The 69,974-nt window shown below is 48.5% G+C and overlaps 3 protein-coding genes across 5 annotated transcripts; 1 reads left to right on the top strand and 2 right to left on the bottom strand.

Moving 5' to 3' along the window:
- Positions 1–3,169: 3,169 nt before the first annotated feature.
- On the top strand, positions 3,170–31,871 carry Slc2a1 (solute carrier family 2 member 1). Its single transcript, XM_036178476.1, has 10 exons — positions 3,170–3,389; positions 15,227–15,322; positions 26,567–26,727; positions 26,845–27,085; positions 27,586–27,748; positions 27,841–28,028; positions 28,322–28,426; positions 28,827–28,928; positions 30,287–30,490; positions 30,790–31,871. Exons 1-10 carry the CDS (start codon positions 3,372–3,374, stop codon positions 30,988–30,990), a joined length of 1,479 nt encoding a protein of 492 aa, XP_036034369.1. The 5' UTR covers positions 3,170–3,371; the 3' UTR covers positions 30,991–31,871.
- Positions 31,872–47,872: 16,001 nt separating this feature from the next.
- Positions 47,873–54,108, bottom strand: Znf691 (zinc finger protein 691). Of its 2 annotated transcripts, XM_036178845.1 has the most exons (3): positions 54,047–54,074; positions 52,587–52,710; positions 47,873–50,614 (listed from the first exon to the last, which is right to left on the bottom strand). In XM_036178845.1, exon 3 carries the CDS (start codon positions 50,604–50,606, stop codon positions 49,755–49,757), a length of 852 nt encoding a protein of 283 aa, XP_036034738.1. In that variant the 5' UTR covers positions 50,607–50,614; positions 52,587–52,710; positions 54,047–54,074; the 3' UTR covers positions 47,873–49,754. The 2 variants fall into 2 exon arrangements, with proteins under 2 accessions (XP_036034738.1, XP_036034737.1); XM_036178844.1 differs by lacking the exon at positions 52,587–52,710 and having other exon boundaries at positions 54,047–54,108.
- A 3,355-nt stretch (positions 54,109–57,463) lies between these two features.
- Positions 57,464–69,009, bottom strand: LOC118577218 (erythroblast membrane associated protein (Scianna blood group)). 2 transcript variants are annotated; one of them, XM_036177313.1, is made up of 12 exons: positions 68,946–69,009; positions 67,658–67,750; positions 67,146–67,481; positions 65,579–65,854; positions 63,864–63,980; positions 63,271–63,303; positions 62,807–62,839; positions 61,307–61,327; positions 60,202–60,222; positions 60,079–60,105; positions 59,956–59,982; positions 57,464–58,179 (listed from the first exon to the last, which is right to left on the bottom strand). In XM_036177313.1, the coding sequence occupies exons 1-12, from the start codon at positions 68,977–68,979 to the stop codon at positions 57,464–57,466; spliced, it is 1,734 nt and encodes a 577-aa protein (XP_036033206.1). In that variant the 5' UTR covers positions 68,980–69,009. The 2 variants fall into 2 exon arrangements, with proteins under 2 accessions (XP_036033206.1, XP_036033205.1); XM_036177312.1 differs by having other exon boundaries at positions 65,579–65,860.
- Positions 69,010–69,974: the final 965 nt, after the last annotated feature.

The raw sequence follows: 69,974 nt of genomic DNA on the forward strand, positions 1-69,974 counted from the left end.
GGGATGACCAATGAGTTGGGAGCTGGTGGTTGGAACAGGTGTGCAAATCAGAATGAAATATTAAACACAGAAGTGTCCTGCTTGGCCCAGCATGCCCTCAAAGAGCCCTATACCATGTTTACCTCCAGCACAGGAGGATTTGAGTTGCAAAACAGCCTTCCAATTTAGGGGATCCCTATCCCAGGCCCTGTCTGTGCCCCTTGCATCAGCTGCCACTGATTCAGCAAAGCCTTTTCGCCCTACCAGGGACACTTGCCTTTAAAGGCAACAGAGCCTTTTCCGGGCGGTCTTACTCACTTACTCGGTAGCCGCTAGGACCCGCCCCACAAAGCACCGCCTCATTTCTAAGGCTCCCGGCCCACACGCGTGCTGGCAGACACGCACCAGGCAGGCACCCGCCCGCACCGTCCTGTGCACCTGGCACCTTCCCGCCAGTCCCGGGAGCTCTTTTTCTTCCAGACTGGCTGATGCTGGAGCAGCTTGGAAGCAACCCAGAAAGGGCTGCGTTCCTTTAAGGGCTGAAGTCAGCCTCCAGGGAACAAAGCTGCCAGTGTAGGCACAGACTAGAGAATCTCATCAGGTTGGGGAGGTGGGGGAGGCGCTGCGGGACCCCACCTCCTTCTCACAGCCCCTTTAGGAGCCTCAGCGGGGAGGGTTTGGGGATGCTGAGATGTCAACGGGTTCTTTCTCTCTGAAACCCTCTGTGGCTCCCCACTGTCCACCCAATAATTAAAGCTCTAGCCTCTACCTAGATGGCATCTAGGGGTCTTTTGTAACTACCTCTTCAGTCTCTTCTCCCTGCCTTCCTCCCCCCAACCCCATCACACTACCAGGAGCCACTTCTGACTTCTGCCCACATCCCTCCCTCTGTGGCACACCTTTCTAGCTAAGGCTTTATATCTCATGGGCTTTTTCTGGTGCTCTCTCCCTAGATGGGGTTAAATCTGTTTCCAAGGACTCCGTCTCCAAGATAATAGTCCACCTAAGAATCTAACCTCTGATCCAGTGTCCATAGCTCCTAGTGAATTTGCCTCTCAACAGTAGACTCTAGGGGCTATAAAACATTTACAGAGGAGGACAGAGAAGTGGAATTCCAAGCAGACAATGGGATCTGTGTCTGGGCAGGTATGGGGGAATGAGGAAAAGAAAAGCTGCTTTCCTGGCTACTCTGCTTTTCCTTGAGTGCCTCAGGACCACGGGACTGGGCTGAAATGCTGACACCAACAATTAGTGCAGTTTGAGTAGGGTCTAGTAGCTCAAGCCTTTAAGCCCAGTACTTGGTAGGCAAGTGGATCTCTGTGAATTTGAAGCCATTCTGGTCTCCATAGTGAGTTCCAGGACAGCCAGTGCTCTGACTCAAAACAAACAAATAAACCAAAAAAAAAACCCAAAAGAATTACTGCAACTACATTGACAGACCCTTATCCACCCAGGAGGAGACTGTTAGGCCCATTTTAGAAATGTGGGCTTTGAAGCTGAGGAAAGAAGAGATGTGCTCGGAGGCTGGCAAGTACATTGTAAAGCTGAAACTTGTGGTTCAGGGTACTGTCTAGTGACTCTCTGAAGTCATTCTGTCTGCTGCCTTTGTACCTGCTCTTCCCCAAGAATGGCCTTCCTGTCTAGGCTCCTACTGAACCCCTATCCCACCTTCCAAACCCTGCTCTACATCACCTCCCCCACCCAAAGAACTACTTCCTGCCCACCCCCCAGTCTTTCTGGAGATTTACCCTGTATTCTCCCTTAGCAATGTTCTACATTGCCCCTCTCGCTGTCCCTCCAGCTTGGGGACTCTCTGAAGCTAGCAATAGGTTCTCATGCCTCTGTCCCTGGGAAATTGACTAGCACAGGACCATCGCAGAGGAAAAAAAGGTGGCTGATTGATGAGTGTGACTTGTTGTGGCTAAGAGTGGTGAGGTGGAGTTTGTGAACTGGTGCCCTAAGGAAGGGCCTGGATGACCAGGCTTGGGCCTTGCTCCAGCCCTGACATCAGATGTACTGAGGCAAAGTAACAGGGTCCAGAGTTGGAGGAAGCAAGAGCAGAGCAGGCCTTGAAGACAGCAGGGGAAGAGAGAGGGCGAAGTAGTGTGCAATGTGAGAGGAGGTAGGAGACCCCAGACTTACCAGGCCCAGGCATGCTCTCCTTTTCAGAGACCCATGCCCAACCAGGATGCCCCTTAGGCCAGCAACTGGCACACAGCTCAGCTTTCTGTCTCTAAGAGAAACTGACTTCTCCCAGATCCCACCCTCAGCTGAACCTAGATGGGAAACTGGGACTGGAGCGCCTTCCCTCCATGGCCTCTAGAAAAGAAAATAGAGTGAACTCCGATGGCCACAGTATCACCATTATAGAGGCCATGATGGACTGCCATACTCAGGAGCTCACCTTTAATTCTGATAGCACAGGATTTGATACAAATTCCATTTTATCTAAAAGAAAACCAGGGCTTACTGGCCTGGAGCTTGCTTGCCCAGGAACAGTTAGAGCCAGTTTACAGATGAGCTGGTACAATGACAAGCTGTTCTGCGTCCTTAACCATTTAGGCACCCAGCCTCTCCAGTCTTCCTACTTAGGGGTCACCATAGAGTCAGATATAGAGGGAGGCAGTGACTTTATAAGCCTAGAGAAGCGGTGGGCATGGTTTCTAGGAGCAAAAGAGAAGATTAGTCATGGGAACAGAACTAGAGCATGGAGAGGGAGAACCTTACCTCGGAGCCAGACCTCCCATGGTCTGTGTAACAAACTTAATACCACTTTACACGTAACAGACGCGATTGTAAACACGCTCCAAATACTAACTCGCTTAATCTTCCTAACAACCCAAGAGGTTGTACTATTATTATCCCCAGTTTACCAAAGTTATCCGGCAGCCGAATGAGGAAGCCAGAGTCCCAGCGATGGCAATACATCCCGGAACCAAGCGCTACCATTTCGCTAGAGGCCGCTGAGACTCAGAGAGGTGTGCGCACCAGCCCAGAGCCACACAGCGAGCGCCCCCCACGGGTGCCCCGCGCCCAGGACCGCGGAGTTGAGCATCCAGAGCTAGGCTGCGGTCAGGGAGCCCTCCGCCCCTCCCGAAAGAACCACGCCCCTCGGAGCCCCGCCCCGGACGTGCTGCTCAGGCTCCGCCCCCTACCGACCCACCTACCCCCCCCCCCCCCCCGCAGCGGCGACCAATGGCGGCGTTCCTATAAAAAGGCTTGCACCGCGCGCTCTCCGGCAAAGAGCTGAAAACCATTCGTGGAGTCCCGGTCTAGGCTACGGGGTCCCAAGGGCGCCAAGGCGTGGAGGTCCGGCGGGAGACGCAGAATCAGAGCACGCCCGTTCCCCTTCTCGCAGCCGGCACAACTAGAGCCACGATCGCCGCGCGGCCATGGAGCCCAGCAGCAAGGTACGAGTAGCGGTGCTGTGCTCCCCGGGCGGGGACGTGCTGGCTGCCGAGCGCAGGACCGGGAGCCCGTCCGAGGCCCCGCTTCCTCACGCGGCCGGGGCGGGGGCCGCGGATCAGGGGCCCAGGAGCCGCACGTCGCGCACGACCTCGGCGGCTCCTCCCGCGCGGGGGAGGGGGTCGGAGCGCGGCGCCCATTGGCTAAGAAGGCCGAGCCCCCAGCCGGGCCCCGGCAGGGCGCAGAGGAGGCGGAACCGGCCCGAAGCCCGCGCTGCGCCGGGAACCCGGGCCTAGGGGGTGGCCAGGAGGAGAAGGCACTTCCTCCAGGCCTGGGTGGTGGTGGTGGTGGGGGGGGGTGGCACACAACATGCTGCGCTGTCCTCCAGGGATGTGGGGCCTTTTCCCCAGGCTAGCCATCGTCTAGATAGGATTTCTCATCACACGTGAACAGGCTTGCCCTGCAGGGGGCCGATTTACCGAACTCCAGAGTGTGCGACATTGTTTCTTTCCTGTCGCGCCTTTGCTTTGTGTAGAGTTTGTTCTAATCGCTTTTTAAAAATTTAAAACATTTCATTTTTTCCCGTCTTAGTATAGAGAGACACAAGGATGCGCACCTTCGTGTCCCCCACTCCCCTTTAAGCTAAGAACAGCGCGAACATGGGTTGAATCTCGGGCTGCCCTTACTATGGGCAGTGGAGATGTGTGTGGTGGACCCAGTCGTGTGAGGCCCGGCTTCCCCATGCCTGTTCTTGTTCCTTGGCCCACGGGCTTGAGCAGGACATAGAGGAAGCCCCAGTTAGCTCCCCATGGCCCTACTGACAGACTCGGCAGAGCCACGATGATAGGGTGTAACTAAATAAAAGTACAAAAACACACACAAAAGGAGAGAGAAATAAAGAAAAGAAAAAACTGAGGCCCGGAGTCTTTCAGAGACTCCGAACTTCGGTTTCTCCACGTAGAGAGAACTTTTCTCTCCCACTTGGTTCAAAAGAAAACAGTCTAACTATTGTCAGACCTGGGTCGGTCTGTCCACTTTTCTTCCTTGGATTTTGTTTTTGGAGACAGTCTCTATGCAGCCTTGGCTGTCCTAGAACTCTTTATGTAGATGAGGCTGGCCTCAAACCTAGAGATCCGCCTGCTTTTGCCTCCCGGGTACCACCACACTCGGCTAAATATTTCTTGAGTGGATAAGGTGAATCTTCTGAGTGTTGAAGAGAATCGACCGCCATTGGCTCATGGCTAAACTTCTTTTTTTCTTTTTTTCTTTTTTTTTAGAAAATGGTTTTAATCAATTGCGTCAGTCACCCTCACTCTCCTGGGAGCAGAGCAACAAAAAGGCTCGGCTCATGCCCCCAGAAACTTCTCCCCCCGCCCCCATGTGGTTCTGTTCTTCCTTCACCAGAAGCACACAGACGGGAAGTTTCCTAAAGTCACACAGATCCTAAGGTCTGGACTGTCTCCACTGTCCGTTTTCACTAGTGTTTCTTGAATTGTGAGCAGCAGGGAGAGTTTTTCTGACTTCTAAGGCAGCCCTTGTGGCATCGGGAGCCAATGCTTTCACTCCAATGTGCTTCTCAAACTTCTCCCTACTGACTCCACCTGTAAACCTTGAAATACCTACTTCCTGTGGTTTAATATCTGTGCTGATGAATTCATGTACTTGAGCTGTTATATCAATAGATTAATAAAACAGTGCTGGAAGCACAAAAGAGCAGTTGTAAATACTTTGGGGTTTTGAGACAGGGTCTCTACATAGCTCTAGCCATCCTGGAACTCACTACGTAGACCAGTGTACCAGACTGGCCTTGAACTTACAGAGATCCGCCTGGCCCTCTTGTCTCCCAGTGCCAGGATTAAAGGCATGCATTACCATGCCCGGTTTAGGGTTTTTTTAATTATCTTGTGTACATTCTGGGAAAAAGTCCTTCCCTTTGGAGACTGCTGATTCCTCAATCAGAGCTATAGTCTTTCATGCTGTATATTAAAACAGAATACTGGAGAGCTGTTTTAAGTGTCCGGCATGTCTCTCGTGCAACTCCTGAAGTTCTGAGCTTCTCTGAGTAGGAAGCAGGGAGGGGCCAGCAAGGGTTCACCTCCTCCGCGTGTCACTCCACCTTTAGTGGCCATCCTGGCTATTAGCCCATAGGCTAGTCCCGGCTGCCCTTTGCTTTACTGGTCAGTCTCTTCACTCAACAGAAGACTGAAAAGTCACAGGGTTCTTCAGGATCCAGTGGTAGAAAAACGTAATTATCTGAGGCTCACCATGAGGTTTTGAATCCTCATTTAGCTTAGTTGCCTCAACTGCAGAATGAGAGCAGTTTGAATCATTAGATGGTTAGAATTCAGTGGTGGGGGGAGCCTAAAGAGAGGGCTGGACAGATAAAGACACTTTACCGCCAGGCTTGACATCGTAGTTTGTCCCTGGGATTCACGAGGTAGAGGAGAGAACCGATTCCTGCAAGTTGTTCTCTGACCTCCATATGCACACTGGCATGTGTCTCTCTCTACCCTACACAAGTAAGTAAGGAGATGTAACTTTAAAGTTAAAAGACCAGGCAGGCATGCAAGTGATCTCTGAGCTTGACGCTGGCCTTGTCTATATGGTGAGTTCTCTAGGCTAGTAGCTAAGGCCACAGTAAGACCTTGCCCTTAAATAAATAAGTAAACAGAGTTTGGGGATATGTGTGCAGGTCCCTATAGATGCTCCATAAGCTGTCCTTGTTTCCTTGAATTCCCCTGACACGCTGGGCCCTGAGTAACCTTCAGCCTCAGCTGAGGCCTGCGTGCATCCTAGCAGCATGTGCTTTTGGGGGACTGGGATGCTGGGCTGTGTTAGTCAGGGAGGTCATTAAGTAAAGCTCTCACTATTCTGGAATCTGGGGGAGGGGGCAGAGGGTGGCAGCGGGAAGTGGGGACGCGGTGCTAAGGGTGCCAGACCCAGAGCTGAGTCCTCTAGTATGGCTGCCTGCCCGGCCTTGGGCTTCTGTTTCAGCTATCTGCCAAGCGCTTGGGTAGTTAGGAAAGCACCTCTCAGTGCTGGGGACATGCGCAGCTCAGTGGTAGAGCCTTTGCCTGACATGTGTGAGGCCCTGGGTTCCATCCCTGTGATGTGAAGGGAATGGGCACGACTGACTGCTTTCTTGTCCTCTTCTCTTGAGAGCCTCACGACTGCACCATGGGGGAAGTGGGAGTCCACCATGACCTTAAAGTTGCAGAGAAAAATGACGTCAAGGTCATATGCTGAGCCTCCTCCAACCTCCCTCTCCCCGCCGCCAAAAAAAAAAAAAAACAAAAACAAAAACAAAAAACAGGCTGCTAACCTTTGCAGGTAGCATGAAGATGAAGGAAACTCATCCAGAAGAGACCTTCTGGCCCTGGTTAGCCTACCCTTTTACAGAGGGTAAACTGAGGCCAGTACAGTCTAAGACAAGACTGTGAAGATTTGAGGTGTTCTATGGGGCTGATAGATTCCCCCTCGGATCCCTGTTCTGTGTCAGCTCCTACCCATCCCACGTGTGCAGAAGTCCTCAGGCTTCAAGACTTCAGCCATTTCTGGGTGCTGTAGGAGTCTGAGGGTTGCTTTAGAAATAAGTGAACATCTGGAAGCTTCTGTGAAGGAAGTCGCTTTCCTGGAGCCTCAGTTTCTTTCTCTGGTAATTGTGAGTAAGACTGTCCCCATGTCCTTGATCAGGGTGGTGGCTATTATAAGTGGAAAGACCTTTTTTCTTGGCCAGCTTAGATATACAAACAATGTAAACAGCCCCAAGATGATCCATGTCCAGTGTTGAGCCACCCTCTGGTTCCACCTTACCTTCCCCTCACTGGGTCAGCCCCAAATCCCCCACTAATCAGCTTGTGAGCACAGCTTTACCCTGTACCTCCTGGTCATAGGGTGTCAGGGCCTGGAGATCTGCTCCAGCACCAAGGGTACGAGGATCAAGCCCCCCCCCCCCCCCCCCAACAGACTAGAAGAGCTAGGAGGCCTGGAACAAAGGGGAAAGTGTGCAGCTTTGGCTTGGGGCCTCACCCTCACCCCTCTCCTGGGTACAGAGGTGACAAAGCCATTCAGTCTAGCAACCACTGTCCTAGCATGGCTGAGGCCAGGAAAGCTCCTGGCGGACTCAAGGGCTCAGAGAGGTTGTGTCCAGGCGGGCCTAGCCCAAAACAAATCTCCAATTGTTACCTCCCTCCCAGGCAGGGGTGGAGTGGAGCCCGAGGCTCTGTCATTCAGCCATTCTTTGAGCCTGGCAGTAGTTTATGCATAAACTGGAGATTTTGCAGTAGGGAGCCAGGGGCTCCTGGGCTGCACCCAAGCTGATGAAGGCTCAGCATTTGCTGGACAGAACATCTGTCCCAATTGTTTAAGCCACAGCTCATGTCCCCTGTCCTGAAATTGGGAGTGTCCAGGGAAGAGCCATTCAGAAACTGCTTTAGTACCTTGTTGTATGTCCCCAGCCTGTGCTCGCTCACCTTTGTGGATCAGCTACTGAAGTTTGTTAGACACTAGATGCGGCCACCTTGTGCAGCAGGCTTGAAGAGTGAGTGCTAGATCTCTGGTCTGTTTTCACAGCAGAGTGAGGGTGGGGAGGCTAGCCTCTGGAAGGCCCTCTGCCGGAGGGGTGGGGCTTCTTGGGATGGGGAACCTAGCTAAAGAAAGAAAGAAACTGTGCCTCTTCACTTTCCTTGAGCGTCGAGTTGTGGCTGTCCTCCCAACCCGAGCCACGGCTTCCTGCTCAGCTCTCTTGGTATGTGGCTCTGAGTGGCCCTCCAGTGTGCCAGAGTGACTCTTCGGGATCCTAACCCATATCCATGATGGTCTAGGTTCACCTCACCTCCCTACCACAGCTTTGGGTACTGCCTCTGGTGGCCTTGTCAGTCCCGTGGCTGGCATGGTGTGGCAGTCCTCAGTACCAGCTCCACCATGTGTTATCTTCTGAGAGAATTTCTTTCAGTTGGACACTGGCTTAGTGGCCTGTTAGGCAGCTTTGCCCTCAGTATTGTGGGCTGTGTCATTCTGCTAGCACTGTCCTGTGTGGCCATAGTGACCATCTTCAACCTCACCCAGACACTTGGTCTCTGGTCTTAGGACCACCATTATCTTCTCCATAACAAGCTCCTCAAACCCTGCCAGCCAGAGAAAGATTCAAGGACCTCTTCACTCCAGAGCTATTAGTGTGTCATTTCCACAGGCCTTCCTCTCAGTACCAGATCTTGTGAGTTAGTCTGCTCTGTTGGCCCGTCCACCTCATGTCAATCAGCTGGACCCACCATAATGCCACTTTTCTCTCCACTGAACATTTACTTGTAAGAGCTGGCCTGTTCATACAGCCGGAAGCAGTGGCTCCCAACTATGTAAGACCTCCAGCTAGAGAGCTGCATGGGGGTCACCACTCTCCCCAGGACTTCTGAAGGCAGTGTGCAGGGCCTGCTAGGCCCTGGCTCCGGCGCTGTGTCCAGTACAATTCCCAGATGTGATGGGAAAATGAAACTGGATTTTAAAAAGCACAGACTGGAGCAAACCAAAGAGAGCCGTGGGAGTAAAAGGACAAGAGCATCTCTTCTCCCACTTCTTACAATTGTGGTCACCCCCAGTCATCCCCACCCCCGTGTGTGTGTGTGGGGGGGGGGGGTGCAGCCCACCCCAGTCACCAGCCCAAGGTAAATACTTAGGTCCTGCACCGTTAAGGCACTGACTTTACCTCTAGCAGCCCAGGGGACTTTGGGGTTAAGGTCTCCCCGGCAGATGTCCTCCCACAGATCATTAACTGTGCTCCTCACACAGTGTAATTGTGCCTGGGGCTTTTCTTTTTCTAACAAGCCACCCTGGGGCTCTTTTCAGACACATACAGATGTTTTGCATTCTTTCCAACAGCTGCATAGTATTCCATCACAGACATGCTTCACTGTGATTGAGAAGCACTGCCCCTGAACTTTTTTATGCTACTCACCACCTGATGCATTATATATATCTTCTTTTTCTGCTCTGGCTGTCAAGTAAAATATCAAGTTGCACAGATAGGGATTTGCTTCAGTTTATAACCCAATCCCATTCACTCAGGTGGCAGGGGGAACTTTTTAGGGAAACCTCACAGAGAATGGCAGCTGTAGGGGAAAGGATTTTCTTTTTTTTTGTTGTTGTTGTTTTTGTTTTTTGGGGGTTTTTTTTGTTTTTTGTTTTTCAAGACAGGGTTTCTCTGTGTAGCTTTGGAGCCTGTCCTGGAACTCACTCTGTAGCCTGTAGCCCAGGCTGGCCTCGAACTCCCAGAGATCCGCCTGGCTCTGCCTCTTGAGTGCTGACTGGGATTAAAGGCATGCGCCACCGCCATTTTTCAAAAGGTCACAAAAGTGGAAGAGTTGGGGCTTAAACTTGCTGAGAATGACAGTGACCTTTGTCTATGCTCAGTCTTAATCAAATTAATTTTATCGGAGTTGGAGAGATGGCTAAGTGGTTAAGAGCACTGGCTGCCCTTTCTGAGAACCAGGCAGGTTCAATTCCCAGCACCCACGTGGCAGCTCATACCTTTCTGGAACTCTTGTTCCAGGGGATCTGACATCCTCACACAGGACATACATGCAGGCAAAACACCAGTGAGCATAACAAAAATAAATCACATATTAAAATTAATTTATCTCCACTGAATTGGTTCGGGCGAGTGCACCACTAAATGTACCTTTAGGGTGTTGGCTTCTTTGGGGTACCTTTGTTCACTACAGGTTCATTCCTAGAGGCCAGGGGAGTATTTGTTTGCTCCTTGCAGGAACAACACTTTTTCAGCTACTTAAGGAGGAGTGTGTGTGAATTTTGCCTGAAAGGCTTTGAAAATCCTGCACAGTTCAGGCATTGACTCTGCATCCAGCACTCAAGGACTTACGTTTCAGAAAAACAAATTTTCTATAAAGACGGCATAGTTACTATTGTCTTTGTGGGCCACAAAATCTGTCTGCCTCAGCTTGCCTCAACTACAGCAGGGCCACTGTAGCACGGAAGCCACAAATAGATACTCAGATGGATGTGGTTCTGGAAGTTCTGATTTAATGTAACTTCCATGTACTCCCCCTCCCTCAACCCCACCCTTTAGCAATGTAAAGCCATTTTTAGCTGATGGGTGAGATCTGGTTCCTTAACCCAGTGGTGATTGTCAGCCAACCTTGGCTTAGAGTAAACTCCACTCAAGATGGTCAAAAGGTTCCCAGACCTTGGCTTCTGTCTTTAGAATCCACGAGGCCTAGAGAGTTGCTGGAATGGAATTTGACCTACATAGAAAGCAACAGGTAGAAACCTTGTTTCCTTCAGGAACCAGTACCCAGAAGTAGAGGAGAGCCTGACCAGGAAGGACAGAGCATGTGGTCCCAGAAGCTCCCCTGCCCCCAACCCCATTTGAAACTTCAGAGAAGTTCCTGAACCCCAGGGTAGGAGCTTTTCCCTCTGAGGCTTCCATTCTCTGGTAAAGTAGGAGCAATCTCTTCTAGAGTGAAGAGAGTAGGTTCCTGGTGGTCAAGCCAGGATGTGAGCAGCCCCTGGCAGGGTGCCTGGCACCTTACTAGTGCTACTGGCTGATAAGAGCCAGGCTCCCCCCTGTAAAGACCATAGCACTGCCTGCCTCCAGGGCCACCACCGAGTGCCTAAGAGGCAGCCATGCAAGTCTTAACATCACTAGAAGGCTTTAAGGAAACTAAGAGGAGTTGGGGCCTAAGGTCACTTGAAGGTCAGTGTTCTAGGATTAGACCATCACTGATTTGGGGGGCCTGAAGGAGTCACACAGTAAGGCTAGAAGTGCAGAGAACTACCCCCTACCCTGGCCTTTGTGTTTACTAACAAACCAAGTTCCCTGTTCTCCAACCTCACCTTCCTTATCTATCAAGTGAAGGTGGCACATGGGTCTACAGTATCAGGATTTTTTTTAAATACCCAGAACTTTGCTCAAATGCACTTTTTACAATATATGTATGTATATAAAATAAGCAAATGAGTAAAGGGGGCTGAACCTCCTCCCTGCCCCATAGGGCTAAAAGGCTGAGTGGTTTACGTTCTAGCACACTGGAAGACCATGTAGGAAGCAGTGGAGTAAGACAGTGACATCTAAGGACTCTCCTCCCACAACGAACACCTTGCCTCTGCCTCCTAGTGGTGATGCCACGTGCCCTCTGGCCCTCTGCCAATATTGATGAAGCGTCTGCTATAAGAAGAGCCCGGCTGGAAGGGCACACAGGTGGTGTTAAAAGGCCAGTGATCAAAGGCTACACACTGTGATCTGGACTATTCGTCTTCCCAGCTACTGGGAATGAAGCTTACACTTGTCAGTTACCTGGGATAGGGAGGAGCCTGAGCTCAGGTGACCTGCCAGCCCATGGAGCACCTCAGGGATTCTGTCACCTGACTCAATTCTGACACCTGTATTTCTGTGGGCATGCCTCAGAGGGCTTGGGGAGGGTACCAGCCATTTCCACTTCTCAGAGCTCTGCTATCCCAATATTTGATCAGGTTTGATTCTGACAAAACGGAATGGGTTTTATATAAACCAGTAAATTGAGAGGTGGGTTTTTATGAATATTCTTTGCCCTTTTCCCACCCCTACTACAGGGACAGCAGGCAAGGTTTCCTTCTCAAGAGTCCTCAGTTGATGGCAGATGAGTATATTAAGCTAGAGGATGTAGAGAACACACCAAGGGGAAGACTTGAAAAAGATGTAGAATGTTCTAAAAGGTAGCCTCATTCTGAGGTGTGGTTTCTCGGACACCACCATCACAGCCTGGTACAGATGAACACATGTTGAGTGGATTACAGTTTCATCTGCAAGCTCGTGGGAGCAGATGGACAGTGGTGGCCCAGTTGAGGGTGGCTTCCGGTTCTGACCTCATTCAGCAAACACTTGTTGATTGAGATTTCCTAGGCCCTAGAAAACCAAGGCTCAGTGGTAGGGCCTGCCTCAGCTCCTAACAGGGTAAAATGAAGTAGATTTTATCCAAGCCTTACTCCCTTAATCCTAAATCAGCAGTGATCAGACACAGTGTTGATAGTGAGGCAGGGGAGGAGGGTCAGGGCAGGTGGCAGATCTCAGGGCCATGTGCCTACCAAGAGGCAGGAGGGAGCGCCATCCCTCCCCTTCAGCCTGCACTGAAAAAACATCCACTCTGTGTCATCGTCCCTGTTTCTACGACTACACATACTGTTCTGTCCACCTGGAATGTAGCTCTGCTTTCCCACTTGGTAGATTGGGTGCTTGCCCTTCAAGCTGATTCCAATGTCACCTACTGGGAATTGAGTTTTGATTACCCACAGGGCCAACTTAGAAGTGTTTGACACACACACACACCACCCCCACCCAGGACTGCCTCAGTTCCTTGGAGCACCTCTACTGAAATCCAGATGCCACTGGTGGTCACTGAGTCTGCCTCCCCACACGGTGCTCACTTGACTACTAGCCATCTCTTTGACATCAGGCATGGGCCTACTGGGTCCTGAGTCTCAGTTCTTGCACATGGCAACTGGACCTAGTCACCTAGTGTTTTAGTAAGTTCTAATAAGGCAGCCTGTCTAGGTAAATACAACCCATGCTTGGTAGCCAGGTCTTCTACGAGGAGTTAGTTAGACTGCGACCTGCCAGTGGCCACGCCCCTTAGAGGGGGGTTCTACCTGTGTAATTTTTGACAAATCTATATTCTTTTTCTCTTACTATTTTTATTAAATAATAAAAACACTTCATTATAAGTAATATGAAATCATGGGCTTATAAAAACTTATAGCTAAGTATTCAGTCACAGTGTTCAGAACTCAAGAACCTGCACAAGGGTCTAAAATGAAGTACCATTTTTACCTTGCCTCTGGCTAGCCACCCAGGACTCCCAGTGTTTATTATTATCTAGACTGAGCTGGCCTTGAACTCAGATCGACTTGCCTGTTTCCCAAGTGCTAAGATTAAAGATGTGGACCACCATATTCAACTTTTTTTCCCCCAGAGCTGAAGACCAAACCCAGAACCTTGCACTTGCTAGGCAAGCGCTCTACCACTGAGCTAAATGCCCAACCCCATATTCAACTTTATTATCCTGTGTGTGTGTGTGTGTGTGTGTGTGTGTGTGTGTGTGTGTATATGCATTTTAAAGTGATTATTCATATTCCTCCAATTTTGTTTTCATACCAAAGGTGGCATTCAAAATGAATGCTACCAAAGCTGGCTTTTATACTTGTAATTTGGAAAGTGTCCCAAATCAATACATTTGATATATTCTTTTTTTTTTTTTTTTTTTTTTTTTTTTTTTTTTTTTTTAAGATTTATTTATTATGTATACAGCATGTATGACTACAGGCCAGAGGAGGGCACCAGATCTCACTGCAGATGGTTGTGAGCCACCATGCGGTTGCTGGGAATTGAACTCAAGACCTCTGGAAGAGCAGTCAGTGCTCTTAACCTCTGAGCCATCTCTCCAGCCCCAGTATTCTTTAATATTACATTGTATTGCTATGCTGTGGATGTTCTGATTTCATTTCTGTTCTAACATGTGCTAGAAAAATGAATATTTGCATACTTTAATTATCACACCTGAGGATACCCTAGAGCATGTCCCTCACCAGACGGCCCAGCACATGGTGGGTCCCAGCTGTCACCATTCAGCCCTGCCACTGATGTTTATCATAGCCTCTTAAGTCCCACTGGTCACCTGATGGCCCTTGGCTTGGCTGTGGCTCACCAGGAGCTTGTCATGTGCTCACTGCCCACTCAACCAGCAGCCATTGGGGCTGGAAGCTCCCTAGAGACCTGGGAGGCAAGAGCTTTGAGGGACCGTGCCTTTCGCTGTAGTCCACAGAGGTTGGGAATTGGAGGGAAGCTGTAAAGGATGAGTTTGTTCTCTCTTTTTTGGGCATGTCTTCCCAGCTCTTTTCCCCACAGCCAGTTACAGGCCTACCTCTTGTCACATTTCTTGGCTTCCTCATTTGCAGAGCAGGAAAGAGTCCCTTATTTGTCTATCCACGTGGACACCTAGCTGGCCTTTCACCTCTGTGTAAGCAGGCCCTTTCACCTGCTTGCCTCTAACCTTCCTGCCACCTCCAACCTTTTGTCCCTTAGGAATCAGCACTTACTCACCTTGGGTTATGTACTGTTTGAATGGCATTGGTGACTGGTGTTTCATCCGGGCACAAGTAACCCTGAAAGTGTATGGGGTAGGGGTGGGGCGTTGGTGTGAGGAGCGCCGAATCGGATATCCAGGGCCCTGAGTTCCAACCCTGATGCTGCTGAAGACCCCTGAGGAGACGGGGAACTTTGGTCTCTTGCTCTAAGCTTTTAGAGCTTTGTTTCCAGCCGGGGGGAAGGGTAGGGAGGGGCAGGGTCATGTCTCCAATGTTGAACAATATGATTGTTCCCATTTTGCAGATAGGCACATAGAAGGTAGGGATGCAGTGAGGCTGGGAGACCCAGCCTGCTGGAGTTTCCATGGGCTAGACTCAAGCCGTGGCCCTTGGCTTCAAATCCAGAGCCGTTCTTCCCCATCTGCACTGCTCTTTCATTTAGTTTGGCTTCCCTGGCGCAAGAAGGAAGGTTGGTTTCTGGTCCTCCCAGAGGCTAGAGCCACCTGAAGTGCAGGCATCACTTTACCTGGGGAGTGAGACCTTGAAAGAAGAGAGGACCCTGTTTCCCTTATCCGCAGAGAAAAGTCTAGAAATCAGCTGGGCAGCTTTGGGCACCCGAGGCCAGGAAGTAGTCAAGTTTCCTGGGAGAAGGATAGGTGTGTTGCCAGGAATCAGGCGAGTCACCTGAACATGAGACCCTGCCAGTGTTGGCTTCGCTCTGTAGTACTGTGGGCCCAGCATGCCGGTAACCCTGTGATTTCTTCCTCTGCAGAAGGTGACTGGCCGCCTCTTGCTGGCCGTGGGAGGAGCAGTGCTCGGATCCCTGCAGTTTGGCTATAACACTGGTGTCATCAATGCCCCCCAGAAGGTAAGTGCTATGCCATCCCACCCATACATACCACCACCCCACCCCATCCACATACTCATGGTACCTCCTGGGTATCTATCATTGACATCAGCTGGACTTCTAGAATTGTAGGGCCACTGGATGCTGGGATCTTGGTAGGCCATCTTGACTAGTTTCCCAACCAGCACAGACATGTACAATGATCATTTTAGCAGAGCTTTGTTTACATGGTATTTGGGGCTCCTGAGGGCTCCACACCTGCTACAGGGCAGGCAGGCAGGTGGAGAAAGTGGCCAGAGTGGAGTAACCTTCCCCAGTGCCACTGAGGTAGTCAGACAGCTGGTGTCCAAGGCAGTTTTATACTCTCACACCCCATCCACACACAGCACGGTCCAGTTCCAGATTGAAACTGCTTCCTCTCCCTGGAGTTGCCATGTCGACTTACACACACATGGCACCTTGCCCAGAGCCACTGCAGGGGCTGGAAGGCTGGCTTCCTTCTCGTTGCACACCCCAAATCTGCCCCCCCTTGGCTCTCTGGGTGTCTAGACTGGAAAGGACTCCGGCAATCACCTACTTGTCCTGGGAGAAGAGGAGGAAAAGGGTTAGGAAGAGAAATGGAGTTGTCAGTCCTTCCTGACACTAGGTGTTTTACATGTGTTTAGAAGGTTGGGCGGTGGTTTCTAGTTTATAGACCCAGAAAATGAGGCCCGGGCCTCATTAAATGACCCATGGGCCCAAGGTCATATACTAGTGAATGGTGGCGTCTGAAGCCAAGCTCTTTGTTTGTTTCCATAGCCTTGAGCCACCTTCCTACTCACGCCAGCCTGTGGCTTAACATCCATACTTTGACGGGGCGAGAACTGAAAGTAGACAGCCCTCCTGTCAGGACCGGTCTCCCTAGCCAGGCTGATGAGGCTAGACAGTGTGAGTGGCCCCCAGGACCGGGGGCCCAGCTGGAGCACCAGACAGTATGCAATTAGAGCTGGGCTTCTTCCAAGTGGGCAGAACTTGGCTATAGGGGCCACGCCTGATGCTGGGGAGCAGGTCACCAGGAAGGCTTGGCTGCTGAGTCATGCTGAACAGCAGCAGCTCTGATGGGGTTTTTCCAGGATCTGACATGGCGACTGAGCCCATGCTTACAGCAAAGCCAAACCCTGTTTTGACTAAGTGCACAGAGCAGCGTCCACCCAGGTGTGTGCTTTGGGAGCAGGCTCTCTTTCTGGGAGTCTGTGCAGACGGAAAGCCTGCAGGACAAGATAGGAAGTAGGGAGGTAACTTTGCTGCACATTGAGGTCCCCGTACACCCCCAGATTCTGAAGTAATTGGTCTGGGACACTGAGGAAACTCCAGAACTGTTTCTGATGGGTAGCCGAAGTTGAGAAGTACTGTGTTAAGCAATGTCTTGACTGTGGTCACAGTGAGTTGGTGACATAAGTCGCGCTCTAAAGGCAGGACAGAAGAGGAGTTTTTTCCGACAGACAGGGTGGAGTGAGCAGGGGAGGCAATAAGATGGATGCCCAGAGAGAGCCACATCTTCTGTGAAGGGTGAATATTTTGGCATGTCAGGATGATGGGCTGAGGGAAGAAGTTGGGTTCACGGCAAGCCAGAACTGGACCACTATCATCCTTGCATGAATGACTTGGACCTGCAGCATAGCCAGTCCCCAGCTTGGTGTGGCATACATAGCCAGGTGGCCAGGTGGAGGGTACGCATCATGAAGACCTTGGAGCCTGTGGAGGAGGACAGGCCTGATCCGATCTGCATCTTTTGAAATATTTAGGCACCTGGAGTGGTGGGTAGATTTGAGAACTAGCTGGAGTCAGAGACACTTCATGGATTAGTGGTCTAAGAACAGATGCTGAGAGATGGGTCAGAGGAAAAGGTGCCTGCCACCAAGCCGGACAACCTGAGTTCCTACAAGTTGTCCTCTGGTCCCCCATGTCAGAGTACACGTGTACTTCCCCCCCACACACACACACACAAATAAGTACGATTTTGTTTTTAATATCTAGGAAGGAAAGATAGATAGGATTTTGTCAAAATTAATTGCATCTGAGGACACAAGGAAGAGCGGTTCAAAAATGGCTTATATTTCTGGTTCAGGGGAGGAGCTAGTAGGTATGAGGTGACAGGAATTGGTCTGTCGTCTGCCTTTGGAGATGGGTAGAGGTGCTTGTGCATCTGAGTTGGCTTCTTGGACACAAGGCTGGAGAGTGAGTGAGCGATGGTCTCTGCTGTCCAGGTGGGAGTGGGAGAGGATCTGTGAAGTACAGAGAGCAAAGCTTTAGCTCTTGAGGACATTCCCAGTGACAGATAAAGAGGAGTTGACACCTAAAGCCAGGTGAGCAAGCAGGGCATGGTGGTGCGCACCTAGAATCCCATCAGGCTCAAGAGACTTGAGGAGACTTGGTAGAGAAGAGAGAAAAGGTCGGAGTGGCTGGAGGACACACGTGAGGCTGGTGTTTGTGTTGGGATTTTGTTTCTATTCCAGATTTCCTTTATATAAACATGGTGTAAGGCATCAGTAGAGGAGGAGAGGGAAAAGCTAAGGAGGTAAGTGCAGGGAGCCTGTAGGAGGCAAGTGTGTTGAGCAGGAGCCTCGGAGACTGCTCTTGGTAAGGAAGGACAAGATACTTCGGGAGATGTGAGCAAAGCTAGATTGAGTTTGTCTGCCTTAAGAGGCTTCCTAGCTAGTAAGAAACAGTGGAAGGCTTGTGCTGGGATGGAGGTGACCATGGTGTCAGAGCGCAGGTAAGCCACACAGAGGGCCCAGCCAGCCACCAGGGACACCTGTCCAAATGTCACTTCTCAGGAACCAGACTTGAGGACAACCATAGTGGAGTGACAGTTCTGAGCCAGACACGGCGGTGGTAGTCTGTCCATTTATTTCTGTGCTTTGCAGGCACTCCTCACAAGCTTGGCTGGAGTTTTTCCAAGTAGGTAATTTATCATATGAACACAAAAGTGTGGCTCAGCCAGCATGTAGAACAGAGTGTCCACCATACTTGGATGAGATTGACTCCATTGCCCGAGGAGGGCACAGTGATTGGATTCTGCCAGCACTGGCGTTCAACAAGGACTTACCTAGAATCCACTCTGCTAGACTCTGCACTCTACAGCAAGATGGTATGGCTGTGACACCATAGAACACATTCTGGTTTCTAAAACCAACCCATCTAGAGGGGTTGGGGAGAGCTCTTAGGAAAAGGAGAGTGTGGGACTCTGAGGGGTAGGTTCCGGGGCCCTCCCATCCCCATGTATACTGAAATCCTGGACACTCAGGACCCCATATGGAATAGCACAGTACTGCCTAAATCTCTACATCGTTTCTCTCACACACTCATCCTTGAATTACCTGCATCTGAGACCGTATAAATGTCGTCAGTACTTAGCTACTATACTCGCCGTATTGTTTAGAGATTGATGACCAAACAGTCTGCCCATGGTCAGCTCAGACGCAGTTTTTCTTACAAATATTTACGTTCCCCAGCTGGTTGAACTCACAGATTTCAGAATAGAAGAGGTTAGGGAGGGCAGCAGCAGAAGGACTTTAGGATTTGGCACTCCCACCTGGAAGGGGAGGTTGAGCCCACAGCAAGGAGGGCCACACTCCCAGTCAAAAAACGAGCGTGTAAAGACTTGGTCACGGAAGGGGCTCCCTCCTGTGGAATCAGGTCTGGTCAAGTACTTCCCTTAGGGTGGCCCTGCTCTTAAGTAAGTCTTTGCCCACAGTGAGTAGACATCCCTCCACTCATTACCAGGGGTTTGTTCTTTGCCATAAAACAGGCCTGAAAGGCTTCTACCCGGAAGTGGTAATTAATCATGATGTTATCTTAAGTGTTTATATAGCACTTGCCCTCAAATTACCTCCTCTCCCTGCACCTTGTAAGCCTGGTAGGCAAGACTGCCTTCCTTTTCCTGGATGAGGAAACCAAGGCTGGGAAAGAGTGTCTGGAGAGTGAACGCCTGAGCTGAGGTGGAGTGGGACAGGAGGAGGGGTCGGTGTGTTGGGCTCTGGACCAATCACTCTAAGATAAGGTACAAAAGGTGAGCCTGACCACAGGGACCCAGGAACTGCACAGCGACACCCTGAATACTACCCTGGGCTGACCTACACAGTGTCTCTCCGTTTGATGAGGGGCAAGACCCAGCACATCTGAGAAAATGGCACCCATGCAGCCCAGAGAGGCTGTTGGGAGGGGCCTGATATCAGCTCAGCCTCTCTTGTTTGACAAGGGAGGATCCCGGTCTACACAGTAAATGAGGCCTGCCCTGAAGTGACCTGGCTTAGCCAGTGGAAGAACCAACCTGAGCTAGACCTGCTTCCCAACCTCAGCCCAGTGCCCCTGAGGCTGAGCCGACTCTCCCATCAGTGGGGATACAAACAGCCTTAGTGTGGCCCTTCTCACCTATCACACACACCCTTAGAGCTTACTTAGTCGCCTGTATATATTCTAAGTGCTTTAGAAATGGTCACTCGGTTGTTGTCATCATAACTTCATCACGTAGGCGCCATACTCTCCACTTTCTAAGAAGGGCGTGCAGAGATGTGAAGAAACTATACCAAGGACACGCCGCCACTGGCACAGAGCAGAGCTGGGGTTTGAATCCAGAGAGTCTGGCTCTGTTGTGTGCTCAACCTCTGTGAGAGACAGGCACTGAGAAAGGGTGGCGTCTAAACATATTCTCTCTCCGCCCGCCTCCTTCCCTCCCTCCCCGCCAGGCTGGCCTTGAACTCACACTGCTAGCCCACTGCGCTCTGAGCTCAGGGCTGAGTCAAGTCTACTGGTGTACAGATAATAGCTCAAGAACTTCCCCACGCTGTCGCACAGTCCCTCACACTGTCACAGCCCGCCCCATCATTGCAAACCCCCTCTCTCCCCCATGGCCAGCACCAGTGCATCAGATCATGCCAGGGTTTGTTCTAGATCACAGCACCTTCTCGTCAGCTGTCCAAGGACAGTGATAGAAACGTGGACGGGCAGAGGAGCAGAGGGGCGTTGACTCTGTTTCCTCACCCGTAGCACCATGAGTACTTTGCACAGACGAAGGAGGAGAGCTAGCCAGGGGGACTTCCCAGAAGGTCATTGCATTCCCTGAAAGGTGATTGTGTGGAAGGGAAGGAGCAGTTTGAGATGTGGGGTCACGGTCTGCCCAGAAAGGATGTGAGTCATAGTACTGCTAAAAAGTCACTTCATCCTGAGGGCTGAGATGGCTCTGCCTGCTGCGGCTGCCACAGTAAGGTGAAGGTCTGTGTCTACGTGGGAAGCTCCTGCAGGCCGTGGAGCAGGAAGGGATCACTTGCCAGGCTGAGAGAGGCCTATCCTTGGCGAGGAGGAAGGCCATTTCTGGATCTTCTGAAGCAGCCTGGGTGGTCTGGCTCTGCTTCCAGCTTTAACCTGAGCCTCCTCTTCCCTGGCTTCAGAGAGGGTCCCTGGGGACACAGCGGGTGGGGCTGTTTGTCCAGACCCACCTGGAACATCTGGCCCTGGGTTCACAGTTGACCCTCGGGTGTAGCTGCATTGATTGTTACAGCGAGATGCAGGGGCCTGCAGCCTTCTGGGAAAGACGAGAGGCTGGGAGTGGAGGTCAAGTCCAGGCCAAGGGACTGAGCTGCACAATCTGACCCCTTTCTCCTTGAAAGAGGAGTGAAAAGGCTGTGGCCATACTCTTCATCCACACAGAACGTAGAGGAAAGAGCGGGGGAATCATTGGGGTGTGGGAGAAGATTCAGGCCTGAAAGTAGACCATCCAAAGGATGAGCACTGAGAACAGCCAGAGGTTCCCACACGCCTCTGCAGCGGATCAGAACCCTAGGCCCCGTCAGCAGCATGGCCAAGCTAGCCAGCACCCCGTGTGTATGTGGCCTGTGAGCCAAAATGGGTTCCACACTGTGAAAGGGTTGAAAGGAGGGCAGGGGACAGAGGCTGTGTGTGGCTTCAGACTTATCCTTTAGCAAGCTCCCCACAACAGGGAACTCCCACTCCTGAGGTGGGGAGCCTCCTTCTCAGGAACCTAGGAACCTGGGGCTTCTTCTGTCCTGCGGTCCCTGAGTCAGGCCTCTGAATTTCTTTGGGTTCTTCCTGCCCTGTGCAGTCCTTATGGTAGTTACCTGTGCCTAGCAACGTAAGCTGCGAACCCTGCCTCAAATGCTCCTTTGTGGTTTATGTATTTGTTTGCGTTTTGGGGGGGGTTCTCATTTTTTTGTTGGATTTGCTTGTTTTTGCTATCCTGGGGCTTGAACCTTAGGGCTGAGTGTATGCTAAATAAGCACTCTATAGCCCAGGCATCCCCTAGTCCCCCCTGGCTTCTCTCCTTGGGTACAACAGTGACATCATCAGTAACGGTTTATTCTGTGTATAGGCTACGTGTTCTGCCTCACGGCCCTTTACAGACACCACCCCGCCACCAAAGAGAGGAAGTGAGAACTTCCTCTGTAGAAAGCGGGCATGCTCACCCACAGTTGTCAGGACCTGCTAGAGTGTGGCCCTAGGATTTCCAAGATGCCCTTGGACATGTGCAGCTCCCTCCCCTGAGCTTAGGGGAGCTACCTAGTGAGGACTGGCCCTTTTCCCGCCAACTGTCCAAGCCCCAGGACCTCAGCTGCACAGAGCCAGTGTGCTTCCCATACGAGCCTGGGTGCTCTCTGCATTAACCAAGATCATCACTCGGACCTCAGCTCTTGTGACAGGCCAGTTCCATGACAATTCTCTCAACTGACCAGGACCTCCCTATGTCCTCAACGTGAACCCATGACGAAATGGCTTCACATTTGTATTTGTTTGTTTTTAATTTTACCTGTATGTCTGTACCATGTGCTCACGAAGGCTAGAAAAGAGTAGCAGAATCCCTGGAGCTGGCATTTGGGTGCTGAGAACAGAACCTGGGTCTTCTTCAGGAGCTGCAAGTGTTGAGCCTTCTCTCTGCTCCCCTGGCTTTACATTTTAAAAGGTTACATGAAAAGCGAGTGAGAGCCGTATGTAGCTTTAGGCCCTTCAGAATAGGCCTACTTAACCTGAACTGTTGCCTGTTCCTGCTCTAGGCCAGTTTGCTTCAGTTGTTCCCAACACAGGCGTGGCTTTGGGGGTGATAGACAGGAGCAGAACACAGGTTAGACCTAGGACAGATGGTGCGCCCCATTCAGCAGACCTGGGATGCCTGGGGCAGGGCAGTGGCAGCATCAGGGACAGCTCTCGGGCTTGTGATTGGCAGAAGGGGTTAGAACCTTCAGGACAGGAGGCAGCTGCTGCTCCTCACCTCAAACATAAGCCAGGGCTGAGGAGGCTGCTCCACACGGTTCCGTGAGAGGAGTAGTGAGCAGGCACTCTGTCTCTGGGGACACCTCTTCTCTCCCAGGAGGATGCTGAGGACAGTGGCTGGATGGGAAAGGTAAGCCTAGAATTATTCCCCATATAGAATTAGAATTCTCTGGGGCCACTCTTTCCTGAGCCAAGTGTCAGCTTGGAGCCCCATATGGATCCCTACAAAAGGAAAGTCTCTAACGACAAAGGACCGGAAAACCCATGACATAATATTCCTGATTCTGAGTGGAAGCCCACCGCTCAAACTCTGCTTCTCCTGAGTGTGGGCTAGTGATGCTGAAGTGTAGAAAGCTCACGCTGCTTCATGCTCAGCAGAGGGGCTGAGCGGCATAGAGAGCTGCTGGGAGAGAGTGAGCCTCAGCTCATGTCTGATATCCAGGCCCGGGACTTTCCTGGATGTGGGAGAGCTGGGGAGCACCTCATTACTCAGCTACCTCTCTCCCTGCACTGTGAGGAGTGCTAAAGACCTGAGCTGTGAAGAGAAGTCCTTAGGTTCGTCTAGGCAGCTTAAGTTTTTGTTTTTGTTTTTTTGTTGTTTTGGTTTGGTTTGGTTTGGTTTGGTTTGGTTTCGGTTTTTCGAGACAGGGTTTCTCTGTGTAGCTTTGCGCCTTTCCTGGAACTCACTCTGTAGACCAGGCTGGCCTTGAACTCACAGAGATCTGCCTGGCTCTGCCTCCGGAGTGCTGGGATTAAAGGCGTGCGCCACCACCGCCGGCTAGGCAGCTTAAGTTTTAAGTGACACTCTCAGCACAAATCCACTGGCTGCACACGGTTCAGATAAGCTCCATTAGCTGACTTCAAAAATTATTTGTTAGTCAGTCGTGATTTCCATTGCCTTTAATCCAAGTACTCTGGAGGCAGAGGCAGGCAGATTTCTGACTTCAAGGACAGGCTGGTCTACATAGAGCATTCCAGGATAGCCAGGGCTGTATAGAGAGACCCTGCCTCAAAAAAATGATGATTTGTTTATTTGTTTTAAATGTTTGAGTGTTTTGCCTGCAAGAACCTTAATAGCTTTCAATTCTTCTTGTGGGTCTGCTTGGTCACCCTGAGTGACCAAAGGGGAACAGTCCCAATTCCCAGTTGTGGGCCCTGGAGAAACACTCGTCATTTATCTCTACGGCTCCCTTTTTCAGAACGGCTTGTTCTTTGCAGAGCCTGATAAACAGGGCCTTGCCATTCCTGCAGTTCTCTGGGGTGTGTTGTCCCTTGAAGAACACAAGCACTTTGTTTTGTTTGTCAGAGTCAGCCTGGTCTCTGCACCCTGTAGGCCCAAGGGTCTCTAGGAAGAGAGCCCAAGAGCCTTTGTTGACTCAAGGTACCCCCTACCACTGGCTCTGACTCCTGACCTCCAGGAAGACAAACTCCTGGAAGTCTGGAAATCTCTGGGCTAAATCTCAGAGGCAGGGGTGACAGACAGCAGGGTGGGGAGGTAACGGAGATGATGGCAATTGGAATGGTGGCTGGGTTAATGGGCATGACTCTTAATGTTAAATTGTGGCAGGAAAGTGTAGTCAGACTTAGTCAATGGCTTTCACTGCACTGGGGCCAATACTGTGTGCGGCGGGTACCATAAGTATGTTTCCTGAATTTCTCCTAGCATTGTAAAGGAGGCAGTCAGGTGCCACCTTTCAATGACAGACTTTGTGTTCAGAGTAGCCATTCTATATATATATAACAGCTGAAAGTAGCTCAGTGGTAGAGCATGTGACCAGCATGTACAAGGCCCTGAGTTTATCGCAGCACCACAAAACAAAGACATGTAGCAAATACTCCTGTGGTCTAGAAACACTGGCACACCAGCATTGCTCTTAAGTCTCTAAACATACCCACTATAAAAGTTTAGCATAGAATTATGGGTATATCTCAGTGTTTAGCACACATGGTCATGTACAAAGAGAATATATAGTGATATCAATGGGGCTAGAGAGATGCCCCAGTGGTACAGAGGATGATTCATTTTGTGGAGAGCCCAAGTTTAGTTCCCAGCATCCATATTAGGTGGCTGACAACTTCCTATAACTCCATCTCCAGGGGGTCTGACACCCTCTTCTGGCCCACATAAGCACCTGTATTCATGTACACATACCCATATAGAGATACTAACATACATGCATAAAATTAAAAATATGTTTTTAAAAAAATTATAAAATGACAATAGAGGTAGCTGTTCTTAGTTTATCTAGTATTTTTTATCATAATTTCAGTGAGTTCCTTCTGCATACTAGAACGGCCTGCCCTGAAACAGCCTGCTGGGTGCACAGGCGCGTCCTGGTGTCGCTCATGTTTGCCATCTCTTAATTGCATCAAGAGCCCCTGAAGGACCCACACCATTTAGGTTTATTCTAAATGCACTCTGGTGTTTGCAAAGTGGAATCACCTAATAACACATTTCTTAGACTGTGCCCCGTTAAGTGATGAACGGCTGCCGTGCTGAACAGTTGGTGATGGAGAAGAGGTAGCCGGAGCTCAGAGCTGCCCTAACTTGCCCACTGTCAACCTGGAGCAAAGGAATAGGCCTGGGCTCAGAACTTGATTGTGTTTCCATTCGGAACTAGGTTCTGACCCCTGCACTGCCTGGCTTCCCTTTATACAGCAGCCAAGTATGTGCTTACACTACCTTTTCCCATCAATCTGTCCTAACCCCTGGAGCCTGGCTCTGTCAAAACCTGAGAGCAGAGCCGGCCCAGTCCCTGTGGGCACCCTAGGGCTGCTCCCACCACACACCCACCTTTTCCTTGGCAAGAACAGCTCTCCACCCCTCGTTTCTGCCATACTTCAGTATTTAGAATCAGAAGGACCCGAAGCAGTGGCTATGGAGGAGGTGTGTGCTGCTCGGTGTGCACCTGGGGAGGGACTGGCTTGTGTCGGTGTGGAATTGTGTAAGAGCTGCAGTGATATGAAGGAGGAGGGGTTTTGACTGGCCAAAACTGAGAGCCTTAGGAATACAATACGATCTAGGCACGGTCACTCACATCTCCGATCTTAACATTCAAGAGGCTGAGGCGGAAGGATTACTGTGAGCTCCTGAGACCCTGTTTCAAAGAGGAAGAGAGAAAGTGAAGTGGAATGGAAGTATAGTATGTGCCAGGACGTGCACACAGAAAGTTGTTTCTCTGTGTGCACTTGGGCCTGTCCATGGCTGCGTGTGCTGGGTGGGTCTGGCTAAGTCTGTGGCACTAGGTATTGTCCGTGTTGCCTGGCAGTGTGGTGAGTGGGTCAGAACCAGCGCCACCTGCCTGCAGCCACACATCCTTGGCACCAGGTTAGGCCCTCCCTGGTGTGGGGGCAGGGCGAATGAGCAGGCCCGCACCAGGACAGATGTCGCCGGTTCCTGGAACTACTTCCTTGCCCAGGGCCTTTCCCCGAACCTCCCATCTGAGCACTTAGAAAGGGAAGGATGCCATGGTTCCTTTAAGGTGGCATTTCCAGCCAGCCACAGGGGAGCTGGTCTAGGAGACAGAAAGTGACAGTGTGCCTTAGAGCGTGTCCTTTAGTCCTCCAGGCTCAAAATGCAAAGTCAGTGAGTGTACACATCCCACAGGCCCTCAGAATGGCAGAACCTGTCTGTCCAGCTGTGCTTCCTCCCCAAGAGGAGCTTGGGAGAGAGCCCAGGGCCTACAGCTGTGGCCTAGTGGCCTAGAGTTTACATGGAGCCATCTGAAAGGGGGCAAATGGGCAGAAACATTTTTTTCTCCTGTGCCTTCCTGCTCTGTGCCCAAACTGGCTCTGTCATCCTTGGCCATCTTCCCGAGCAAGTCTTGAGTACCTTGGGAGGGGGAAAGAACCCAGTCCTCTTACCCAAGGAAACTGAACCTACATAAAGGAAAGAAGCAGGTGAAGAACACTGTGTTTGCAGAAAAGCCAAGCCCTGGCATCTTGTGGTGAAGGAACTGCTCTGTCTAGAGGGGCCACCCACCCAGGATCTTCTCCCTGCAGGTAATTGAGGAGTTCTACAACCAGACATGGGCCCACCGATATGGAGAACCCATCCAGCCTACCACACTCACCACACTCTGGTCCCTCTCAGTGGCCATCTTCTCCGTCGGGGGCATGATTGGTTCCTTCTCTGTTGGCCTCTTTGTCAATCGCTTTGGCAGGTAAGCAGGAAAGGCCCAAGCTCTGCCTTGGGGATGCCATCCTTTTCAAGGAGTTCTGGGGGGAAGTTGGGGAGTCCCGGGGTCCTGGGAGCTGGCTGACCTGTGACCTGCCCCCAGGCGGAACTCCATGCTGATGATGAACCTGCTGGCCTTTGTGTCTGCCGTGCTCATGGGCTTCTCCAAACTGGGCAAGTCTTTTGAGATGCTGATCCTGGGCCGCTTCATCATTGGAGTTTACTGTGGTCTGACCACTGGCTTTGTGCCCATGTATGTGGGAGAGGTGTCACCCACAGCTCTTCGTGGAGCCCTAGGCACACTGCACCAGCTCGGCATTGTTGTTGGCATCCTCATTGCCCAGGTAAGCCAGTTCTGGGTCTTCCAGCCCAGTACTACCTATGCCCACAGCTCTGTCCCTCACTCAGCTCACAGTCCAGGAGAGCAGAGTTTCTCTACCCAGCCTTACCTAGGACAGCCTTCCGGTAGACAGGGCACAAGTAACCCCCACCTCATACCAGCCTGAGAGCAAGAGCCCCTGGCCTTCTTTCTCCTCCTCTTTCATCACAAGGCCCCATTTCAACGTGCTGGGCTCTTGTGCCTCCAGGCCTGCAAGCCTCATGCATACTGTCCCTTCTTGAGGCTCCTCCATTACCGAGCTGAGTAGCAATCTCCACAAGCTGTGCTTGACACGTTTATATGTGGCCTTGTCCCTTGCCTTTATAATTTGAGCTGGTTTTACAGATGAGCAACAGGCTCAGTGAGGTTGTCCCCTCTCCTAGCAGCTGGTGGGCTAGGAGAGTGGATGGGTACTTGAGTAGGGCCAGGGCAGGGACACTCACAGTCCCTGGTTTCTTTGTCCAGGTGTTCGGCTTGGACTCCATTATGGGCAATGCAAAACTGTGGCCTCTACTGCTCAGTGTCATCTTCATCCCAGCCCTGCTACAATGCATCCTGTTGCCCTTCTGCCCCGAGAGCCCCCGCTTCCTGCTCATCAATCGGAATGAGGAAAACCGGGCCAAGAGTGGTACGGGCTGGGCCCTGCCCTCCTCCCTGCCCCCCTGAGCTCAGGCCTTTTTCCCACTCTGAGCCACCCCACCTTCCCTCCGGTTCCACCAGTGCTGAAGAAGCTTCGAGGGACAGCCGATGTGACCCGAGACCTGCAGGAGATGAAAGAAGAGGGTCGGCAGATGATGAGGGAGAAGAAGGTCACCATCCTGGAGTTGTTCCGCTCACCCGCCTACCGCCAGCCCATCCTCATTGCTGTGGTGCTGCAGTTGTCCCAGCAGCTGTCAGGCATCAACGCTGTGAGTACCCCACCCACCCCTCCTGTGGGTACCCCACCCACCCCTTCCTGTGGCCCTGGCCAAGCCCAGGCTCAAGTTTGCACCAGGAGTGAATCCAAACAAAACTATAAGCAAGTTCTGCCAAAGTAATATACCTATGGAACCAAAACCTGTGGCAGAGTCCACCTGCCCGAGAAGTGTTCATCTTCCCGCCACCCCCCACCCCACTTGTTCACCTTGGGTGTCATACTTGGGTGTAACCAGTACAGGGGCCGTAAGCACAGCAGATTGCCAATTGTCTCCCTTTCTGGCAGGTGTTCTATTACTCAACGAGCATCTTCGAGAAGGCAGGCGTGCAGCAGCCTGTGTATGCCACCATCGGCTCTGGTATCGTCAACACAGCCTTCACTGTGGTGTCGGTGAGTCTTTGCTAGCTTTCGGTCAGCAGCCAGGGTCCAGCTCAGTGTCTCATGACAGAATGACAGCCTGTCCTGGGAGCCAAGCTTGTGTCAATAAATTTGTAAGGCTCGATGCTCACACTGTGCAACTGACCCAGATGTCCAGGGAGGTGAGAAGGCAAATGCTCTCCCAAAGTCATAGCCAGTCTGCTTTTGCTGTCGATCCCCAGGGCCACCTCTCACCCTGTTACTGTTGGACTCTGTTATGAGGCCCCCAAGCTACAGCCTGGTGGAGGAAGCTGTTTCCCCCACTAGTGTGTGCAGTATCTTGTATTTGGCTATTGAGGTGAGCCTCTGTGCCGGTAGGCTCCAGGAGGCATCGGACCAGGCAGAGAGGACATGACTTTTTCTTTGTCTGCAGCTGTTCGTGGTAGAGCGAGCTGGACGGCGGACCCTGCACCTCATTGGCCTGGCTGGCATGGCAGGCTGTGCTGTACTCATGACCATCGCTCTGGCCCTGCTGGTGAGTGGCCATGCCCTGGAAGACCCAGGGCGAGGTGACGTGAGGACCTGGATTTGGATCCCCAAATGCCTATGTTGCACCCAACCTAGGCTGCCCAGTGTGGGTGTGTGCCTCTGGACTGGGGCCTGACCTTGTGCTGCTCTGGTTGGGGATTTCCTGACCCAGCCCGTCTGACTGGAGAACCCATCTCCATACGAAACCGCCTTGTCCAACGCTGAACCTTGCAGAGCCTTTTCCCGTAGCTTCAATTCATCTCCACAGCAACCTGAGCAGTATGATGTCCCCTCCGTGCCACAGCAGTACACAGACAGGAGCTGTGCAGTTAGATGTTGTAGCTTGAGTATTAGATATGCCTTGGGTTTCGGGTATGGGAATGCCTACATATACACAATAAGTTACTGTCAGACTAGGACTGAAGTCTAAACGTAAAATTCATTCATGTTTCACATGTGCCTTCCACACATAGGCTGGTGGCAAATTTAAATGACCTTTTTTTCTATCATGACTGACATCATGCATGGTCAGGTGTGGAAGTTTCCACTTCTGGTGTTGTGTCACCAGTACTCACCAAGCTTCAGATTTTGAAGCATGTTGCATTTCTGACTTTTCAGATTATTTCTGACTTTTCAGATTAAAGATGTGTTCAGCCTTTCTACTGAAACTAAAACTAAAGCCCCATGTTGGATAAGGAATCAAGCTAAGAATTGACCTTAGGTTGGCTGGTCCCCAGCCTGTTGCTAATCACTATGACAACCTATACCATGCAGGTGTGCACGCACACACACTCACTCCTACACACTCCTGTGTCCAACCCAAGTGAGGACAGGGGAGGGACACTAGGGGCAGTCGCAAGAGCACTGGAGGATAGGCAGAGTAAATTCTTGTGAGACTGATACCCAGCAGAGGCTACCAGGGTGTCTCAGTTACTTTTCTATCGCTGTGATGAGACACCATGCAAGGCAACTTATAGAAGAAAGCATTATATTTGGGGGCTAGCCTATGACCGTCATGGCTGGGAGCATAGTAGCAGGAAGGCAGACACGGTACGAGAGCAGTTACCGAGAGCTGACCACAAGCATGAGGCAGAGAGAATTCCGATTTTGAAACCTGAAACCCCACTTCCAGTAACACCTCTTCCAACAGGCTACACTCCCTATCCTTCCCAAACAGTTCCACCAACTGAGGACCAGGCATTCAGACATGAGCCTCTGGGGGCCATTCTCCTTCAAACCACCACACTGGGTTGTGTAACAATCAGGGTGACCTCAAGCCCAGTGTGGAGACTTGTGCAGCTTCTCTTTTCCTTCTGAGAAGCCATCATCTCCCAGTCTAACCTCTCACCCCATCTCTCTCCACAGGAACAACTGCCCTGGATGTCCTATCTGAGCATTGTGGCCATCTTTGGCTTTGTGGCCTTCTTTGAAGTAGGCCCTGGTCCCATCCCATGGTTCATTGTGGCCGAGCTGTTCAGCCAGGGGCCTCGTCCTGCTGCTATTGCTGTGGCTGGCTTCTCCAACTGGACCTCAAATTTCATTGTGGGCATGTGCTTCCAGTATGTGGAGGTGAGAAAACATCTTCTCTGTCCACCATCGTGCTATCTGAAGTGCTCACCCTTGCTAATCAAGAGTCATGTTGACAAGCATGGCCCCCTGGCCAAACCCTGCTCAACCCAGGCTCTTCCCTTAGTTTTTATATCCATTATGGAGCCTGTCACAGGTCAGATGTGAACAGTCTCATTTAGTTTTTATAGCACACCTGGGTGGCTGGTAGCAGTTATTCCCTCCTTCAGATCAAAGGCTCAGAAGTGGTGGAGTCAGTCCTTTTAGCCAGGACAGATGGTGATGGTGTGTCTGTTTTCCAGCAACTGTGTGGCCCCTATGTCTTCATCATCTTCACGGTGCTCCTGGTGCTCTTCTTCATCTTCACCTACTTCAAAGTTCCTGAGACCAAAGGCCGGACCTTCGATGAGATCGCCTCTGGCTTCCGGCAGGGGGGTGCAAACCAAAGTGACAAGACACCTGAGGAGCTCTTCCATCCTCTGGGGGCCGACTCCCAAGTGTGAGGAGCCCACAGCCAGCCCGGCCTGTTCCCGGCAGCCCCAAGGATCTCTGGAGCACAGGCAGCTAGATGAGATCTCTTCCAAACTGACAGATCTCAGGCGAGCCAGGCTTGGGCGGCTTTCCTCAGCCAGCAGAGATGTCCAGAAGAATATTCAGGACTTGGATGGCTCCAGAATTTTAATGAAAGCAAGACTGTTGCTCAAATCTGTTCAGATAAGCAACAGGTTTTATAATTTTTTTTATTACTGATTTTGTTATTTTTTTTTTTATCAGCCACTCTCTTATCTTCACACCCTAGTCTTCACCTTGAATGGCTCAGCACCTGAGGGTGGGGACCACGCCCTGTCCAGACACATGCCTTCTTCGCCAAGCTAATCTGTAGGGCTGGACCTATGACCAAGGACACACTAATCGAACTATGAACTATGAGGCTTTACCCCAGGAGGTGGTTGCTGCCGCCCCCTTCCGCAGGCCTGGACCTCCCCACCATAGGGGTCGGGCTCCATTTTTAGGATTTGCCCATTCCTATCTCTTCCTTCCCAGCCACTCAATTAATCTTTCCTTGCCTGAGACCAGTTGGAAGCACTGGAGAGCAGGGAGGAGAGGGGAAGGGTCAGACTGGGCTGCCAGATTTCAGCCTCCTGTGCACTGAGGGCCAGACATCACCATGAGAAGGCCTCGGAGGCTGAGAACTCACTGCTGAAGACAGACATGGACACTCCTGCCCTGCTGTGTATAGATGGAAGATATTTATATATATTTTGGTTGTCAATATTAAATACAGACACTAAGTTATAGTATATCTGGACAAACCCACTTGTAAATACACCAACATACTCCTGTAACTTTACCTAAGCAGATATAAATGGCTGGTTTTTAGAAACGTGGTTTCAAAGTGCTTGTGGATTGGGGCCAGGCAGGTTTGGATGGAAGTGAGAGGAGGCAAAGCATGGTTATAATTATGCAGTGGCTTTGGACTTTTGGTTCAGGGTCTTGTCAGCTCTAAACACCTGTTCAATGTCCCTTTAATGACTCAAATCTGTATGACCTCTGACCCAGAGGGAATCCCCGGTTCTCTGTCCTGGCAGTCAACATTTTCATCATTATTTTCAGACTGATAACTGCTAGCCCTGATACTCAAGCTTGAGCATCTTGAAAGTGAAAATAGGTGTCTTACCTGACAGGCTTCAAGAAATTTAAAATGGATGCAATCTCACAACCACCCTAGCCACGCTTTTAGCTATATTACAACTCCCTCTCCATACCCTGTCTCCTTTTCCCCAAACAAAATGAGCTGTTTATACTGCCCTCCCCCAGTTGTTATGGTGCTTTGTATCCAAGGCAGCTTTCTTATTTACAGAAATCGGGCCATCTTGGGGTGGGGGGGTCTGGGCAGCATTAAACAGGCAGGTCCTTCCCAGAAACCCCCTTCAGTTCAAAGGCACTTAAAGGGACAGCTAGGTTTATCTGGATTTTTCAGCATCATCCAATCCGGGGTTAGACACTCAAATAGCTGTAGTAGAGCGCCATGAGTATTCTGTTTCTAAAGGTTACAAAACCTAGAGGGAATTCCCTTCCTGACTACGCAGACAACTCGAGTTTCAGCATGACAAGGGAGTTAAGGAGAGGAAATTTAACTACAGAGAAAATGTAAGGCCTTATTCCAGCCCCTTCCCAATTGAGGAACAAAGCTGAGAAGGGCCAAGCCTGAGCTGTTGAGGCCAGGTTGGTGGGGGTGAGGGTGGGGGGAGTATGGGCGGTTAGTTTGCCATTTGCAAGGCCTGGGAACCCACCTCTGCAAAGACAGTAGGGACAGGTCGGGAGTGCTTCACCAGCGGTCGGGGGCGTGGCAAGGCGGGTGGCCTAAAGCCCAAAGACTTGCTGGTTCGGGGTCCAGGGCTGAAAAAAGCCAGATTCTGCAGCTCTCCCTAGCCTTGGACCTATCCTATACCCAAACGGGGCAACGCGCATGCGCAGAGAAGGGGCCGAGTTAGCCCCATCCTCCCAGCCACGCAGCAAGGACGCAGTCAGCCCACTGATGCGCACGGGAGGCGGGGTTAGGTGACGCATTCACCAATCAGCGAGGGGGCGGGCTTTCGAGCCAGGGAGGAGCACACCTGTTCCACATCAGGTGAAGCCTTCCGGTTTCTGATAGGAAGCCAGCAGGTACCCGAGCTGCCCCCTGGCGCCTTTCTCTTCTCACCAGCTTCTAGACAAGTTGGTACTTTATCTGCAACCCTGCCTCAGTCTCCCTGGAAACCGTCGGAACTCCGCGGCAGCCTGTATTTTCCTCATTATTGTGCTGTCCACCCACTGCAGGAGTCGACGGTCCTTCCTCCAGAGCAAGGGTGAGCAAGGCTGAACCATTCCAGGATCTGTTTCCACCAGAGAATCTGGTCAAGACTTCACATGAGAGCACAAGAACTCCTCCAATGCCGTTTCAGGCAGGAGAGCCGATTCAGAAAGTACATGCATTCATAGGGAAAGAATGTCTATTGTCTTTTGGCCCCTCCTCCCATTCTGATTGTCTCTCCAGTCCCCTGCCAATTCAACTGCTGGCAGTACCGGCCCCTTGCCCTCTCCCCAGACACGCAGCAGCCTCCTCAACTCCTCTCCTCATGGTAGTGATGCTTCTAAAATTTAGTTGTGTCTCTTTTTAGAAGCGTTTCCTGGGTCCCCCTCAGGATAATGCCCATCTTTCTTTTTTACTGGGTTTCATTATGGCATTTTATGCATCTGTGTCATGTATTTTGATCATATCCACCTCCATTACACAGCTATCCTTCTCTCTCTCTTGCTGAGCCCTTGCCTCTACCCAGCAAGCCCCCTCCATTTCATTTTTTAATTTTAAGAATTTCACTATATTATTGGCAGCAGTGGTGTTGGGGCAGCATACATGTGTATGTGGCCGTCAGGGGACAACTTGTGGGAATTGGGTTTCTCCCTTGGGTTCCAGCCATCAAACTCAGGTTGTTGGGCTTTAGTGGCAAGCACCTCATCCTGCTGAGCCATCTTGCTGGTCTTCCCTCCTCCCCCTCCTCCTCGTCCTCATCCTCATCCTCTCCCCTTCCCTTCCTCCTCCTTACCCATGAGTTTCACTAGAGTCCCTCGCAGGCACATGGGTGAGAGCTTGTTTACAGGAGCATGGGCACCTTGCCAGTGACTACACCTTGAAGAAAATATCAGCCCATCCCTCATCAACCATTAGATCCTCAGAGATAGTGGAGGTTCCTCCTCCCTCCATGAGAGGATGTTAATGGCTCAATCTTGTGCAGGCAATCAAAGCTGCTCTGAGTTCAAGAGTGACACAGCCAGTATCCTGTCCAGAGATCAGACTTCCAGAACTTCCCACCCCATCTTTCTGCTCCTGCATCCTTTCTGCCCTCTCTCCCTCGGTGACCCTGAGCTGTGGACAGAGCAGCTTTGAGTCTGCAGTGACTGCTGCCCACTGCATGCCGCTTCCTGACAGAAACTGGCAGTGGCACTAATCTATGAGATAAACATAATTATCAGAAGGCAAATTGATGGGTGTGCCGTGTCCACTCGACAAAACAACAGCCACAGCTCCCCACTAGGGCCTGTGACCGTTCCAGCCATGGGCTTTGAAAGGGTTTACACAACCAGACATGACTCCTCTTCCTGTAGAACAGGCCTCAGTTTCGATCAGAAAGTAGATTATCCCTGTATCAGATTTGATTCAGTTTGTATCAGTGGGCACATCTTAACATCTGTCTTTCTTAGAAGACTCTTCATGATCTCCCTCTCACCACAGCCCTCCACTCCCTCTATCCATGTCCTCCAGAGACCAAGCCCTCCTCTGTCTTCGGCTACCATGTCCCCTTTCCTGTCTGGGTCTCTGAGATCACTTCACACAGATGCTTTCCCCACTGTTCCTGATTCCCATTCACCAAGCGGCCATTCTTGTGAGGAACAGTCCAGGCCTGGCCTATCCATTCATGGACACACTGCTGCCTACTAGTGGCTAATTTTAACTTCTGTCTCTCTTGTTCATTGGAGGGGACAGGTCCGGTTGGTCACCCTATTCCATCCACTCAAAATGATTTCACTAAAGCACCACGTGTCTTATTATCACACGGCTTGATACTTCACTCTGTTTGCATGATACAGTTCAAAATTTCTAACCAAATTCTGTGGGTTTTTTGTTTTGTTTTGGTTTGGTTTGGTTTGGTTTTTCGAGACAGGATTTCTCTGTGTAGTTTTGGTGCCTGTCCTGGATCTCGCTCTCTGGAGACCAGGCTAGCCTTGAATATACAGAGATCTGCCTGGCTCTGCCTCCCGAGTGCTGGGATTAAAAGCGTGTGCTACCACCGCCCAGAGCAGATTCTGGTTCTTAAAGACCACACAGTGTGCTCAATGCCCTATGCTCCAGGCAGGCTGACAAGTCAGTATTCCCTAAAAAGCTCCTCCCAGGAACTGTCTTAATCTAACACATTTGCTCAAGACTTTTCTCTCCTGGTCTGCCTTTGTTCTGTTGTTACCTAAAGTTTTCCTGGGGAGACATGAACAGCTGTGCACCCCAGATAGGGGGCCAATGAAAGAACAAAGGTGCACCCCAGGCCAAGCTTAGAGAGCCAGTGAGTTTATTGGCCTTACTTCCAGCCACACCACTGAGGAGTCTCCCTGCAGCATGGGTTATGAGTTACCCACAGCTTCACAGATGGAGTTCCCACTTCAATTAACCTTTCACCTTCTACAAACTCGAGAGTCTTCTCAAGACCATGTGTAGCTGGGGCAAAGTTATATACAGTTTAGGCGGAGGTTCAAGAAAGAGTGGCTGAAACCTCAAGTGAGGGTCTGAAGACTCGTCCCACCTTCCGTGAGGGAACTCGAACAGGTCCAGACCCCAGGGCTGCATGTGAGTCATCCCAGCTGCTCTGAAGGAGATGGTGGTGGCTAAGCCAGGTGCTGTGGTACGTGCCTGTAGCCGGGGTGGTAATGGCTCTCCTCCGAGGACAGCATTCCACATCTGTCCATAAAGCGATGTGGTCGCAGGAGAGCAAATCAGCTGCCACTTGCTCATTCCTTTAGCTCTTACGTGACCAAGCACACATTCTCCTGTGCTCCGTGCTGTCTTAGAAATGAGTCAGAAGCAGCTAACTTTAGACTGTCTGCCACTTAGCTAAGTCATGGTGGGCAAGTCTCTTCACTCCTCTGATCCCCAGTGTCCTCATCTGTGGTCATATGCAAGTGGAAAAAGGATGCTGGTGGCGGTGGTGGCGCACACCTTTAATCCCAGCACTCCGGAGGCAGAGGCAGGGGGATCTCTGTGAGTTCGAGGCCAGCCTGGGCTACAGAGTGAGTTCCAGGACAGCCAGAGCTGTTACACAGAGAAACCCTGTCTGGAAAAAAAACCAAACAAAAACAAAAAAGTGGGATAAGTGTAATGCAGGTGTCATCTGGGGTCATACCATTCGCTGCTGTCTCTTTCACTTCTCAAAAAGTACACTTCCCTTTTTTTTAAAGAAGTGAGGCTTTCATACATGCATAAACTGTGTTTTGACCAAATTTTCCAGCCCCTGCATCCTGTCCCTTCCCATTTTCTTCCTGTGTTCATGTGCACTCACTGCGCGCTCGCGCTCTCTCTCTTTCTTTGAGACAGGTCTCACTAAGTGGCCTTGGCCTGGAACAGGCTGGCCTTGAACTCACAGAGGTCTGCCTGCTTCTGCTTCTCTAGTCCTGGCACTAAAGACATGAACCACTATACCCAGCTCATTCCCTCTGTTTTGAAATTGAAACTAGGCAGGCATGATGGCCTTTAAGTCTAACACTCAGGAGGCAGAGGCAGGAGGTCTTTGTGAGTTCAAGGCCAGCCTAGTCTACAGAGTGAGTTCCAGGACAGCCAAGGTTACACAGAGAAACCATTTCTGGAAAATAAGTAAGTAAATAAATAAATTTAAACTGTTTTAAAATGTATGTATATGAACATTTTGCCTGTATGTGTCTATGCAGCATGTGTGTACCTGGTGCTTGTGGAGGCCAGAAGAGGGCACTGAATCCTGTTACAGACAGTTGTGAGCTGTCATGTGTGTGCTTGGAATCTAACTGTGCAAGAGCACCCCAGAGTTCTTAACTACTGAACCATCTCTTTAGCATGACCACACCACACACACACACACACACACACACACACACACACACACACACACTCTCTCTCTCTCTCTCTTTTTTTTTAACCTACTCCATTTAGTGCTACCTGTATGTGCATGAATATGGAGCCATGTGCTAGAATGTGGGAAGCCCGTTGAGGGACTGCATCCCTCCCTGCAGAAAACCAACTCTCCCTGCCACAGCCGCCATCAGCTGCCAATAATTCTGCAGCTAGAGATGGAGCTTCATGAGCTCCTCACTATCTGTGCTGGGATTTGGGATCTTGTACAGGTCTCCTGCATGCAATCACTGCTGCCAGTTTTAAGTGGGACCCAGAGCTAGAACAGGTCTAAGACAGGTTCTGCCTTCAGCACGTTGTTCTGCCAACAGGCCAAAGATGGTGTTCAATGCGTCAGCGGCAGGGAAAGGTGCTGTGAGGGCTCTTGGCAGGGACCAATAGTTAGTTGCAGTACAGCCCTTAGGATTTTGAGCAAGGAAGGTCCTGCCCTCATCCACAGATGACTACTCTCCTTTTGAGGGACAGCTTTGGCTGCTATTGTCTCTCCATAGAAACTGAAAGCTTGACTATGTAGGCCACGAAGTTACTCTGTGACCCACACTTCTTATCATTGTGCGGGTGTTATGGTTATCTGTCTGTCCTACAAAGCTGTAAAGTTAGGTGTGCACACACTCCGTTATCAGAGGGAATTATGTGACTAGGAGAGACAGGCCCTGCAGACACAGGCGAGTTAGATGAAATGGCCCAATGACCAAGGCCCCTCACTCCTGCTCACTCACACTGCATTCACTCTCCCTGCTCTTAAAGCCTCATTTCACAGAGGAAGAGAAGATACAGTCTTGGTTTAAAGATGATTCTGTGTGCTATGCAGGCACCGCCTGAAAGCAGACCGAGGCAGCCCTATCTATCTGTGATATTATCAAGGGCAGTTATTCGGGGAAATCTTTGGGGGAACTTAAGGCCTGCGGTTATGTACTTTGTTTGGAAGGAGAACTAGCCAGAAATGCAGTAATACAAGCACATGCGTTCTCCATTCGAAGCCATCAGTGTGTCTGAGTGGTCAGGAACTAGTAAGGAACGTGACCGGAAGTCTCGTGAAAAAGAACTTGAGCTAGGTGTGGCAGCACTCACCTTTAATCCTGGCAAGAGGAAAAACCAGCAGGATCTCTGTACTCTTCAGGGAATGAAGATTTGGGCCCCATACCACTTCCTACCCCTGGTTAAGAAGCCTGGTCAGCTGGGGCTCTTCTTGCTGAACGTAAAGTGAATATAGATGGGTAGTGGAAGCAGATGGTTCTGAAATATCAGCTGCCATCATGTGATCGCTTACAGAAATGAGTCCTCCAATTGTCACCAATATTTCCTCCATGATTTGTCAACCTGTTGGTGTGTCTGTCTACAATATGAAGCAAGTATCTTTGTTTTCTTTCTTCTTTTCAGTTGGCATGTAGCATGGGGTGTGTTGACTTCAGAGCGACATGGATTATTGTCAGTTTTACTGCACAGTATTAACCTGTGAGATATCCTGAGGAAAATTTGTGGCATTCATGGATTTCATGTCCTCTTAGGAAAGGGTGAGTGGTTTGCTCACACACAGATAGCAGTACTGTGTTACACAGGACCATCCATGACCTCCTTGTTGTCTTTATTTGGAGATGGAATGTGGTTTAAGGAACACACCTGTGCCAGACTAGTAATCTTGTGCCTACTTGCCTAGCTTAAGGGATACCCAGTGTGGATGTGAAATGTTCCCCACAGGCTCATGTACTTGAATACTGGGTTCTCAGCTGGTAACATTGTTTTGGGAGAACATCAAACCTTTGGATTCACAGCTATGCTAAACTTTGTTAAGTAGCCTCACTTCTAAACTTACACATTTGATTCCATTTCATATTTTGAACTGAATTTGCAAGTTTGCTGTTCTCTATTTGCTTATGCTTTTGTATTCCTGGCCAATCCAATTTCTACCCTTAGTAAAACGTCCTGCCCAAGTACTTAGCAAAAAATTTATAAATGCAAGACACATAAACTCAGCAGGTCTAATTCTAAGATATTACAATATTGTTTATGACCTCAACAAAATTTTCTTATAGCTCATGAGTCTTGATCCAATCATGTTGACCCATCAGATTCTGTAGTATGCCATATTATTTTTTAAATCTCACTTGAAATATGAAACAAATACACACAATATTATTTTAAACACAAATTACTGACATAAGATGCTTAATTTATTTATCAGCTCTATATTTAATTCTCCCATCCAGGTACTAACCAGGCCTGCTCACTTTTCAAGATCTGGTGCATTTGTGTGGTACGGCCACACTCTGAATTTAATCCTAAACCTTGGGTTTGAAAAACCACTAGTCACCAAGGAAGAAGTTTTAGCATCTCCAGAAGCTCGGATGACTAGGTCAACAATTCACAACCACGATACAGTTAAGTTCTCAGGAACCTCCCATAAATGAATGAAAACATTTAAAATGTAATAAAAACTTATTTTAAAAGAAGATAGTTTGGGCTGGAGAGATGGCTCTGCAGTTAAGAGCACTGGCTGTTCTTCCAGAGGACCTGGGTTCAATTCCCAGCACCCACATAGCAGCTCACAACTGTCTGTAACTCCAGTTCCAAGGAATCTGATGTCTTGACACCAATGTACATAAAATAAATTTAAATAAATTTTTAAAAAGCTTTAACAAAAGAAAAAAAAAGAAGATAATTTGTGCAGTTGTCCCTTTAAAAACAAAACAAAACAAAAAACTACTAGGGCCTTTTCATCTGTGTTCCAAGGTTCTTGTGCTAACTTATTCCAAACTCTAGCAAGCTGTACACTTAAGTAGGTAGCATTCATCATATGTCAGTTATACCTCAGTAAAGCTTTCAAGACCCATCATGGGTTTCTTTCTTGTTTGTGTCCCATGTTCATCATGAGTTGACTAGGATTGTTATCCTCTCCCTCCCTCTGGGCCCGGGGCGGATGGAGAAGCCCTGGTCAGAGCACTCCTGACTGCCAGCCTAGGAAGGGAGAGAATGTGGGAAAGACGATTCTTAGAACTCCTGCAGATGTTAAAGGTCCATGTCCAGCTTTGGAGACTGGGCTCAGCAGTTAAGAGTACTTGTGGCTCTTCCAGAGGGCCCACATTCAATTCCCACATCCACCTGGCAGCTCACAACCACCTGTAAGTCCAGCTCCAAAGGATCCAATGCCCTTTTCTGGCCTCCTCTGCACCCACACATATAGACACACACATATACATAAAAATACATTAAAAATGGCTTTATTAGATGAAATCATTTTAGAATTATATATTTCTGATGGCCTTAAGTTAATTATGTAGCCTTTTTGAAAAGATTTATGTTGCTCAAAATCCTAAATGGTCTTTTAATAAAAAATTCCGGAGCCAGATATTGGGGTCAATGCTGAAAGATCAGAGAGACAAAGGAACAAGCCACAGCCACCTCTCACCTCTAGGACTCCTCAGCCTGAAAAGGCTCCAGTTCCTGTCTCCTCACACCTTATATACCTTTCTCTGCCCAGCCATCACTTCCTAGTGCTGGGATTAATGGCATGTGAGCTTCCCAAATACAAGGATTAAAGGTGTGAGATCTCAAGTGCTGGGATTAAAGCTGTGATTCCCAAGTACTGGGATTAAAGGTGTGTGCCACCACTGCCTGACTGTTTCTCTCCTAGACTGAATCAATCTCATCTAATCCAGGGTGGCTTTGAACTCACAGAGATCCAAATGGATCTCTGCCTCCCAAGTGCTAGAATTAAAGGTGTATGCCACCACTGCCTGGCATCTATGTTTAATCTACTGGCTTGTTCTGTTCTCTGATCTTAAGGCAAATTTTATTAGGGTACACAATATATCACCACAGATTTATCTTCTTTATTTTTATGTGTACATGTGTGTGACCTGAAGGTACAGGTGCCTATGGAGGCCAGAATAAGGTGTCAGATGCCCTGGAGCAGAAGTTACTGTGAGCTGTCCACATGGATGCTGGGAACCCACCTAGTGTCCACCCCAAGAGTCCCAAGGTCTCTTGGTCACAGCCATCTCTCCAGCCCTTCCATGGCCCTCAGTGTCCCTTTTCTTTTCTTTTCTTTTTTTTCTTTTCTTTTTTTTTTAAGACAGGGTTTCTCTATAGCTTTGCAGCCTGTTCTGGACTAGCTCTGTAGACCAGGCTGGCCTCAAACTCACAGAGATCCACCTGCTTCTGCCTCCCAAGTGCTGGGATTACAGGCGTGCGCTACCACCGCCACCGCCACCGCCGCGCCACCGCCGCCACCACCACCACCACCACCACCTGGCCTCAGTGTCCCTTTTCTGATCTTAACAAAGCTGTGCACTAGACTCCTTTTGCTTGGTGATGACTGGGCATATCTTTGTAAATCCTTTCAGTTTCAAACTCAGCTTAAATCTTTTTTTTTTTTTTTTCCCATAAGGTTTCTCTGTGTAGCCCTGAGTATCCTGGAATTCTCTTTGTAGACCAGGCTGGGCTTGAACTCAGAAATCCACCTACCTCTGCCTCCCCAGTGCTAGTATTAAAAGGTGCCACTTCATTTTTACAGTTCCCCAAAGTCTAAACATTCAAGCTTAGTCCCCAAGGTGGCGCTGTTGGAACAAGGTGGAGACGTTGAAAGTTGAGGGGTTGGCCTAGTAAGGAGGGGATCTATGTTCCACCCCAGTCCTCTTCCTTTTGACCCCTGGTTCATAATGCAAGGAATGTGTGTGCCCCTGCATGCTGCCCTTCACAAACCCAAGCGAAGGGTCCGATTGATCAATTATGGGCTGGAGTCTCCAAACCCAGCTAGCCACATAAATCTTTTCTCTTTATTAGCTAATTATCCTGATGTGTTTTAACAGTGGCGGCTATGTCCTTACATTTTAGGTATACCTCTTGTAAACAACCTATATCTGGGCATGTACTTCCTTAGCTGACCTGAAAAATATTTGTCTTCTAATTGCATTTTTATTTTCATTTGGAAAACCATTTTTGTTTGTCATGCTTTTCTTTGGGACTCATCAGTCTTTAAGTTGTATTTTCCTATTTTGGTAACTGGAGTCAGGGGGTGGGGGATGCATGCTCTGGCCTGTGTGGAGGTCAGGGGACAGACAGCCTTGGTGGTCAGTCCTCAGCTCCCACCATTTGAACAGGGTCTCTTTGTCGTTAGCCTCTCCATACATCAGACTGGCAGACCCTAGAGGCCCCACTTCCACTCCTGACCCACCTCATCAAAGGGGCATGGAGATGCAGATTCACACCACCACACCCTGCTTTATGTGGGCTCTGGACATTCAAACTCAAGTGCTCACCTTGTGCCGAAACTCTTGGCTCACTGAGCTGTCTCCCCAGCCCGGGAATGGAATTTTTATTGCTTTTGTGGCTACTTTTAACATTAACATTTAACCTTAACCTTAAAAATAAAATTACTGGGGGCTGGAGAGTTGGCTCAACAGTTAAGAGCACTGACTGCTCTTCCAGAGGACCTGGCTTCAATTCACAGCAACCACATGGCGGTTAACAACTGTCTGTAATTCCAAAATCTGACACCCTCACACATGCAGGTAAAACACAATGCAAATAAAAATAAACTTAAAAAAAAATTCTTTTTAAGTAAAATTACAGGGACTGGAGAGATGGCTCAGAGATTAAGAGCATTCGCTGTTCTTCCAGAGGTCCTGAGTTCAATTCCCAGCAACCACATGGTGGCTCACAACCATCTGTAATGAGATCTGGTGCCTTCTTCCGGCATGTAGACAGAACACTGTAAATGTAATAAATAAATAATTTTTAAGTAAATATTATATACATAATAAAATAAATATTTTTTTAAAAAGTAAAATTACTTCCTTCACATGAACAAACTTAAAATGCTTTACTGCAAACATTCTCTTGTAAAGATTTTCTACATCTGCTTTACTGTGTATGTTTGAGAGAGAGAATATGGGAGCATGTATGGAGGTCAGAAGACAACGTCCACAAGTCAGTTCTCTCCTACCTCGTGGGTTCTGGGGATTAACTCATGTCCTCAGGCTTGCATAGGAAGTACTTTTACCCAAGGAGTCAGCTTGTCGGCCCCAAACATTTCAAACTTTGATACAGAGCCCCCAGATAACAATATTAAATAGAAACCCAGGGGAACAGGAGACCGTTCTAAAGTTCACTTTCTCAGTAAGGATGCAACATATTGAGGTAAGGTTGTAATTGAAGTATCAGTTACAAATCTCCACCCAACGTAAGCCCAGCTCCTCAGCTTCTTCTTGTGTTACTGTATTATTATTAAAACCATGTCCCTAGCAGGAGATCAGGAGTTCAAGGCCAAGTCTCCTGGCTGCATGAGACCCTGTCTCAAAAAGACAAACCAAAACCAAAACCATGTCCCAGGTCACTAGATCAATAAATGCATTCGGGATACCCAAAGTTGTCAGTGGGCCACCTGTCACATGTCTTTCTACCGTTTCTGGGTTGGCCTCCAGAGATGTTCTGCATTTAATTCATCAGTTTTTAACTGAGCTGGAGAGATACCTCAGTGGTTAAATGCGCTTGCTGCTCTTCCAGAGGACTGGTGTTCGGTTCCCAGCACTTTGGACGGCTGTCCAAAATGTGCAATATCTGTGTTAAATTCTTTCTTTCATCACTTCATAATTTTTCTCATGTCGGTCCTGTACCACACACTGTTATATTTCTCACCTATTTCCATTTTTAGGGATGCTAATGTAAACAGTATTGTCTCAGTCAGTGTTCTATTGCTGTGAAGAGATACCACGACCAAGGCAACTCATAAAAGGAAGAACTTAATTGGGAGTTTGCTTACGGTTTCAGAGGTTTAATACATTATCATCATGGTGGGGAATGATGGCACACAGGCAGACACGGAGCTGAAGAAGTAGCTGAGAGTCCTGCATCCTGATCCATAGGCAGAGAAAGAGACGCTGGGCCTGGCATGGTCTTTTTGTTGTTGTTTTGTTTTGTTTATTTGGAGCTGAGGACTGAACCCAGGGCCTTGCACTTGCTGGGCAAGCACTCTACCACTGAGCTAAATTCCCAACCCCTGGCATGGTCTTTTGAAACCTCAAAGCCTACTCCCAATGACACACTACTTCCCATAAGCCACACCTCCCAATCCTTGTAATCATTTCAAATAGTGCCACCTCCTGGTGACTAAACATTCAGATATATGAGCCTATGGGGCCCATTTTTATCAAACCACCACAGGTATTATCTTTTTATATTTGTTTGGGGGGGGAGCACACACACCACAGCATGGGGGGTCAGAGGACAACTTGTGGAGTCAGTTCTCTGTCCACCATATGGCTTCCAGGGATGGAACTGGTCACCAGGGGTGGTAGCAAGTTCCTTTACCCACTAAGCCGTCCTGCTGGCCTAAATGGTACTATATATTTAATCTCAAAATTCTAATTCAATGCTGGTATTTAGGAAAGTGAACAACTTCTATGCTAGTTTCTTAGTTGCTGGAGGCAGCCTGGCTTCCTCTTCTCTCTCTCTCTCTCTCTCTCTCTCTCTCTCTCTCTCTCTATATATATATATATATATATATATATATATATTCCATTTTTCAATTTTTATGTGCACAAGTGTTTTTGCCTGAAGGTATGTCTGTGCATCATGTTTGTGTCTGTGCCCTCAGAGCCCAGAAGGTGGCTCTACTAAGAAATCAACCCCCAGTTCTCTAGAAGTACAGTTAACCACCGAGACAACTTGGCGGCCACATCTTCCTTTCTTTCTCTCTCTCTTTCTTTCTTTCTGTAAACAGAATATTGTCACCTGCAAATACAGGGTTTTATTTCTTTCCTTCTAATGAGTAAATATTTAACATACAGTCCAGGCTGGCCTTGAACTCACAGAGATCTGCTTGCCTCTGCCTCCCGAGTGCTGGGATTACCTGGGAAGTTCTGGTATATTTAAAAAAAGGTCCCCTTTCCCTCCTCCTATCAAAAGGACACTATCCCCCAATATTTATTGTAACAACCTAGTCAAATCCCCAGAGGTGAAACTCACAGCTGTGTGGAGCCTTCGACCACATGAACTCTCCCAACAGCTTCTGGCTGTCAGATTATCCACACTTACAGTTCAGGTTTTCCTACCCTGGCACCGGTTCCCACAGTATATGCTCCTGCATAGTTCTCCATCCAGCCATCTGTCTCCCTTCTGGAGGCGATGATGTGGCCTATGATACTAGTTCTCTAGGGGTTTAAGGAGAACTGTTGGTTGTTCCATTTGTTCAGGCTTTACTTGTCAGGAGAGAATGGAGACTTCTAAGATCTTTCCATGCAGTTTTCCTTTGAGTCAGGGACTTGCTATGTAGCAGAGGCTAGTCTGGAACTCATGAGTGGTCTTTCTGCCTACCTCCTGAGTGCTAGAATTACAGGCATGCACCACCACACCCATTATATATATTATAATTCTACACAGGACTTGGGTTGGTAAGGTGTTTGATCTCCAGCACCACATAAACCAGACTGAGTGGCATATGTCAGTAATCCAAGTACTCAGGAAGTAGAGGCAAAAGGATCAGAAATGGAAGGTCACTTTCAGCTACATAGTGAGTGTGAGGCCAGCCTGGGCTACATGAGATACTGTCGTATAAAGAAAAAAGACTTAAGTAAATAAATTCTATACCAGAATTAATAATTCATAGGGCCAATGAAGTGCTCTCCTAGCATGTGAGAGGCCCTGAATCTAATTCCTAGCACTGAAAAAGATGAGTAATTTATATAGCACCATATTACAGTAATCTGTATTTATCTATAACTTTGAACTCACTGATGATATTTATATTTTATGGGTTTTTTTTCCATTCAGTGCTGGCTACTGGACTTAGGGTTTGGGGTACCACTAAGATAAGTCCCCAACCCCTTTCTTATGCTGTGTTGTTGTAAGTCTGAACTTAAGTATCCCTGCTTGAACTCAAGAACTTCCTTTAGCTCTCTTTCTTTTTCTTCTTCTTAAGTTTTTTGGGACAGGGTTTCTCTGTGTAACAGCTCTGGCTGTCCTGGAACTCATTATGTAGTCCAGGCTGACCTCGAACTCACAGAGATCCAACTGCCTCTGCCTCCCAAGTGCTGGGACTAAAGGCATGCGCCACCACCACCCAGCTCTTTTCTTTTTCTTGTTCTTGAGACAGAGTTTCCTTATGTAGCCCTTGCTGGCCTTGACCCCACAGAGATCCACCTGCTTGTGCCTCCAGAGTGCTGGATTTAAAGGTGTGTGCCACCATGCCCTGTTGTTTTTGTTTAAGACAGGGTGTCACCCTGTAACCCAGGCTGGCCTTTACAGATGCCTACAGAGTGCTGGGATTGCAGGTGAGTGCCGTCAAAGCAGGAAGCAGTTCTCCTATGTCAGGTCTAGTAACCAATTCCCACAGCTTTTATCTTGGAAAGTCTTCCTCCCTCCCCCACTTTTGGAAGGACACTGGACGGATGAGGTATTTTGTTTGGCTGTATTTTTGTCTTTTTCCTGTCAGCATTTTGAGTGTGCTACATTACTGTCTTCTTGCCGGTCAGATTTCTGCTAAGAAATTTTGTCATAATATTTTGGGAGATCCCTTGTGTGTAACAGTTTTCTTTATGATGTTTGGACTGTAATAATTTCTCAGCATGGGTGTCAAATGTGCACAGCAAAGCACTTTCCTCATTACCATCCCTCTGGCCCATGCAGATCCTTTTGCTTGCTCAAGTCTGTTATCAAAACTCTCTAGAACAGTGGTTCTCAACCTTCCTAAAGCTGCGACCCTTTAATAAAGTTCCTCATGCTGTGGCAACTCCCAGCCATAGAATTATTTCATGGCTGCTTCATAACTACAGTTTTGCTACTGCTATAAATCGTAATGTAAATATCTGATATGCAGGATATCTGATATAAAATCCCTGTGAAAGGGTCATTTGACCCCTAGAGGGTTCATGACTCACAAGCTGAGAACCACTGTTCTAGTGTATTTTTCTTTTCTGTCTTTTTTTTTTTTTTTTTTGGTCTTTCGAGACAGGATTTCTCTGTGTAGCTTTGCACTTTTCCAGGATCTTGCTGGTGCAAAATCAGGCTGGGACCAGATTGGCCTCGAACTCACAGAGATATGCCTGCCTCTGCCTCCCAAGTGCTGGGATTAAAGCGCGTGCCACATAATTTTTTTTCCCACAGCTGAGGACTGAACCCAGGACCTTGCACTTGCTAGGCAAGCACTCTACCACTGTACTAAATCCCCAACCCCTTATTATAATTTTCCATTTCAGAATTTTTTAGCTCCTTGAGGCTCCTCTCTGCTGATACCATCAGGTTTTTCCTGCGTCATTTTTTCTGACTTTTAGTGACTTGCATTCATACTGAGGAACACCTTCAGTAATCAGCCCAGCTACACTCCGGGGTATGTGTGGGTCTTCCAATGCTTTGGAGGGAGATAGGGTCTCTCTACATAGCACTAGCTGTCTTGGAACTCACCCTGTAGACCAGGCTAGCCTCAGACTCATTTGCCTCTGCCCGCTAAGTGCTGGAATTAAAGGTATGTGGCACCACATTTGGCTGGAGATGTCTTTTCTCACTGGAGGTGGTAGTTCATAATCTCTTCCGCCCCCTGGTGTTGACTTCTGTCCTGCAGGCACTCTGGCACTACAGCATGCTTCTGTTTATGTTCAGTGGCCAATAGGCATTCAAATTACACCAAATTACATGTCTATTAGCTCTGGTTGTCCTGGAACTCTACATGTAGATCAGGCTGGTTTTGAGCCCATAGAGATCTACCTGCCTCTGACTCTCACATCCTGGGATTAAAGGTGTGTGATATGCTGGGCTACATGTCTTGAATTAGGGTAAACCTGGTCACACAGTTCAAGAGAAGTGGGAGGGATGAGAGGAGGGAAGAAGAGAGGGGAGGGGAGGGAAATGAAACACAAGGGCTTTGCAAACTGTGTAAAGTGCTCTATAAATGCAAGGGAATCATTTGAGAAGTCTGCTACAGTTTAAATTATTAAATTACATTTACTTAGTGTGTGTGTGTGGGGGGGGGTACACGTGTGCCACGGTAAGAATGAGGTTAGAAGGAAGCTTACAGGAGTCAGCTTTCTCCTTCCAACTGTCTCTGGCAGCCTGTTTCTATTTTGTGAAATATGGATATATTTTTACGTCTCAGGGTGCCTTCATATGAGTGTAAAGTTCCTGGTATATCCCAGTGAGGCTGAGTGGCAGGATCCCCACCTGCTAGAGTAAGTCATAGTGATGCCATACTGATGCCAACTCTGGTACCGGAATCACATTCTGGTAACTGGGCACAAATGAAGAGCATGCTTCATCCCAGCAGGCAGGACCCCAGATTAACAGAAAAGACAGGAAGGGGTCCTTGCATTGGATAAAGGAGAGCTGGGTGAACACTAAATTTCTATATGAGAAACTGCCATGTGCGACCAGGCCTAAATGAGGACAGGAAACCAGGCAACCTTACTGTCTTACCCAGGGTCAAATCTACACTGTTTATGGCACACCATCATCCTGGGTTTTAAGAATTTTCATCTTACCCCATTCCCAATTTTCTTAGCCACCGTCATTTTTCCTAGCCACAAAAGTGCTCAATCAATAATCTAAAGTTTGAAAGATCCTCATCTTGTTACTGACTTCCAAGGGCAAAGAGGTCAAGGTTGTATCAAGAGGTTACACTAGCACCCACCTCTAGGCCAGCCTCCTTTGGAGGCCAGCACATGTGAAAAGCACGGGGAATGGCTGCAGAGGTCAGCGTATACACTGGTCCCACCACACACACTGGGTGACTCCCTTTCAATTGTCTCCTCTGCCCTTGAGGATCTGTGACAACCAGATGAGATAAAGAATGGCGTGTACAAGCAACAGCCTGGAGTGGACGTTCAACATTTCCCTCCCCTCCTCTCTAAAAGCTCCAGAGGCTCGGCTTGCTGTCCTCTTCATTCCAGAGGAGCCACCTCTGTCTCAGAACTCAACTCCTTTGCAGAAAGGCCGCCCGGAACAATCTCCCCAGCTCCTCACATCTCCGAATAAGCACACAGGTTCTTCTCATTGAAGTGTTTTACTGGTAATCACCAAGGAGACAGAGGCAAGGTGGGGCGAGGAAGGTAGGTAACAAACACAGGGAGTGTGAGGCTCCCTGGATTGTGGATCCCTGAGGCTTCCTTCTCATTCTTACTGAAGGACCACAAGCTTCTTCTCAGACAGAAGAGGCCCCTTCAATAGGAGGGCCATGCCTCCCGGCCTAGGGCTCCAGAAGTTGACATGCGACGAGGCACAGCAAGGGAGGAACTCACAGGCCACTGCAGTGTGTCTGAAGCTGGGTGGCTTTAGAGGTCCTGCAGACGGTGAAGCCATCTCAGGCACTTCCCTCCGCCAGGGACTGATGTCCCAATGATAAGAGCATGTCCTGAGCCTATCCCACTCTGTCCACCCCTGAGAAAGTAAAGTGAAGACTGGGCACTCTGATTCTTCAAGGCAAGAAACTGCCTGGGAGGAGGCAGGATTTCCTGACTGCAAAGGCAAAGAGGGTCATTCTACAAAGTGAAGGGTTTGCAGTCCAGGTGCCACAGCAGGTGCTAACGGCCTCCTCCTCCTCCTCCTATCAAGGTGGGCTACATGCTCTCCCTCACTCCAAAGCAGGGCTCCCCTTTAGCTAGAATCTTTCTCATCCTGCTCACCCAGGTGTGTTTTCTGGTGTCGGATGAGGTTCGAGCTTCGGGAGAAGTGTTTCCCACACTGAGTGCACCGGTACGGCTTCTCCCCTCTGTGTGTTCTCTGGTGTGCACCAAAGTTGGAGATGTCACTGAAAGTCCGCCCACACTCCATACACTCATAAGGCCTCTCACCCGTGTGGGTCCGGTGGTGCACCCCAAAGCTGGAGCTGTTGCTGAAGCTCTTCCCACACTCACAGCAGATGTAAGGTGCTGGCTCCAGGTGGGTTCGGTGATGGACAGCCAGCGTGGCACTCTGACTGAAGCTCTTGCCACAAATGTCACAGCGGTATGGCCGCTGGCCCAGGTGATCCTGCTGGTGTGTAGTGAGGTCTGAGCGCCGCCGAAAACTCTCCTGGCACTTGGCACATTGGTAGTGCTTCTCTTCCAGGTGGATCCTCTCGTGGCGGATGCGGTTGGAGCTTCGGGAGAAGCTCTTGCCACACTCTGAACACTTGTATGGCTTCTCACCAGTGTGGATCCGCTGGTGTGTTCTCAGGTTGGAGGTATTGTTGAAGGTTTTGCCACACTGCACACATATAAAAGGCTTCTCATCCGCCTCTGGACCTTTAAAAGCAATGGGGTTCCTGGGGCCTCCAGCTCGGGCAGTGACTTTCTGCCATGGCATTTTTGGGCGTGTTCCTTGAAGCCCCTTCGACAGGCTCGCCTGCCCATGTTCCTCCCTAGATGCGATCTGGAAATCCTCCGAGCCGTCCACTCTCCAAGGCTTCCCCCCTTCCCCTTCCTCAGGCAGGTGTGCTTCTGGACTCTGCTCCTTCTCACTGCCCATCTCTTAACCTGAGAATGAACACAAACATTCCACACCTTTATTCCTTGTGCCAGCCATCAGACCACAGAGAATCTTGCATTCCGGTTGAAGCAATGTATAACTCCCCAGAATAACCCCAACTAACTGGAATACTTGTAGAAAGCCCTATTTACTTCTTAACTTTCAAGGGACAAACTTTCACAGATATTTAAGGCTACCCACCACTAACGGATGTATTCTGTGCAGACTGAATGTCACTCTTGTGAATACCATCAAACAATGGCACTCTATAATTTATGTGTAAGCAAAGGTGCTTCCATTTCGAGATGAATTCAATTTGTTCCCGTCAAATAGTCATCTATTCACTGGTTCTGAAATGAACATAAATAACTAGAAGTAGTTACTTACAAGGCCCAACTCCAAATAGTCTCGCTGCTCTGCCAGCCCATTCCTCTCTATACCTTACCATAATCTGCCAACTGGCTAACAAGACCTACTACAGCACTTGAGCTCTGTCTGTCATGATAAATCAATGCCAACTTCTGCATATAAATATCATACAGACTCATACACACACAGCTACATTCTTATATGACATACAGCTATACTCACACCAAACAGGTATCAGCTATACATTACTACATATACATTCATATCACACATACAACCAACATACTAACATCAGCCACGCAGACCACATACACATCCTTATCAGATACAGCCACATAAAATATACATCCCCACAGTGAACTAAAGAAGGCCAGAAGTATCTCCAGAATGCTTGTCATGCTTTTTCATGTCTACGCTCACACACAATTCCTTAGAAATCTGCAGGATGTTATACTTATTATTGTAGTAACTTTCTACAGTACCAGGCTGGGTGCTCTGTTATTTTTTTGGATGAGGAAGTAAATGGATGAGAACTTTAATCTCTATCCCTGTTGACTCTACCTAGGACTTTAGGATCTATATACAAGGAGCTATGTGGCCTCCACTAATTTCTTTTCTTTTTTTTAAATGGGTTTCTCTATGTATGGCTGTCTGGAACTCTATGTAGCCCAGGCTAGCCTTGAATTCATAGAGATCCACCTTCCTCTGCCTTCTGATTTAAAAGCATGCACGACCATGCCCAACTGTACACTCTCTTTAAAACTGCTAAGATAATATTTTACCAAGTCTCTATCCAAGGCTGAATGCTGGGTAAAAATAAGAGGAATTAAGACTGCCAGGAATGGTGGCATATGCCTTTAATCCCAGGCGGATCTCTGTGAGTTCAAGGACTGCCTGGTCTACAGAGTGAGTTCCAGAACAGTCAGAACTACATAGCAAGACTCTGTCTCAATAAACATATAAACAAATAAACAAACAAATCAATAAATAAATGGGATGGACTGGGGACTGGAATGTTGGCTCAGTGGTTAAGAGCACTTGCTGCTCTTGCAAGAGGACCCAGGTTCAGTTTCCAGTACTCATACCAGGTCCAACTCCAGGGGATCTAATGCCCTCCTCTAGTCTCCACAGGCACCTGCACATATGTGGTGCACATACATATACTCAGGTGCACACGTACATATACCTTTTTAAACTGAGGTGGAAAAATGACTCGGTAGGTAAAGGTACTAGTGACCAAGCCTGAATCTCAGCTTGATCCCCAGGACCTGCATGAAAAGAGGCAAGAACGAACTCCTGCAAGTGGTCCTCTGAACACCAATGCACCAAGTACATGCACGCACGCGCATGCGTGCACACAGCGTAAATAAATGACATTTTTCTCTTTAAATAGTAAAATGATTTATGGTTGGACCATGGGACCAATGAGACTGATTAGCTATGGTTAAAAGCACTTGCCACAGAAGCCTGACAAGCTGAGTTCAATGCTGGAACCCACAGTAAAGAGAACTGGTACTGAACGTTATCCTCTGACCTCCACATACAAGCTCCCACTGCCACCCCCAATCAATAACAATCAAATTAAAAAGGATTTAAGATTATGATTACCACCCTCAGAGTTATGTTCCAGGGAAGAGACAGTGCCTCAGCCACATCTGTACCCATTCTTCATGGCCCAGCATTGCACATGACACATGGCACAGGAGTCAATAATAGTTCACGTTTTCTAAAGGTCCTACAAAACATTAGACCTACAGCTGAGTACTCTATATGCATCATCTCAATTCATTTTAACAGCTATTCTCTTTCTTCTTTATTTTCTTTATTTTTTCTCAGAGGCAGGGTCTCACTGTGAAGCTCTGGTTAACCTGGATCTCACGATGTAGACCAGGCTAGCCTCTGCCTCCTGAGTGCTGGGGTTAAAGGCATGCACCACTATGTTTGGCTTAACTATTCACTTTTCATACTTATTTTAGAAATGATGAAACTGAAACTCAGAGAAATTAAATCACTTGCCCAATAGCACACAGTGATTGAAAGGCTATACTCAAACAAAACTGAAGCCTATGCTCATCACTCCAAAGCTGAAGTTTACACGAGTACTGGAGGGAGAGAAGGAAGAGAAAAAGGGCCACAGCAGTTAGGACCACACAGAGACATTTCTCTGAAGAGGGCAGGGAAGCCGCTTCATGGAAGAGGTGGTATTTGAACTATGACTTGCAAGGTGGATGGATGAGCAAGACCAGGGCTGGCAGGTACAGGGAGTCCATTACTGACTGAAAAGGCAATGCAGCTAAAATACAAGGTCATATTCACATTGCACTTCAAAGATCTGAGGGAGAAGGGACCTAGTGCATATTGGGTTTTCTTCCCCCGAGCTCAGCAGCACAGTCTGGAGCAAGCGTGCAGAGGAGAGGCCAGTTCTACGAACAAGCCAAGAAGACAGGGCTTGGTGATCACAAATGATGAAGGGTAAGAGCCTGGATTAGAGGAGAGGGGAGACGCCAACCTGTGGTTTGAAAGATTAAAGTTCCAGATCTGAGAACAAGTCAAGGGCACCGCGGGTAGCTTGGAAGGACCAGGGCAAGGTGTGGAGAATAAAGAGCTACCTAGCAGGTCAGAGATGGAACATCAGAGGAGCCAGACAGTCAGAAGTGGTCAGGGAGAGGGGACAAACGCTGCACAAGTGTCCAAAGAGGCTGAGTGGAGAGGGCAGGGGAAAGTTGGAGGAGTCAGGGTACAGCGTCCTGGAGGGCAGGAGCTGGGTTCAGAGACGGCGATGGGCTCGGGGATGGAGGTGGAAGAGCACAGGGGGCGACCCTAGGGGCACAGTGTATGGGAGGGGCACGGAGCGGTCCAAGGCCAACAGTAAGGGCGGGAGGGTAGCAAGGCTGGGCCGTCCGAAGACAGGATCTCGGCGGAGGGACACACAGCCCCCGGTGGCCTTTGGCCCCCGCGGAGCAAAACAGCAGCTTCCAAGGCCTTTGTGAGAGCGAAGGGGCCGCGCTCCAAGCGCCCCGCGCGTCGCGTCCGCCTCCCCCCCACGTCACCTCATCACAACCGCGACCCACCTCACTCCCGCAGCTCGGTCAGGGACAGCGCCGCCTCGGTGGGCGGGGAAAGGAGCCGGAGCCGGAACCCAGAGAGGACCCGCCTCTGCAGCGTCGGGATTGGATTCTAGGAACATCCTTTCCTCTCTATGGCCAATGAACATTGATCTAGGGCGCGGCATGCTGGGAGTTGTAGTCCTGAGGTGGTTTGCGTCGCGGAAAACATTTGCCCACTTCAGAAAACAGCTATGAAGCTGTCTTCGCTTCTAAGGTCATCAGGTTCCTTTTCTGTTTTACTTTTGAAATGATGGCCCTCGATAGAAGTCTCGCACTTCATTTAAGGTTTATAGTTTAAAATTAAAAGAGCATGTACCTAGAAAGAAGTTTAAAGATAAGTATTCTGATGTCTTTGTCCAAAAAAGCTAAGGACTGACCCCCGTCTAAGGACTGACCTTCAGCCAGGTCGGCCAGTGGCCCAGCACAGGGATTTTCTATATCCTACATGATCCTCTGTTAACCCAACAATCTCATCAATCTGGACACAATAGACCAGTAAAGTATTCAAAGCTGGATTTTTTTTTTTTCTTTCGGGTTTTATTTTGAAAAACAATAAAGATTAGGAGCCTGCAAGATAAAGAGTGTAGAGATTAGTTGAATGTGTAAAATAGCTACAAACTTTCGTCTTTGCATGGGTCTTTCAATGCCTGTCTTTGGAGATGGAAAAGGTTTAGGGCTAGAGATGGCTCAGTGATTAAGAGCATTTACTGCTCTTTCAGGGAACCTGAGTTCGATCCCTAGCATCCATATCAGGCAGTTTACAACCACCTGTAACTCCAGATCCAGGTGACTCATTGCCCTCTTCTGGCCTCCTTGGGCACCTGCACATGTGTATGCGCGTAAGCACACACACACAAACACACACACACACACACACACACACACACAATCTGAAAAGACAAAGAGAGCAACAAGTTTTATAATCCCAGCTCTCTCCTCTATAAAATCCCTGACACAACTATCATAAGGATTAAATGAGTGGATAGATAATTTCCTGCCTCCACAAATATGTCGCCTTTCTGTTGGTAACTTTTCTCAATAGGTAAGACCAGTGTGGGTTAGTTTTAGGGTTAACTATTCAGGCAATTATGTTTGGAGCTGAAAGATGTGTGTGCAATATAAGTATCTGTTATACACTATTAGTTTGTAAATTGGTAAAAATAAAACATCAGGGGAGATGGCTCAGAAGTTAAGAGCACTGACTGTTCTTCCAGAGGTCCTGAGTTCAATTCCCAGCAACCACATGGTGGCTCCTAACCATCTGTAATGAGATCTGGCACCCTCTTCTGGTCTGCAGTCATACATGCTGTATACATAATAAATAAATAAACCTTAAAAAAAAAAATCAGAAGGCAGACTCAGGAGTAAAACTGGGTTTAAAGTTTGCTTGAACAGAGGTGAGCTATTCAGAAACCAACACAATCATGTGTTTTCTCCACACCTTCCTTCACAATGAAGACAACATACCAAACAATAAATATTAAAAGTTGCAATTTAATAACTGTACAAAGACAAACAAAATATTCCTTTTGGGCCATGTAATGGCAAATTTTACATACCACCTTGACTAGGTCACAAAGTTCCCAGGTGCTTCATCAGACATTATACTTGTTGTCTCTATGAGGGTAGTTTGTACAAGATTAATATTTAATCAGTAGTTTGAGTAAAGCAGTTGCCCCCCTTAATTCCAGTAGGAGCCATCCAATCAGAGGCAGGTCTCAGAACAGTTTTGCAGCCTGTCAGGCTTTGGTCAGGACATCAGCTCTTTCCCTGCCTTGGACTGGAACTAAACCATTGGCTCTCTTTAGGTCTCCAATCTGCCAACTTCAGTCTCATACTTATTCATTTTCTGCCCTCACCCCCACTACACACACACACACACACACACACCCTGTTGATTCTGTTTCTCTATGGAATCTTAACTAATACAGGCACTATTGGAAAGAACATGTAACAGATCTAGTTCCAGAGGGGTCCAGCTGCCTTCCCACCTGCAAACTGATGGGATGTTCCACAAATAGCCTGAATCACATGACTTGGAAGTGACTTTTCTAATCCACATCCAAAAAAAAAGTATGTGTGATTGTGTGTGTGTGTGTGTGTGTGTGTGTGTGTGTGTGTGTGTGTGTGTTGATTTATCATTATATGCAGAGACTTGAAGGTGCCTTTGAAGGCTAGAAAAGGAAGTCTCATCCTCTGGAGTTCCAGGTGGTTGTGAACTACCCAGTATGGGTGCTAGAAACCAAACTCAAGTCCTCTGCAAGAGCAATACAAGCTCTTCATCAACCAGTCATCTTTCCAGCTCTGAATTCATTATTTTATTGTCTCACTATGTAGACCAGGCTGGTCTCAAACTTACAGAGATCCACCTGCTGGGATTAAAGATGCGCACCACCAGACCCAACAATAAGATGTCTTATTTTAAATAAGACCAACTTTCTTGAAAGCAGCAATCTCTGACCCGGAGGCTCTTGTCAAGTCTTGAAGAACAGTAGACTTGTGGGTATACTGAGGTGAGTGGCTCAAACTACCTCTTTTTCTCACTGGGCCTCTCTGAACTTCATGAGGTGTTCAGAAGGCCAGAGCCATAGACTGCAGAGTGACTCATCTGCTCAAGGCCACACAGCTGGCTGCTTTGTTTACAGCTGTGCCTACCAGCTCCTATGTTGAGGTTTTGGGGGGATTATGGTTCCTGGTCATCATGTAGGTAAATTAATTTTTGAAATCATGTACATTCTAGATGTCTGCATTTCAGACCAGCTGTTGAAAACATATACTCTGGATGTCTCCAGATTGTGATGGAAACAGCGTGAAGAAAATAGAAAACAGCGGGGTATTGACACCTCTGCTTCACTCCTGAACAAAGAAGGAAGGATGTGTGATTCACAAGACATATACTTGTAAAAAGCTGGCTTTGGGAGATAGAGGCCTGAACTTGGGGGTGGGGGAGGAGAAGAGATGACAGACTTTGATGGAAGAAGAAGTCAGGGCTGTAGCTTCACAACTGAAAACCCACTGAGAAGGCTGACACTGTGAGAAGTTCCTGTCAGGGTTCCCTCAGGTACAGAGCCTTTTCCCCTGAGCCTGCACTGAATGCTGCTGAGATCCAGCCAACGTCTCCTACTAAACCTCTATGCAATAGCTTTGTTCATCTCAAGAATCATCCACCAGGGTAATGGAAATGTCTAATCTCCAAAAAAAAAAAAAAAAAAAGGCAGCATTCAGAATTGAGAGAGAAAGGTGGTACAAACAGAAACCACAGAAGGGTCTGGATTTGGGCCAAAGAGATGAGGTGCTGGAAAAACAGGTGCTGGGACAGGAGACAGAGTCCAGGGTGCCAGGCTAGAAGATGCTCAGGTGAGTGGATCACAGGGCACAGCCCTACAAAGAAGGAGCCTTGAACCCCTGAAGGGCAGGGCCGAGGTTAGATGGCCAGGTATCGTTGAGTGGGAGAAGCTCGGAACCTTGAGGAGATAGTAGTGATGGGTTCACCTTCAGGGACACGTCTCCATTAGCTTGACTTTTTTCTTCTTGTTTGGTGACAATTGATGCCTCGGATTTTTGGAGTTCAGTACAAATGATTAGAGGGGCTGTGTTCCTTCCTTCATCATGAAGACAAGGTTCAAAGAAAGGGCGAAGGGGGCTAGAGAAACTGTGGGTGAATGTAAAGATGTGGGACTTGTCAGTCACATTGTAGAAGGAGATCATTCCTGCTTCATAGTCCAAGAAAACCCCCACGCACTTTGGGGGCTCTTTCAGCCGGAAGTACGTCAGTGGGGACGTGAGAGCTTCATACTCATTCCTACAGCTCTGTCGCACAAGCCAGTGGCCATTGGCAGGGGAGGCTGTGACCTTCCCTTTCCTGCTCACAGACTCACTACACACTCCAAGGATCCATTTGGTCTTCTCACCCACGTACACTTCCCAGTAGTGACAGCCAGTTGTGAAGCACTCGGAGCCAAGGACGCTGACTACAAAATCAAACCTCTGTGGGTTGTCAGGGACAGGCCGCTTCTTGTCGCCAAGCCTCACACATCTCCGATCCTCAGACAGGATGAGTTTGGGATGTGCTGTGTCAGCGTCCAGGGTCACCACCACTGCAGAGTTAGAGGTGAGAAGATAAATTTATCTCCTAAGGAATCTTCAGGGAGATTTGGAGGGGGAAATCCTCTGGAGGTCTGCAATCTATCATTAATCTGTTTTAGTTTCTGGCTTTCCCCAACCATCTCCATACCGCAAACAGACTTCTAGCTTGCAGGCAGGAAGCTTGCCTAGTGTATCTGAAGCCCTAGGTTCCAGCTCCAGCACTACATAAAACAGGTGGGGAGACAGACACAGGACAGTCCTGGGGAGCGGAAGCTGGAGCGTCAGTAGCTCGAGGTCATCCTTGGCCTCAGAGAGAACTTGAAACCAGCCAGCACTGCATTAGACTGCCTCAAAAAGCCAAAACACACACAAAAATCTAGACTTGGATGTTAGATCCTGTTCTGGTTAGTTTTCTGTCAACCTAATAACAAGCTAGAGTCTAGTGGTCCTCAATGTGTGGCTCATGACCCCTTTGGGAGGTCACATATCAGATCATCTTCTATATTAGATATTAACATTACAATTCATAGGAGTAGTAAAATTAGTTATAAGGTAGCAATGAAATAATTCTATGATTGGAGGGTCACCACAGCATGAGGACCTATATTAGAGGGTCACACAGCACTAGGAAGGTTGAGAACCATTGGGTTAGAGTAATCTGGGAAGAGGAAAACGCAATTAAGAAATGCCTCCCAGGGCTGGAGAGATGGCTCAGAGGTCAAGAGCACTGACTGCTCTTCCAGAGGTCCTGAGTTCAATTCCCAGCAACCACATGGTGGCTCACAACCATCTGTAGTGAGATCTGGCGCCGTCTTCTGGCCTGCAGTCATACATGCTGTATAAATAAATAAATAAATCTTTTAAAAAAAGAAAATACATACTATATTTTTAGAAAGGGTTGGGGATTTAGCTCAGTGGTAGAGCGCTTACCTAGAAAGTGCAAGGCCCTGGATTCAATCCTCAGCTCAAAAAGAAAGAAAGAAAGAAAGAAAGAAAGAAAGAAAGAAAGAAAGAAAGAAAGAAAGAAAGAAAGAAAGAAAATGCCTCCTAGCCAGGGGGTAGTGGTGCACATCTTTAATCCCAGCACTAGGGAGGCAGAGGCAGGTGGATGTCTGTGAGTTCGAGGCCAGCCTGGTCTATAGAGCAAATTCAAGGATGACCAGGACCACACAGAGAAACCCTGTCTTGAAAAACAAACAACAACAACAACAAACCAAGATGCTTCTATCAGATTGAACTGTAGGGAAATCTGTTGGGTTCATTAATGATTGATGTGGCAGGACTCCGCCCACTGTGGGTGGTGGCACCCCTGGGCAGGTAGTCTTGAGTTGTATGAGAAAGCAGGCTGGACAAGCCACAGGGAGCAAGCCGTAAGCAGCATTCCCCTGCAGGCTGTCCTTTAAGTCCCTGCTTCCCAATTCCTGCTTTGGCTTTGCCTAATGAGTGCCTGTAAACTGTAAGCCAAATAAATACACCCTTTCCTCCTGTCTTAGTTACAGTTGCTATGGCTGTGATGAACCCTTGACCAAAAACAATTTGGGGAGGAAAGGGTTTATTTGGCTTCCATATCTGGAGTCACAATCCTTTGAGGGAAGCCAAGGAGAATCATAGATTTGATCCGACTATGCTACATAGTGACAAAACTACTAACAACAGGGTCAATAAAACTACTACCGATGATACTGTAAATAATACAGTTACAGTCTGCCTTCAAATGGACGGAATGAAACTTATGAGACAGTAGGATGGACTCTGGAACGGAAACCGGTGAGGCTGGTTTAACTTACCGAAATGCAGTCGGGCTCTTCTCCAGCCTGAAAGGCAAAGGCGGGGCTTGTTAACGCAGAGTAGAAACGTAGAAACAGAGGCAGCCCAGAGGGCGGAGCCAAACCCGGGCCAAAGCATCTCACCTGCGTTGGCGGCCGCTCTTTTCAACTCTGGGGAAGAGGAAAGAGGGAGTGAGCTGTCTGTCACTGGACTTACGGGGCAGGAGGTAAGTTGGTATGGAAATTATAAAAACGTGGGAAACTTACTCAGTTCCCTCCGGAGTTTCTCTGAAGAGTAAAAACAGTTGGACACATCAGAACAAGCGCAATTGCAATGCTTCGGTCCCTCGCGCCCACATTCCTATAGCAGATTAGAAGCAGCAGCCATGTCCTGGGACTTCCCCCATAAGGATGTCTGTAAGGGTGACACAGCTCCCAGCTGTGGCCTAGGGGTCCCCAGAGATATGACAGGTGATCCCCCCAAAAACCTTACCTTCAGGTCCAATAAATACCACATGTCACACTTGTAGGTGACAATATAAGCGAAGCATGTGAAGATGTTATCAAATAAAGTTATGTTTATGTAAAACTGTCGCCAAATCCCTATTAAATTTTGTTAGCAAATATATTTTCTCTATGTAAAATATGTAGACATGTCACATGCCTTCAGATTTTTTTTTATTAAAGATTTATTTATTTATTATGTATACAGAAGGGCGCCAGATCTCTTTACAGGTGGTTGTGAGCCACCATGTGGTTGCTGGGAATTGAACTCAGGACCTCTGGAAGAGCAGTCAGTGCTCTTAACCTCTGAGCCATCTCTCCAGCCCCTTTATTTTGTTTTTGATGCAGGATCTCACTACATAGCTCTGGCTGGCCTATCACTTGATATACAGACCAGGTTGGCCTCAAACTCACAGATTTGCCTGCCTCTGCCTCTTGAGTGCTGGGGTTAAAGGTATGTGTCACCATGCCTGGCGGGTGGGTTTTGTTGTTGTTGTTGTTGTTGTTGTTATTATTATTATTACATGTTAAATTAACAGATGAAAATGGCTGAGAATTCAGAAGGCTGTGTCACATTCAAATGGGGACTCAACTGCTATAGACCCTGCCTCAGGGAATACTGTGCCTGGGTATGAAGGACATGCAGATGGCTTTCCCTAAGAGAGGCCCGCATTTGGTAAAACAGTTCCTATTTAGAAGCTGTGTAAGTGCTATGCAGGATAGGGTTGTCGAGAGCCAGGAAACCCTCAGCCTCGTGCGTGGTCTGAATAACCCTGTTCCCTGCCCAGAGAGAGAAACAGAGTCACTCAGCAGGAAGCAGAGATAGCAGCAGCAAGAACATGGTGCAACAGAACTTGACAGAACTTACTGAGGGCTTTGTGGAGTCTTCCTGCAAACCAGAGAGAGAGAGAGAGAGAGGAATAAGTGCCCAGAGCCTGACCCTTTATCCTTGGAAGGCTCACCACTCCCGCCACCCCTGCAAAAGAAAGGTCTGAGCTGCTTCCATCAGCTCCTAATCCAATCCTGGCTTTGAAGGTCAGACTCAAGAGTCCAAGGGAGCTGGTGTCATTTTCCTGGCTGCATGCTGCCCTTTGGCTCTCCTTTCCCTTTGTTTCTGTCTGGTCTCACTTCCTCTGTCTGTTTCCACATTTGTAATTCCAACACTTCTCCAAAGTCACTGTCTCCACAACTTGGGGCCCGGAGAAGTGTGGAATATTTATATGCTTCCAATGCTTTGCAAGAGTGCTTCCGGCTTCTCTAGACGGCACGCCTGGCCCATGGTTCCCCAGCCTAGCATTATCCTCGCCAGAGAGCTGGAGCTATGCATCCCAGTCTACCCAGGTAAGGACTAGACACAGTGTAGGCTCTTGGGCTTGGAACAGTGGAACTGAATATACCACAGCTTCTCTGGAGCTTAGGATTTATGGTTGTCGCTTCCAGGACTGCTTCCATTCACCATTTCCTGCTCTTGCACAGAGTGAGACGGGAACCTCTTAACAGGGACATCCTTGGAATTATTATTCCTGCCTTGAAGAAAATGGGCTGAGGCTTAGAAGGACAGGAAATCTTCTCAAGGTCATCTAACTAGTAAGTGACCAAGGAGGCAGGGTTCCAACTCAAGTCTGTCTGACTTCCCTTACCATCACATAACGCTGTTCCTTTTCGCTCTTGGTCAGAATAGCCAGTGTGACTGCAGTGCACACTCCAACTCCAGGTTGTGGGGGAAAAAGGTAGGGCACAGATTCTAACATCAAGCCAGTGATGTATCTTCTCAGCAAGACTTCAAATGAATGTCTTTTGACATTCGTCCTGGGTGGACCCCAGCACACGTCCATCCAATTAATGATGGTGAAGAGGCATTTAGAGAAAGGAGTCCCGACTCTGTGACAGATCTTTTGAAAAAGTTTTCTCTTTTAACACTGGGACTTACTATCCACACATTACAGATGAGGAATCCAGAGTTCAGGGCAAGACTGAATTAGTCAACTCCATGATATGGCAGGCCAGCAAGTTGAGTCAAGCACTGTTGGCCCCAGAGCCAGCAGCCTTTCCATGGCATCACACCACTTTTCTTCATGTCAAGGCCATGCAGATCCCTGAGATTCTCATGCATCCCATATGACCTTGTTCATATATGTTTCAGTCACATGCAGACCTCCTACTAAAATGATTGCTAGAACGGCTGATGCAGGGAGCACATGGCGATCCAGACATGCTTTTTGAGCACTGGCATCTCCTCACCCGCTGCCCTCAACTCCATCGCTTTATGACACTGGTAACTAACTTCTAGTTCTATGGAGGGGCTGCTGGCATTTGATGTAAGTAGAAAGAATGTTGTATTTGTTCCTGCCTCTTGCTCTGTACATACCTTTTTCTTTGGCGTGGTCTTCCAGAAGATTCTCTAGAGAAAGAAAAGGGAAAGCAAATAAGACTCTTGGCCATTTCTGTGAAGGGTCCTGAGTCCCTGTTGGTTTTATCAGCTCTTGAACTGCACCAACTCTGCCGTCTCCATTTCCACCCCTCCTGATCCAGCCCATTATCTCTCTTCTGAACAAGAAAAATGGGAACCCAATTTGTCTCGCTTGTCCTGTCTTACTCCTCTGGTCTCGTCACATCACAGTAGCCAAAGAGCACTCTTCAAAGCGTGACTCTGTCAGGATGTCCCCATCCAGTGCTTTGCCACTGCTTTTAGGGGAATGACTGAGTTTCTCCATCATCCCAAACAGAAGGTGGTGGAACTTTCTGGTACAGAATTTAGTTCTGTGAGAGCACTGGAGATACAGAAATCAACAAAACAAAAGCATGTCCCCCAGCCCTACCCAGGAGACTTACCTACCTCCATCACCTGTTCGTAGAGGAGCTTCTCTAGAAGGGAGAGAGGAGAGAGCTCAGCTTGGGAAGCACTTTCTCTAACACACATTGTTGCCCAAACATGGCCTAAGCCATCTAAATGAGACTGACCTCTTGCCTATATAGGTGTGTGGCCATTTGAAAAGATCAGAATCTTCACACCATCAATGGAGGAAGAGATATTGGGTTACGTAACTTTCCAAATCCTTTGCAATCAAGAGCCCAAGAAATGTGGCCATGTTAATGAGGGTTTTATCCAAATGAATATAATTGGATTTCCTGATTAGAAGGCTCTAATTCCTTAGTTAATTAGAAAGCTGCCAGGGTTGGTTCCGATCTAATTTATCAAAGGTGAGAACTCACAGCTCTGCTCAGAGCTTCTCTGCGGTTTACCCCATCCGTCTGCCATGTGAGTCCCTGGCATATGACTGTCCCGGCTTTCAACTTGCAGGGTCTCCCGCTTGCCATGTCCACATCTATTTCTGTTGGTCTTTTCCCAGAGCAGTCACAGTCTCCCGCACCCCTCGCACCCCTCACACCCCAACACACACCTCTCCCCTCAGCTCCCAAGTTACCTTTTGACCTTTTTTGTTTACAGATGACCCAAATGCCAAGAAGGATGAGGAGTCCCAAGATAGGCAAGACCACAGAGAGAGCCACCTCTGGAGAGGACAGACTTGTAGGAGCTGGGGCTGAAACAGAGACCACCAGTGACCACCTTCAGGGAAACATCTGATAGCAGCTCCCTGTCTTAGAAGGCAGATGGCTCAGGCACAGTCAAGTGTCTCTGTCACCTAGGGAGAGTCCTGCTCTTTGCTTCTCTTGGGAACTCAAACTCTGGGTGACAAAGAGAAATGGGCTGTTTACATCTCATGAAGGCCTCTCAACCACAAGCTCACCCTGTCCTCTAACTCCATGAACAAATAGTCCGGGGACATGGGGTTGGGGATTTAGCTCAGTGGTAGAGCACTTGCCTAGCAAGCGCAACGCCCTGAGTTTGGTCCTCAGCTCTGGCAAAAAAAAAAAAAAAAAAAAAAAATAGTCCAGGGACTTCAAAGTCCTGAGTGCAGCATCACACAGGAATCCTGCCTGCCTTCTCCCTTTCAGTGTGTTCCAGGCCAGCCTCTCTGCTCCAGCAGCAGCAGCGGCAATCCAAGGTTTATGGACCGCAGCAGCAGGCCTAAAGCCCAGACAGGAAGGGAAAGAGTGCAGGGCATGGGACCTCACAGTTGTGATCTCGAGAGGCAAGACAGGAAAGGGGTAATCGAGCTGCAGCAAGTGGTGGAGGATCCCAGCTGGCTGCATGTCCTTGTTCAACCAGTGGGAAGCTCTCGGCAAGAGACCCAGCCTCTCCCAACCTGGTTTAACTCATCTGTAAAATGGAGATGGTAAGAGTCCTCGTTCCCTGGGACTGTGGGGGAGGGCACGGACTTAAATAAGTCACTTTAAACTCTTATCAGCTAGAGAGAGGCAATGGCAGAAGTAAGGGGGGCGGGCATAAAGGGAAGAATGAAAAAAGGATTGGCAGATGTCCAGGAGGCTTTTCTCTACCAACTTATTTTATCACATGACTCCATATTTCAAGGGGATTGATTTCAAAGCTTCACGCTTTTTAACCCAGCAGTTCTTTTTTGTTTGTTTGTTTTTGGACTGTGTTCTGAATGAGCTCCCAGATATGTGTGAAGATGCCTACTGCATCATTAGTTATGATATGAGGGGAGAAATTGCATCTGGAGTCCCAGAGACAGCCTTTGGTTAATTTGTTTGATCTATAGCCCCATGATGAAATTCAATGCCCCCCAAAATTAGCTTATGAAAAAATACTTAAGGATATAGACAAAAAAATAGCTAAAGACTTGAGAAGTGAGAAAAGAAATGAGGTACAATATGCACACATACACATGAGCATATCCTCAGAGGGTATGTGCGTGTAGGTAAGTCTTGAGAGCAAGACCCCCTAAAATGTTAGCAGTAGTTTTCTGTAATTTATGAGATTATATGCCATTGTTTTGATTTCTCTAAAATGTCCTACTTTTTCAGGTTTTTTTTTTACAACATACATCCTTGGAGCTATAATATGACATTAATAAATTAATAAAAATTAATTTTAAATTTTTTATAGGTATGGGTGTTTTGCTTGCATGTATGTCTGTGTGCCATGTGTGTTCCTGGTGCCCCAACCACTGAGCCATCTCCCTACCCCTGAAAATTCTTTATAAAGTTCCCACTGAGGTAGGAGTTTCCTCCAGGCCTCTCAGGAGCCTCGAGCTGATTTGCACCCCAGCATTACCTCCAATAACCATGAATATTGTCTTCTCTTGGCCAAGGACCTCGTTACGGACAGTACAGGACACATTTCCCATAGCACTGTCCCTGACTCTGCTGAATACTGCTGTTCGGAATAGCCCAGTTTCATCCAGGGAGTAGTCCTCCAATAAAGTTAGGAGCAGTCTGCCCTCAGAGTCTCTCCACTCTGTCCATGGCTTTGGGAACCATCCCATTGACCGGCACACCAGCTGGATCCACCCAGCATCATAGCCCTCCACGTGGATGAAGGGGTCAGAACCTAAAACTGAAGAGGACAGACTGCCTGATTGAGGTGACTGGCGGGGATGTGGCAAGGTCACCATCCAAGCCCGTGTCCTGCCCTCCACCCCTTCCTCTGATGGACAGCCACAGCTGTTAACAGAACTCTAGTTTCTGCCCTCTTACCCTTACTCACAGCTGCTCTATCCACCACAATGGGATAAAACAGTCCATCCAAATGAAGTTCAAGATCTACTCATGGCAATACCAGCACCACACTATTCTGATTCTTTGGGACCTCAGTCCCTGTTTGAAAATGACTCCCCACCCCCACCCCAAAGGACTCCATGATTGTAAAGAGTCTACCAGCTACTGTGTGTTTTAAATGAATTCATCCCTCTTTTGTAACTAAATGACAATCAAAAGATGACTGGGGGTGGTGGTGCCTGGAGAGATGGCTCAGCGGTTAAGAGCACTGGCTGTTCTTCCAGAGGTCCTGAGTTCAATTCCCAGCAACGACATGGTGGCTCACAACCATCTGTAATGAGATCTGGTGCCCTCTTCTGACCTGCAAGCATATATGTAGGCATAACACTATATACATAATAAATAAATAAATCTTAAAAAAAAAAAAAAAAAGATGATCAGGGGTTGGAGCAATGAGATGGCTCTGGGGTTAAAAGCACTGGCTGCCATTCCAGGGAACCACGTTTGATTCCCAGCCCCCACATGGCAACTCACAACTGTCTGTAATTCAAGTCCCAAGGGGATTTGACACTCTCTTCTGGGGCCTGTGGGCCCTAGGTACCCATGTGGTATACCGATCTACCTGTAGGCAAAACACCCAAACACATAAAATAAAAACAAATAAATCTTTAAGAAGATGATCAGTGGTAACCCCATGGAGCTGGCATGAAGTGAATGCAGAGACTTGGGTTGGGTCTGAGATAGACTGATTTTTGTAAAAACACTAAAGCTAGTTTGAGAAACAGTATCTGACTTCTGGCCCTTTAAATATTCAAGAACCTGGAAAAGGACCACGAAGCAAATCCTTGTCACAGCTAGGAATTCTGGCCCTTGAGGACTTTTCCTTGTAGCGCTGGTTATGAGTTTCTTGGTAATAGAGCAGAGAAAGCTGCCCTTGTCTGAGCCTACAAGCCTGTGTTTATCTGGGACCTGCACTGTACAGTGTTTCCCAAAGTCCAGCTTTCTTCCCCTCTCAGGAAGAAACACCAGCCAGGGCTTCATTGAGATGAGCAGACCGGGCCAGAGAAGACAGAGCTGACAAAGCCCTTGCCAAAATGACCCAGGCCCCTCCAACCCATCCTAACCTGCCACTTGCAGGGTCACGTTGCCCTCTCGACTCTGGTTTCCGACCCGGAACTGGCATTGGTACGGCCCTCGGTCCTCCAGCCTCACATTCCTGATGTACAGAGTGTAGCTGTTGGCATCTCTCACCAGCTCCGTCCTGCCTTTATATTCCGGCATCAGGTCTCCATCACTGTCCTGCCCATCCCGGAGCACGTGGACGGCCTGCGAGGTGCGAGGCAGGTGTGCGGGCCGTTGCCACCTCACCTCGCTGAGCACCATGCCTGGCCAGAGCAAGAGAGGGCAGGGCAGCTCGGCTGTGCCCCCAAGTGGAGCCAGGTAGAACTTGTCAGCATTCCCTGTGTAAAGAGACCCAAGGGGAGAAGGATGCTGAAGAGATGGCTTGGGAAGGAGTGAGAAAGGGGAGTTTCTTAGGGAAGGACAAAGGAAAACGGAACCCAAGAAGAACCAAATTCCAGCACCATGCTTCATCCCTGTCAGACCTCCCAGGCAGAGAAAGATCCGAAACTCCTACCTGACACCTGAGCAGGCAGCTGGAGGAAGGCTAGAGTGAGGAGGCAGCCGAGAAGCCCGGAGCCAGAGGAACTTGGTGGTCTCTCCATATGAACTAGGGCAGACACCAGAAGAGAACTGGTGAACTTGAGCTGAAGAACCTAGGAACTGAGGCTGAGACCCAGGTCACATGTCCCCCTTGAGGAGCAAGGGCATGTGCTTCTAAGCTCAGCTTTACTACCCACTTGCTTGTGACACTACCTTTATGCTCATGTGACAATGTGACTAAAATTCTCAGAAACTCCTTCTTTTCTTCATCTTTAAATATTTTAATTATATGTATATATGAGGGGAAGCATGTGTACCATGTGAGTGCAGGTGCCCTCAGAGGCTAGAAGAGGGTGTTGGCTTGGCTGTTAACTGGAAACTCAGGTGGTTGTGAGAAGCCTGAGAATGGTCCCCTGCAAGAGCAGCAAGTGCTCTTAACTGCTGGTCCATCTCTCCAGCTCCCTGACACCCTTTGAGGTTTATATATAACCAACAGAGGCTTCCAAGTCTACCATTTCATCATGAAGGCACCAATCCTTCAAACAGGCACTTGAGGTTGAATAGACATGGGTTCAGGTCTCACCCATTTCCAGTTGCTAGCTCCACATCACTAGCAAAGTTGTGCACCATCTGTGACGCCAAGTTCTTAAGCCATGGGGGAGGAGCTTCTTCACAGGTAGGTGGGAGGACTCAAGGAGAGAATGTGCAGCAAGCACAGGCCACAGACTGGTGGGGAACAAGGGCTTGATACATGTGTACTGAACTAAAAGGGGACAGTCACTGCTCAGAGGTGCAGATCACTGTGTGCTCTGCAGCGGGAGACCCCAGAGGCTTCCCTAGCCAAGCTCTGCCCATCCACTTGCTATTGCCTGAAATGCTTTTAGCAGGAAGCAGAATCTTTCAAGCCACACTGAGGAACTCATTGAAAATGCCAACACTCTAGGCAGAGAGAACACTCCCAAAGTCTCTCCAACATTTCATATCCTTTGTTATCACTTTGGTTATCAGAAAACAATCTGGGGGTGCTGGAGAGATAGCTCAGCTGTTAAGTTCACTGCCTGCTCTTGCAGAGGACCTGGGTTCAATTCCCAGGACCCACATGACAGCTTACAACCATCTGTAACTCCAATTCCAATCTGTAACTCCACAGGCACCAGGCACGCACCTGGTGTACATACATGCATGCAGACAAACACTCATACACATAAACTAAAATGGAAAAATCTTTTTAAAAGCATAAAGTCATCGTGGTGCTTTGGTACCTGATGTTTTCCGTGAGTGTGGCATCACACACATTTTCCATGCCACCACATATTCTTCTAATAGTTTCAGTGTTCCAACACAGACCTGTGAGAACTTTAAAAAAGAATTCCATATGGTAGGCTTGAACTTTGCTACTAATGACAGTGGGTTGCCATCTGGAATTAGGAGGCTTATCCTAGGAGTGGTAATGTAGCCTCCAACTAAATGAGACCCCAAGTTAAGGGAAACTGCTTAAACTCTTAGGCCTTGAGTTTCCTACTTTTAAAATAGGAATGTTTTACAATTTTACCACCAAATTGCCCTAAGGAAAGGTAAAATCAAATCAATCAAAATAAATTTTCTTGTTTTCCTACAGCCTTGTCTTCAATAGACTGTATCAAGTTTTTAACAATTTGATAATGAAATTGTATTTCTTAGAATTTGGTAGTCCCTCATGCTGATCTGTATTTCTCTGATTATTCATTTATTTGGTCTTTGCCAATGACTTCCTCTCTATTTTGCTGGTTTTTCTCTTTGACACATTTGTCTCTTAATGGCTTGCAAAATTCTTCATAGAGTGACCAAGTTTATTTTTTCCTATGACACAAGTTGCAGGTATTTTCCCCCAGTCAGAGTCATTTACATTTTAAGTTTGAGCTAGTTTGAGTTTTTGAAGCTTCTAAGTTGTTTAAAAAAAAAAAAAAAAAAAAAGGCGGAGGAACAGATCCCAGAGGATGTTCTCTTGCCCATAAATTTGCAGTCACCCAGTTCAGGACACAGCAGATGGTGAGGGCAAACTGCATGCCTGCTGAAGTATTAATAGCACCGTGATGTTAAGTTAGAGTCTTTAGACAGAGCCACCCGTCACTTGTCACTTGCTGTATTTTGGGCTCCTAAGCAGCAGCTAACCATCATCACATTTTAGCTTTTAAGATGTTCTTTGTAAAAAGAAAGATGATTTCTTGACATCATGAGCTTGAGGATCCCGAGAAATTTAAAGAACTAGACAGACTGAGAAAAGAAGGGAACTCACCACATTCGGGATGCGG

This window comes from Onychomys torridus, chromosome 2, assembly GCF_903995425.1.
Source record: "Onychomys torridus chromosome 2, mOncTor1.1, whole genome shotgun sequence".
NCBI classification, from domain to species: domain Eukaryota; kingdom Metazoa; phylum Chordata; class Mammalia; order Rodentia; family Cricetidae; genus Onychomys; species Onychomys torridus.

Excerpts from the sequence above, each read along its gene's own strand:
- Slc2a1 (XM_036178476.1), top strand. Across the intron at positions 28,029-28,321 it reads AGCTGTCAGGCATCAACGCT|GTGTTCTATTACTCAACGAG; the intron begins GTGAGTACCCCA and ends CCTTTCTGGCAG. Across the intron at positions 30,491-30,789 it reads TGTGCTTCCAGTATGTGGAG|CAACTGTGTGGCCCCTATGT; the intron begins GTGAGAAAACAT and ends TCTGTTTTCCAG.
- Znf691 (XM_036178844.1), bottom strand. The coding sequence starts at position 50,606 with ATGGGCAGTGAGAAGGAGCAGAGTCCAGAAGCACACCTGCCTGAGGAA.
- LOC118577218 (XM_036177312.1), bottom strand. The coding sequence starts at position 68,979 with ATGTGTGTGATGCCACACTCACGGAAAACATCAG. Across the intron at positions 63,981-65,578 it reads AATATTCATGGTTATTGGAG|CCCCAGCTCCTACAAGTCTG; the intron begins GTAATGCTGGGG and ends TCTCTGTTTCAG. Across the intron at positions 59,983-60,078 it reads AAGAGCGGCCGCCAACGCAG|GCTGGAGAAGAGCCCGACTG; the intron begins GTGAGATGCTTT and ends TTTGCCTTTCAG.